We start from the raw sequence: 71,646 nt of genomic DNA on the forward strand, positions 1-71,646 counted from the left end.
TCAGGGCCCTGTCGCTCCATCCCGCGCCGGCAGCCAGGGTCCTAATCTTCAGGGCCAACTCCTGGGCGCTCTTCGTCTCCTGCCTCAGATGGTAGAGGCGCTCACCCGCCGCTCTACCCTTGGGTAGGCGGTCGAAGACTGGGTGAACTCCTCAAACTTGTCCAACGCCGCATCTCCCTCTCTCCATGCGGCGCTGGCCCACTCCAGGGCTCTCCCGGTGATGTTCGAGACGAGGGCAGACACACTCTCACGATCCGATGGAGTCGATAAAGGTTTAATTGCAGTAAAAACCCCTGGCAGTTCGAAGCCCTCCCATCATACTCCTGGGCCAAGGAGAGACGAATCCCACTGGGTTCAGGTGGGAAAGAGGCGCTCAAGAGAGACCCCGGTTGTGCTGGTGGAGGCCCTGGAAGAACTCCCTCTCTCCCAGCAGTCCATTGTCTGGACAACGCGATCCATGGCAACACCAAGATGGTGAAGCATAACTGCATGCTCCTGGATGCGCTCTTCCAACTCAATGGCCGGGGTACCCTGTCCTGCTGACTCCGTAGTATGGTCGGAGATTCTGTAATGTGGTGCGTGCTGGTGGCAGGGAAGTCAGGCGCAGGAGAATGAACTTGGAAAAAACGGAGCTGTTTTCAAAACCTCCAAAAACCAAAGTATACAAAATAACAAATAGAGGGTGCAAAACCCATCGCACACCAGAATTAACAATAAACACCTACAATTAAACACCTACACAACAATCTCCGACAAGGACATGAGGGGAAACAGAGGGTTAAATACACAAGATGTAATTGATGGGATTGGAACCAGGTGTGTAGGATGACAAGACAAAACAAAAATGAAAAATTGATCAATGATGGCTAGAAGGTCGGTGACATCGACCACCGAACACCGCCCGAACAAGGAGAGGGACCGTCTGTCGTGACACATTTCCTGGCATCAAAATTGGAATTCCCCTCCATGACATCCATGTGCTCCACTGCCACTTTTCATATCTATGGTAACCATGTACACAAACTTTTGAAATAAGGTTATTATCATGAAATTTGCTTGTCATGGTTGTAATGACAAAATACTTAGAGATGACTGTATTATGGGTTAAAAAAATCAAATGGTTTATATAGTTTCCATTTATTTGACTCTTTTTTTAAACAGGTGCATTAAATATTTTGTAATTAAGACTCAATACTTTTGTAAGTGTAATACATTTTAAAAAGTCAAAAGTCCGCGTGTGAGACAGGACAAAAACAGTGCAAAACGGTGACATCCAGACATGAAACGCTTTAGAAAAAAAAATCTAAAAACATTTTGAAAGCTGAAAATGAGAGTTTAACGTTATTTTAGTAAATAATTAATGGATGTAAAATAAACAAATCTAAATTAACATTTTATCTTAAAATTCGAACCCCGAGACACATGTTTTCCAAACATACATTGTCTACGTGTGCTTTGTTGTCGGTAGCTAGGTTTCAATCCAATTGGCAACAGGTTTTCATGCGAATATTAAAAAATCCGCATAAAAACAATATGCGCATTTTCCCACCAGAGATGTTTCTATCAAATTTACTTGTTGCAGATAAAATAATGTGTGCGATGACATAGTGAACATAAAATAACTTTTGTGGTTAAATACCAATGCACCGAATAAAATATACAAGTTAAATTGGTTTCCATCATATTTTCAACTCTACTGATGGTTTTCCCACCCCAAACATATTGCTTTATATAGCGAATGTGCCCACTCTGGTATTGGCAGTGTGCTCTAGCAAACAGCTCGCAAATACAGTGCGGGCAGGCCAGCCTACATTATGAGATTATTATAGACAAAAGAGTGAGATCATTTTTATTTGTCAAAGAGCAACCACCAGAATAAGACCCTCGGTATTTATTGGAAAGGAGCATCAAGCTCATCACTTTGCACTTTCACCACCCTCTGAAGCCATTATAATGCATTTAATCTGTATCCTAATAAACAGCATGCTTTCCCGATGAGTTGTTGTGGGGTGACTGCATAAAATGTAATCGTGTGAACAAATGTACTTCTATATGATGGTTATTATATTAATGTTTCTGTGCACGCCATATATCGCATAATTAATTTTACCTAGACAAAAAGATCCCACATTGTCTAGCGTATTTTGTTTTGTCGTCATTTGAACAGTTTACCGAAAAATGTTCTGTTTCCATCAGGCCTGTCATGACATGTTTTATCCGACATGAAGGCTACTTCACGCGCATGAAAAGGTTGGAAACCTGGTTAGTATAGCAGAAATACGAGGCAGAGATTTAGGGCGCGTTCGAGCAGATCACTTTTGTCAATTTGCATTATATAAAACATTTCGACTGTAAGTTTCTGCAATTGCTCTTTACAAACTTCATCCTGCACCCATCACCTGCATTGTGGGAGGCTCTATTGTCAACCAATCATTTTGAGTGTTTTTGTTTGGCTCAAAGACGTGACTGAAACGGGAACCAACTTTACCACAAATCATGTCCAGTCAACAGTGAATGAATCAAATGTGATTGAGGCTCTGTCTCACTAATTAATTGTATATTGGACACAGATATAATTTCAGTTTGTGAGTAGGTGTTGGAGACACGTTTTTTTTCTCGAAATTATAAAGAAAACCTTGGAAACACTGTCATGCTGATCTGAGCCTTGTTGTTGGAAAACCACGTTAGTGTCCCCCTTACGTCCCTCCCAGACTTCCGCCGACATTCAGTTGCTTCAGCCTACTACTCAAACGCGCCCAAAAACGTGGTTCTCTGTTTGACAGAGTTGTACAGAATCTCGCGAGAGTTGACGTCTGCTAAAAATACTTGAGAGAACAACGATATTTTTTTAACCACTGATTCCTACCTCGAATGCATTAATCTGACGGGCATTTCACGAAGGATAAATAACGGTATTTATATTGAAGGGAATATTGGCATATTATATGAAATTACACAATTGCGCTCAAGATATGTATTTATGGAATTTGTTTGCAGCGAATAAATCTCAGATGGAGAAGAGAAAGGAACACAGGAAATAAGCGGTACAGTGTGCACGCTTGCAAGAATATATTTAATGTCCTAATAACGGCGAAATAGTCGCAAAACTTTTGAATTTTCCTTCCATTACTGTTTCAAATATATTTTTCCTCCTACACCATAAGCTACCAGGTTGCAATACTGGGCGAATATGGGTGGAACAGCGGGCGTTCATAGCCAGGGCCATGGTCGATATTTATAAGTCAATGGGAAGGCAGTTTGCAAAGGCAACTTTTCACATAACGGAAACGGCTTTGCATAACTCCTACACCAGGACTGCTGCGTACGCGCCGTAAAGATGAGAGGCTTTGCCCTTCTCCCCCAAGAGGACTACGACAATGCTTCCACTGGGCAAGACCAAAACATTGATATTGGACGTTGAAATCCATGCCTGAGTCTCTTCAGACCTATTTTCCTTTGTAGGGCGAGATAAAGGAGTCTTTCCTCATTGACTCAATGTAAAGGAGAAGAGAAGAGAGCATCCACGTCTGAGAAATGGATAAACTCACCGTCATATCAGGATGCCTCTTTCTAGCGGCAGATATCTTTGCCATCGCCAGTATTGCTAATCCAGACTGGATCAACACCGGAGATGCAACTGGTAAGTTAGGTGAGGGCATTTAACTTAATTCATATATTTCCACACGTTATCTGTCTAGTGTCTATCATCTGGCTGTAGGCTGCTACAGCTGGCTGTCACCCTGTGTGGCCCCTAAGGGGCTTTGTTGACAATGATCAATAATGTGCATTATAAACCGGGTGGTTCATCACAGAATGCTGATTGACTGACAGCTGTGGTATATCAGACCGCATACCACGGGTATGACAAAACATGTATTTTTACTGCTCTAATTACATTGGCAACCAGTTTATAATAGCAATAAGGTACCTTGGAGGTTTGTGTTAAATGGCCAACATACCATGGATAAGGCCTGTATCCAGGCACTCTGCAATGCGTAGCCATAGTATATTGGCCATATACCACACCCCCCTAGGCCTTATTGCTTAATTAACCTCTTTGACACACTATTCTTCTAGGATTTCAGTTCACGTAACCCAACTTTTTTGAATCATTCTCTTTCCACTCTACTGCATCAGCCACACAACACCACCACCCTCTTCCAAATATAACACTTTGGCATTCTGGTGACCTTTCTCTTGAGCTTCAGAATCTTATAATGTGGCATCATCAAAGACCTTCTACATTATCTGTTACACTTTATACAAGCAGTCCTGCCCTCTTTCTCCCCACATCCACCCCATCCCTCCAAAATACAGTGAGCTACTTTGGCATTCTCTCTCGCTCTCGTCCTCTCGGGGCTTGGCCTCTTGGGGCTTGTCCTCAAACCACCAATCATCATCCTCCACAGCTGGTGATAATTGAACTGCCCTCTACTGTTTCACCCCAACATCCCCTGATACCCCATGTCCCTTCAAGGCATATAAACTACCCTGTACAAGATACTAACTCATCTCCCTGATCCCCATGTCCCCTCAAGGCATATAAGCTACCCTGTACCAGCTACAAACTCACCTCCCTGATCCCTATGTCCCTTCAAGGCATATAAGCTACCCTGTACCAGCTACAAACTCACCTCCCTGATCCCTATGTCCCTTCAAGGCATATAAGCTACCCTGTACCAGCTACAAACTCACCTCCCTGATCCCTATGTCCCTTCAAGGCATATAAGCTACCCTGTACCAGCTACAAACTCACCTCCCTGATCCCTATGTCCCTTCAAGGCATATAAGCTACCCTGTACCAGCTATCAATTCACCTCCCGAGTGGCGCAGTGGTCTAAGAGCAGGGTGACTGTTGACAAATAGTGTGTCAGACTCAGTGGTGAAGTGAGGGCCACATTTCCGGCTATGCGCTTGGAGGTCTGTTCAGCTTTGCACTCACTCTCTGTATGTTTTATGCATCTGACACAGACAGACTGGGGCATTTGTATTTAATCTACAGTATCCAGCCTGAGGACATGGTCAAATTAAGTGCAACAGTAAAGGCTACGACTAAACGATAGGTCACTTAGAATGAGCTAATGCCTTTTAGATACATCTGTAGCCAGCAGATTGTAGTTCCATGCTGTGGCCTACTGCATAAACAACCGGGATAGGTGACATTTTCCCCTTGTAATTGTGAGGTAGGTGCCAGGATGGAAAAGTTATTTTTTGAGTCCTATGTTTAGATTTTAATGGTCTCATTTGTTATCATTCTTTTCTTTTTTATACAAAGAATGAAAACATAGGAGAGACCAAACCAGACATGACATCCCACTTTCCTCCCACAAGTCCTCCCTAGCCCCTGGCCACCAACATCACAGACTAACCCCTGGCCACCAACGTCACACACTAACCCCTGGCCACCAACGTCACACACTAACCCCTGGCCACCAACGTCACACACTAACCCCTGGCCACCAACGTCACACACTAACCCCTGGCCACCAACGTCACACACTAACCCCTGGCCACCAACGTCACACACTAACCCCTGGCCACCATCGTCACACACTAACCCCTGGCCACCAACGTCACACACTAACCCCTGGCCACCAACGTCCCACACTAACCCCTGGCCACCAACGTCCCACACTAACCCCTGGCCACCAACGTCCCACACTAACCCCTGGCCACCGACGTCCCACACTAACCCCTGGCCACCAACGTCCCACACTAACCCCTGGCCACCGACGTCCCACACTAACCCCTGGCCACCGACGTCACACACTAACCCCTGGCCACCGACGTCACACACTAACCCCTGGCCACCGACGTCACACACTAACCCCTGGCCACCGACGTCACACACTAACCCCTGGCCACCGACGTCACACACTAACCCCTGGCCACCGACGTCACACACTAACCCCTGGCCACCGACGTCACACACTAACCCCTGGCCACCAACGTCACACACTAACCCCTGGCCACCATCGTCACACACTAACCCCTGGCCACCAACGTCACACACTAACCCCTGGCCACCAACGTCACACACTAACCCCTGGCCACCAACGTCACACACTAACCCCTGGCCACCAACGTCACACACTAACCCCTGGCCACCAACGTCACACACTAACCCCTGGCCACCAACGTCACACACTAACCCCTGGCCACCAACGTCACACACTAACCCCTGGCCACCAACGTCACACACTAACCCCTGGCCACCAACGTCACACACTAACCCCTGGCCACCAACGTCACACACTAACCCCTGGCCACCAACGTCACACACTAACCCCTGGCCACCAACGTCACACACTAACCCCTGGCCACCAACGTCACACACTAACCCCTGGCCACCAACGTCACACACTAACCCCTGGCCACCAACGTCACACACTAACCCCTGGCCACCAACGTCACACACTAACCCCTGGCCAACAACGTCACACACTAACCCCTGGCCAACAACGTCACACACTAACCCCTGGCCAACAACGTCACACACTAACCCCTGGCCAACAACGTCACACACTAACCCCTGGCCAACAACGTCACACACTAACCCCTGGCCAACAACGTCACACACTAACCCCTGGCCAACAACGTCACACACTAACCCCTGGCCAACAACGTCACACACTAACCCCTGGCCAACAACGTCACACACTAACCCCTGGCCACCAACGTCACACACTAACCTCTGGCCAACAACGTCACACACTAACCCCTGGCCAACAATGTCACTTAATACATCTAAGGTGACATGATTCTAATCATGTTATAACTCTTATTATATGCTCAGCACTTTGAGAATTAATGGGAACCTGAAAATGTACATATTAATGACAATTTATAGCCTCCATTACACTGTTACAGCACAGTCCAGGAGCGTTCAGGTAGAACATACCTCCATTACACTGTTACAGCACAGTCCAGGAGCGTTCAGGTAGAACATACCTCCATTACACTGTTACAGCACAGTCCAGGAGCGTTCGGGTAGAACATACCTCCATTACACTGTTACAGTCCAGGAGCGTTCGGGGAGAACATACCTCCATTACACTGTTACAGCACAATCCAGGAGCGTTCGGGTAGAACATACCTCCATTACACTGTTACAGCACAGTCCAGTAGCGTTCAGGTAGAACATACCTCCATTACACTGTTACAGCACAGTCCAGGAGCGTTCAGGTAGAACATACCTCCATTACACTGTTACAGCACAGTCCAGGAGCGTTCAGGTAGAACATACCTCCATTACACTGTTACAGCACAGTCCAGGAGCGTTCGGGTAGAACATACCTCCATTACACTGTTACAGCACAGGAGGAGCGTTCGGGAGAACATACCTCCATTACACTGTTACAGCACAATCCAGGAGCGTTCGGGTAGAACATTACAGTCCATTACACTGTTTACAGCACAGTCCAGGAGCGTTCGGGTAGAACATACCTCCATTACACTGTTACAGCACAGTCCAGGAGCGTTCGGGTAGAACATACCTCCATTACACTGTTACAGCACAGTCCAGGAGCGTTCGGGGAGAACATACCTCCATTACACTGTTACAGCACAGTCCAGGAGCGTTCGGGTAGAACATACCTCCATTACACTGTTACAGCACAGTCCAGGAGCGTTCGGGTAGAACATACCTCCATTACACTGTTACAGCACAGTCCAGGAGCGTTCAGGTAGAACATACCTCCATTACACTGTTACAGCACAGTCCAGGAGCGTTCAGGTAGAACATACCTCCATTACACTGTTACAGCACAGTCCAGGAGCGTTCAGGTAGAACATATCATACAAAGAAGGAACAGAAACAGGCTTGAGGTCCACCCATATTGTGTTTTCAGTCATTACTAGCCAGACTTCCCTTGTGAGACTTCCACTCATCCCATACAGAGAAGGTATGAAATCAAGCAGGGTTAAAAGCCTTTTGTTCCAGCCTAATAGTAATTACCAGGTGGAGAGAAGCATTGTTTGTAAATGGTAATGTGTGAAGTCTTTCCTGATGAGGTCTGCTGGGAGGGAGAATTCTTTCAGATGAAGCACTCACAGCTTAATTATCAAGGAAATTGCCTTGACTGGAAGGCCCTGTTTGTGTATCTGAAGTCCAACATATTGTTTTGTCCAGGTGAAATAGATAAATGCTTAGACCTACACTCTATTTGAATATAGGTATCTAAAAATATTATTCGGCCATCCCGATAGGAGAACCCCTTTTTGGTTCCAGGTAGAAACCTTTTGGGTTCTGTGTATAACCCTCTATGTAAAGGGTTCCACATAGAACTCAAAAGGTTTCTACCTGGAACCAAAAATGGGTTCTTCAAACGGTTGTCCTATGGGGATAACTGAAGAACCATTTTTAGGTTCTAGAACGGCACCTTTTTTTCCTACAAGTGTAGTTATTCCTGCAAATGAAGTTAACTTGCCGGTCTAACTTATGCTCTTTCCTATGGTATCAGTATTTTGGCAGCACCAGATGATGCTTATTGCTTACAGATAAACAGATGTTGACAATGACTCCATCAGATTGGCAGATGTTGTTATAAACACAAATGTCTCTTTCACCACCTCAAGTTTAGCCTGGAAAGGAATCATTATGGTTTATTTGTTTACAGCAAACCTCTCTTGTAGTTATCCAGGATGTGAAGCTTTATAAAAGTTTATAGAGGTGTGTGTGTCTTAGACTAGCTAATTTCCTGCTTATTACGCAGGTATTCTGTAGTCGGAAGCAGCAGGGGACTGACTGAGGCTGCATGGGGAAGTGTTTACTAACCACACACACACACACACACACACACACACACACACACACACACACACACACACACACACACACACACACACACACACACACACACACACACACACACACACACACACACACACACACACACACACACACACACACACACACACACACACACACACACACACCTCCCTCTGTCTCGACGCCCTGGCTATTAGACAAGCTTGATGTCTGATGTGTTACACACTTAAAACAGCTGCTGATCAGTCCCACGAATTAGAAATGTCCCCCAAGAGTCCCATAGAACAAAAAGTACAATTTACACCAATGACAAGCTATGGACTGGGTGTGTAAGCTTGCTTAATAAGAGAGGGAAATATTGTGTTATGATAGGATATACTATGTCACTCTTTTAACGTTTTATCAGTATTTTTGATTCTTTGACAGTGGAATATGTGACATATTCTTCTGAGGCAGGACCTTTTCATAAAGGATATGAAGTGGTTGGGATGTGAAGTCCTGGTAGCTTACGCCTATTTCTGTTGTGCTCTTCACTTAGATAAAATAATGTATAACGAATGAACAGGATATCCTGTGTAGAAAATGGAGGGGCTCAGAGATCATGGAATCAACATAGTATGCATGCAGTATGTTACACTTCAGTGTGCTCTCTCGCTGCAGACTCATACAACCATTCATAGGTATGCTACCTCATAGTTGACACATCTATCCTACTGTATATCTATCTAAACTGTTGAAGGGGTATAACCTCAAAATAATCAGCTGAAGTAAGTAAACCCTGTTGAAGGGATGTTTTCCACTCAGATCTGTCTGGTACTATAATATGATATGTATCAGAGTTGGTAGCATAACTTTCTACCATTAATTTGTGATTCTGGTAATTGGGAAGCAAATTTGATCACTATAATGGATGAGGAAACAGGACACAGCAGTTTGGTTTTGTTATGAGTATTATATTAGGGTGCCATGTCAATAGCCACGACATAACAGCTTTGATCAGCATTAGATCCACATACAGTAGGTCTATATGTGTCTTCAAATCAAAGGAATCCTGAGTGGCGCATCGGTCTGAGTCAGTGCTAGAGGCGTACCTACAGACCCGGGTGTGATCCTGGGCAAGATCACAACCGGCCATGATCGGGGGTTCCATAGGGCAGCGCACAATTGGCCCAGCGTTATCCGGGTTAGGGGAGGGCCGTCATTGTAAATAAGAATTTGTTCTTAGCTGACTTGCCTAGTTAAATAAAGGATAAATAAAGGGGGCTGGTGGCACCTTAGTTGGGGAGGACAGGCTCATAGTCATGGTTGAGGCAACAGGGATCTGGATCTGGGAAGGGGTTGAAGGTCTTGCTGCAAACAAGAAGCTTAATCTTGACATGTAGCCACTTAGCTAGCAAGTTAGCAAACCACATTCATAGCTGGATATAATTTATTTGACTGATCTTACATTTCTTATAGTTATACTTAACTTATAGTTATGAGCAGTGTGATAGCCCGCAGCCCCTGCAAGTCGGTGGTGCCCCCAACCCTAAAAAATTAAAACAGTAAAAATCATAACATCGGTATTTTGAAATACCCAGTATACAGTATATCTCACAAGCCTTGCCCACTGTTCATCTCTCCTCTCTGTCTCCAGCCTCTGGAAGACACAACGTGCTGGCTCAGGGATAACTCCTCATCTCCTGAGAGAGAAGGGGAAGAAAGGGGTCGGAGGATTTAATTTCACATTTCTCTCATTCAAATCTATACCGATGAATTGTCCTTTGTAGCTGGATGGATGAGGGGGTTGATTGTTGCTGGGTTGGCACGTTCTGTGTTGGGTTAGGGAGGGTGGGGTTCATATATTCTCTTATTGTTGTTGGAAGAGTTTTATGTGTTCAGCAGGCCTAGCTTGCTGACTTAATTGGACCCACCAGGCTTTGGGGCAGGAGAGGAGAGGCTCTTTGACAGTGAGTGACTTTCTGATGTGAATTCTTATCTTCTCCCTCTCTCCTTTTTCCTCTCTCCTTTATCTCATCTCTCTCTGTGGTTTCAGAGGCTCTGGGTCCCCCCTCTGCTTTCGTTATCCTTCCATCCCTCTTTCTCTCTCCCCCTCTTCCCTCCAGCTCTCTTCCTCTCTCTGGTGTCAGGGGCTCTGTTCCTGAGCCATCCAAGTCTTACGTCATTGATTGATTCCTCAGGGACCCCTGCCATTGGTCCAGGGCCTAAGAGTCCCACTCTTCAGTCTTGTTACCATACCAACCTTCCTTGAGCTCTACTTTGTGTGGTCACAGGGCACTGGAAGTGGAATCCAGTGTCACCAGGGAGGTCATTAGTCCAGATGTGATGTAATGCAGTGATGCCTCATACAGATCTTAGCTTTTCTAATGGTGATACCGTCACAAGTTGAGGGATATTTTAGAACTGATGCAATCTACTGCTCTGGGTTAAGTTTCTTCTAATAAAACAAGGTGTACAGAAAATGAAAAGATTCTGCTGAAAAGTGACACATGTTGTTGTGGTGTGTGAGAGCACAGTTGACCTGAACAGTGAGAGTATGCTCTGTGTGATGAAAGATATTCTTCCTCCGTGGGTGTATGTGATCAAGCACTCTGTCTGTAGCAGTGCAGGCTGCTGAGGGGAGAACGGCTCATAATGATGGCAGGAACGGAGCGAAAGGAATGGCATCAAACACATGGAAACCATGTGTTTAATGTATTTGATAATATTCTACCTATTCCACTCCAACCATCCCCAATTAAGGTGCCACCAACTTCCTGTGTTCTGTAGATGCTCTGACAGTGGGACTGCTGCTGTGTGGGATCTAACCCTGACTGATCTATCTCTTCTCTCTCCTTCTCCTGTCTCTCTAGGTTCCCTGACAGTAGGCCTGGTGCGGCAGTGCCAGACCATCCACGGTCGTGAATGGACCTGTATCCCCCCGCGGCTGCCCCCTGAGTGGGTCACCACCCTCTTCTTCATTATCCTGGGCATCATCTCCCTCACGGTGACCTGCGGCCTGTTGGTGGCATCACACTGGCACCGCGAGGCCACCCGTTACGCCCGCTGGATCGCCTTCACTGGGAGTACGTTTCATTTTGACTTATGTAACGGTTATTTAACCAGACAGGCCAATGGGGAACCAGTTCTCGTTTACAGTGACGGCCTGGACAAGAGACCAAGACTGCAATACGATAAATACAGAAACATGGCCAACACTGTCACCATTTAAGTCATGACTGGGGCCAGACAGACTCCTGTTAATCCCCTATTCTGGCTAAAGTAGTACAGTAGACTAGGGAATAGGCTGTGATTTGAGGGAAAGCCATTAGTTACAGCTTTGAAGCACCTTGAAATTCTTGTTATGTCACTAATGGATGTTAGCAAATTGATTTGAGTAAGCCGAGATGAATGTCACTTTGGTTTCATTTTAGTAAAAGCTTTTGTGTGGTAACTGTGTGGGCGGCAGGTAGCCTAGCGGTTAAGAGTGTTGGCCAGTAACGGAAACGTCGCTCGTTTCACATCTCCATGCCGAATAGGTGAAAAATCTGTTGATGTGCCATTGAGCAAGGCACTTAACCCTAATTGCTCCTGTAAGTCACTCTGGATAAGAGCGTCTGATAAATGGCCCAAATGTTCAAATGGAACTGTGCTGAGTGGCTCCTTGAACACCTAGAGTAAATGGGGTTGCTATGAGCGGAGCTAAAACCAGGAGGAGGGATTTTTAGTGGTCCAAGGGACATGACGGAATAACATTCCTTTGTTATTATTATAATTCCAGAGGTCATTTTATCCTAATCATTATCGGGCTAGAATTACCTATTGAGGTATAATAATGCCCAAGTAATGACAATTTAATATGACAATGTAAATTGTTTTTTTTCAGCTCTGTCAGGTTTCCACGACGATGAAAACGCAAATATAGAATTTAGCCTGAGATCATGTTGCTGCGTACTCTTTAAATGTTGTAAGATATATTGCTCCCTAAATATGTTGTACTGTGAATAGTGTTTTTAAGAAAACTGTTTCTAAACTTTCTTTCCTCTCTCCTCCATAGTGATCCTGCTCTGTATGGCAGCTCTTATATTTCCTATAGGATTTTACATCGATGAGGTCGGGGGACAACCTTATAAACTACCCAACAACACAGTGGTGGGGTCCTCATATGTACTCTTTGTCCTGTCTATATTTTTCACTATAGTGGGACTACTGTTTGCAGGGAAGGTCTGCTTGCCTGGGTGACATATCGGGCACTTTGGTTTTTGTAAACATTCTTGCGCTTAGAGAAATGCCTTTTGTAGAAGCATTTGCTAGGCCTGACATTTGAAATTGCCCAGCTGGAAGGGAAGAAGACGAACTGTGAGAACCACTCTCTCTGACGTACCTTTGGATGACAGGAATCTACGGCACCTAGCCCTGGGTCAATAGGACAGGTAGTAGGCACTAGTCTGTCTGTGTTCATAGATCTTGGAGGAATGGACACCTATCCAGCCCCCTCACAGATCAGTGAACACAGAAGTGTCCTTCCACAAATAGAGTGCCTTTCTGGGTAGTGTAACTTTCTTATTTCACCAAATTTGAACATTCTGTCAAAGAGCACATGTTTAACTTCATAACAAATATGATTTCCCCATCTCTTCCTTTTGATATTTTATTTTTATTTCAGGAATAGTTTAACCATATTAAAACGAGAGTTCAGTTCACGTAACTGGTTGACATGAGAGACAAATGTCAATGTAAATGAATCACTAATCACATGAGATCAATAATAATTTCCAGAAATTATGTTGTCAAGGCAACAAATGATATTACAATGATGGTGAAAACTTTGGGAAATTTGAAGGTTAAGTCGGTTAAAATCTTCAAGTCGGACAAACATGACGTGGGACATGCCTGGCATATATTACATGCCAAAATTGGCATTTTCAGAGAAAACGACAAATGTATTTTAATGTAAAACACACTACTTTTGGATTTTTTTATTGTTTAGTTAGAGTGTAGATTTGTGATCCAATTGTTAAATTGAGTGTGTTATCAAAATGTGCACACAATGTCACCAGGACATAAAAGGCACTTTCTTCATGGATCGACCCAGAAGGGGGAGTGGCTAGAGTCTTAAACTGACATGAATCATCAGGACAGGGAAGACTGTCACCCATTGCCATGACAACAGGAAGTCAAGTCACTCCGCCCCATAAGAAGCACAGTGGTAGAAAGGCTGAAGCCGGCAATAAGAATGATGAAGCCATCATTTTGTAGATTATGCATATATGGTTGGAAGTTGAGTTAGACCTCAGAGCTATTATCTTGGGTCCTATGAGTGGAGCTGGCCTCTAGATTCATGATGAAACTATGAAAAGCAGGAAGTCTGTTGGATCACATGATGATGGAAAACAATTAGAACTAATTCAATACAATTGTAAAGTATTTCATGAGAGTAAAAGTATTTATTTGTTTTCATGAATGCATTATTTTCCCAAGATGGAGCATTTATAGTAATTTTTATGGTCAATGCACTGTATCATGGAATTCCTACATGTCTGTTTTCTTCGCTTTTACGTCTGTCAATTTGTTCTCATGACTGGCTGACTTGCTCATGTAGGCTACATAGACAGCATGGCTGTTGTTTGAGGAAGCACTGTGATATACATGAACTACTCTGGAAAACCATCTCATTAAAAGTTACACAACATGACAAATGATCCAATCTATTAATTTAGACTGGGGAGAACATTCTGTATCATATAAGCAACTACAGAGAACAAAAAATCTAAACGCAACAATATCATGCAGCGCCACTCATCTCCTTTGCATAGAGTTGATCAGGCTGTTGATTGTGGGCTGTGGAATGTTGTCCCACTCCTCTTCAATGGAAGCTGAAGTTGGCAGGAACTGGAACTCGCTCTCGTACATGTCGATCCAGAGCATCCCACACATACTCAATGGTTGACATGTCTGGTGAGTATGCAGGCCATGGAAGAACTGGGACATTTTCAGCTTCCAGGAATTGTGTACAGACCCTTGCGACATGGAGCCGTGCATTACCATGCTGTAACAAGCAGGGAGCAGGTTTTGAACCCTCAACATTCTAGCCGAAGTTCAGCATGCTATCGACCTTGCCCAAATGTATTAATTGGGGTTGGGGCCGATTGTGACGAAAAACACTTTGTCAATTGGAATCTTTAACATGTGGAAAGGGGAAAAAGTATGATTATTAGTTTTTCACAAGCGTAGCAGGATGGGCTCTTAGCTGAACAATAGACTATTCAACCTTTACTAAAAAATTGTCTGATAGCCGAGCTAGGTGTGAACCTCCCCAACTTGCAACAAATCATTTGTATCTATCTTTCCACATCTACCTACACACGGTTAATGTTATAAAAATATATATCTATATTTATATATTGGTCATGGCTCCCGAGTGGCGCAGCGGTCTAAGGCACTGCATCTCGGTGCAAGAGGCTTTACTACAGTCCCTGGTTCGAATTCAGGCTGTATCAGTGCCATAGGGCTGTGCACAGTTGGCCGAGCACCATCCGGGTTTGGCTGGGGTAGGCCTTCATTGTAAATAAGAATTTGTTCTTACCAAGTCAAAGGTTAAATTTAAAAGACAACTGGCGGCAACCACAGCTAAATAGCCCAGTACTGTACTGCCGACCGTCACGTTGCACATCACCATATTTTACATTCCATCCTAATGGAAACCCAGAGGGTTTTTCTTGGAATAGAACAAACATAATATTGATCAAATGAATTAAGCAAGTACCAGTCAAATTTTGGATGCACCTACTCATTCCAGGATTTTTCTTTATTTTTACTACTTCTACATTGTAGAATAATAGTGAAAACATCACAACTATGAAATAACACAGGCCTCCCGCGTGCCCTGCATTCTGTAGTACAGACATGGCCTGCTCTCCCTTATGTAAGGAATTAGGCACTTTCCCATGTCTACTACAGTATAGATTGTAGCATGCACAGTAGCCTAATAAACAAATAAACACATTTCATTAATAAAATAATGATAAAAAAATACTCTTTCAAAATGCAGATGTAGATTTAGTTATGGACTCATAACGAATTACTGTGGGAATAAATATCACTGATTTATAGAAATATTGGAACAAAGTTGTCTAATGAGGGCAAACCATTTAGAATCCTCCAATCCTGTAGCCTACTCCCGACCGCCACGTTGTACAGAGTCATATTTTCCATTCCATCCTAATGGAAACTCTGGGGATTAAGTTTTTTGTTTATCTCTGAATAGAAACACAATAATATTAATCAAATTAATTAATTTGCTATTATATGCTATTGGAACACAGGAGTGATGGTTGCTGATGATGGGCCTCTGTTCGCCTATATAGATATTCCATTAAAAAAATGTGCCATTCCCAGCTACAATAGTCATTTAAAACATTAACGATGTCTACATTGTATTTCTGATCAATTTGATGTTATTTTACTGGACAATTGTTTTTCCTTTTCTTTCAAAAACAAGGACATATCTAAGTGACCTCAAAAGTTTGAACGGTAGTGTACTGCTGATTGGATTGAATCCAGGCCCTCGCCTTTTTATTTTCTCTTATGCGGGTGGATGTTGTGGTTTCCACAGTAAAAACTGACCGTGACAAAGTAACATAAAGGGTCTTTAGTTCTTGCCTCTTTAATCATCAGGTGAACATTAACGTCCACTGACATGTCCACTTCATTGCTCTCAGCTACTTTCAATGTGCAGATCAGTGCAGATGAAGGACAGGGAGCCTCTTCAGACTATTGAGATGCACCTTCAGTCTGCTCTGGGCATTTCTGCTATGGTTTTTGCTTTGAGGACATCTATTCATATAGCCCATCACTTGCCAATGTTCTAAAATGCAACCCTTTGATAGCTAACAGCCATTCGGACTGATGTGGTTGAGGCCAGTAATTCTGGTGTTTCATTTCTCATCCTACATTATAGGACCACAATAAGCAATTTCATATTTGAGGGCCTTTGCCAATTGAAATGTAGTAACTTATCAGACCACAAGATGGTATTAAATGAGAGCTGTTTTACCTGCAGACTATAAACCACATACTGCATTTAGGATGAATAAATATGTAATAAAGAACTTTATTTCTCCAGAGGGAAATTCAATTGTGGTGCCAGAGACGAGCACATAAAAAATAATTTGAAAATTGAAGGTACAGTTCTTGTGACACTTCTGTAGGGCCTGGCTCTTGGGTTAGGACAGAGGGCATGCCGTGGCCCGGTGAGCCGCTCTGGAGGGAGGGGTGGGCAGCCAGCAGCAGGCCAGTGAGGACCTCCAGGCAGAAGGACAGCCAGGCCCAGGGACCAGCTCGAATTAAGTGCTGACCACCTGGGCCAGACGCTTAGCCCCCACCAGACTCTCGGTCTCTGCCAGTGCCTGCTCGGAGTTGCTGATGTACAGGCTGACACCGGAGAGGGTCAGGACACCTGAGGAAACACACACACCATAAACAAACACACACACCAGCTGGGAGTAATTGATGTAGCTGGGGCTCACTTTGAAGCGTGTCAGCAACACCAGCTGGGAGTAGTTGATGCTCACTTTGAAGCTTTTCAGCAACACCAGCTGGGAGTAAGTTGACTGAGAACACATTCTCATTTACAGTAACAACCTGGGGAATAGTTACTGGGGATAGAAGATGAATGAGCCAATTGTAAACTGGGGATGATTAGGTGGCCATGATGGTATGAAGGCCAGATTGGAAATTTAGCCAGGACACCAGGGTTAACACCCCTACTGTTACAATACGTTCCATGGGATCTTTAGTAACCACAGAGTCATTTAACCCGTTGAACATCCCAGCCGAAAGACAGCGCCCTACACAGGGTAATGTCCCCAATCACTACCCTGGGGAATTGGGATATTTTTTTTAGACCAGAGGAAAGGGTGCCTCCTACTGGCCCTCCAACACCACTTCCAGCAGCATCTGGCCTCCCATCCAGAGACTGACCAGGACCAACCCTGCTTCGCTTCAGAAGCAAGCCAGCAGTGGGATGCAGGGTGGTATGCTGCTGACAACATGTCAGCAAGCTCTTTGTTAAGTGTTGCAGTGATTTCACTTGCTGTAGTAACATGTGTATAGTGTTGAGTCATTACTTAACTTTTCTAGGGTAGGGGGCAGCATTCGGAATTTTGGATGAAAAGCATGCCCAAATTAAACTGCCTGCTACTCAGGCCCAGAAGATATGATGTGCATATAATTGGTAGATTTGGATAGAAAACAGTCTAACGTTTCCAAGACTGTTAAAATAGTGTCTGTGAGTATAACAGAATCCATTCAGGGAGTAGGATTTTGTTTTGTTTTTGTAGTTTTCTATTCAATGCCATTACAGTATCCATTGATTTAGGAATCAAATTGCAGTTCCTATGCCTTCCACTCGTTGTCAACAGTCTTTAGAAATTGTTTCAGGCTTGTATTCTGAAAAATGAGGGAGTAAGGACAGTCTGAATGAGTGGACCCTGCCGTGTCACAGAGCTTCTTCATGCTCGTGACCGAGAGAGAGTGTATTTCTGGTTTACCTTTTATATTGATGACGTTATTGTCCGGTTGAAATATTATCGATTATTTAGGCTAAAAACAACCTGAGGATTGAATATAAACATTGTTTGACATGTTTCTGTGAACTTTACTGATACAATTTGGATTTTTTTGTCTGCCGTTTGTAACTGCGTTTGAGACTGTGGATTACTGAAGAAAACACGTAAACAAAACAGAGGTTTTTGGATATAAAAGAGAGACTTTATCGAACAAAAATAACATTTTTCTGAGTGCAACCATATGAAGATCATCAAAGGTAAGTGATTCATTTTCTCTCTATTTCTGACTTGTGCAACTCTTCTACTTGGCTGGTTACTGTTTGTAACTGTTTGTAATGTCTGCTGGGCGATGTTCTCAAATAATCTTAAAGTATGCTTTAGCCGTAAAGCATTTTAAAAATCTGACACCGTGGTTGGATTCACAAGAAGTTCATATTTAAACCTGTCAAATGCTTGTATGTTTTCTGAATTTTTATAATGAGTATTTCTGTATTTGAATTTGGCGCACTGCAATCTCACTGGATGTTTGCCAGGTGGGACGCTAGAGTCCCACATACCCTAGTGAGGTTAAAGCCAGAGGCATGTCATTAGTAAAGATTGAAAAAAGTAAGGGGCCTAGACAGCTGCCCTGTGGAATTCCTGATTCTACCCTCTGTGTTCTGTTAGACAGGTAACTCTTTATCCATAATATAGCAGGGGGGGTGTAAAACCATAACAATTTTTTTCCATCAGCAGACTATGATCGATATTGTCAAAAGCAGCACTGAAGTCTAACAAAACAGCTCCCACAAACTTTTTATCATACATTTCTCTAAGCCCATCATCAGTCATTTGTGTAAGTGAAGTGCTTGTTGATAGTCCTTCCCTATAAGCCTACTGAAAGTCTGTTAGGATTTTATCTGGTCAAACACCATTTTTTCCCAAAGGTTTACTAAGGGTTGGTAACAGACTGATTTGTCTGATATTTGAGCCATTAAAGGGGGCTTTAATATTCTTGGGTATCAGCTTTCCCCCCCCCCCAGGCCTGAGGGCACACACACACGTTCTATTAGGCTTAGATTGAAGACATGGCCAATAGGAGTGGCAATATTGTCCACTATTATCTTCAGTAATTTTCCATCCAAGTTGTCAGACCCTGGTGGCCTGTCATTGTTGATAGACAACAATACTTTTTTCACCTCTTCCACAATGCTTGTCATTCATAATCCGATCAGTTATACTTAGATGTGTAGTGTCAGCATTTGTTGCTGGCATGTCATGCCTATGTTTGCTAATATTGCCAATGAAAACATAATTCAAATAAATGTCAATATCAGTGGGTTTTGTGATGAATGAGCTATTTATTCAATGAATGATGGAGCGGAGTTTGTCTTTTTGCCATTTTACATTTAAAGCTTTTTACTATTGGTATTTTGGTATTTGTATTTCATTAGGATCCCCATTAGCTGTTGCAAAAGCAGCAGCTACTCTTCCTGGGGTCCACACAAAACATGAAACATAATACAGAATGACATAATACAGAACATCAATAGACAAGAACAGCTCAAAGACAAAACTACATTAAAAAATGCAAAGGCACACGTAGCCTACATATCAATGTATACACACAACTATCTAGGTCAAATAGGGGAGAGGCGTTGTGCCGCGAGTTGTTGCTTTATCCATTTTTTGAAACCAGGTTTGCTGTTTATTTTAGCAATATGAGATGGAAGGAAGTTCCATGCAATTATAGCTCTATATAATATTGTGCGTTTTCTTGAATTGGTTCTGGATTTAGGGACTGACACCCCTGGTGTTGTCTGCTGGGATTGGTGTGAATTGACAATGCAAACAATTTGGGATTAACAACACATTCATGTTTCTTATAAAAAGAAGAAGTTACGCAGTCAGACTCTCCTCAACTCTTAGCCGAGAGAGACTGGCATGCATAGTATTTATATCAGCCCTCTGATTACTATCATTCTTTATGTCAATTATCTTTGTTTCATAGTGTAACGGCGTTCTTCGCTTGTTGAAAGAGAGTCAGACCGAAATGCAGCGTGGTGGTTACTCATGTCTTTAATGAAACTATGACGATACATGAAATAACTAAACAAATACAAAAACAACAAACGGAACGTGAAAACCTGATTACAGCCTATCTGGTGAAACTACACAGAGACAGGAACAATCACCCACGAAATACAAAGCGAAACCCAGGCCACCTAAATACGGTTCCCAATCAGAGACAACGAGAATCACCTGACTGATTGAAAACCGCCTCAGGCAGCCAAGCCCATACAACACCCCTACTCAGCCGCAATCCCAATAACCACAAAACCCCAATACGAAATACAACAAAACAAACCCATGTCACACCCTGGCCTGACCAAACAATCAACGAAAACAGAAACACTAGGGCCAAGGCGTGACAGAACCTCCCCCCTAAGGTGCGGACTCCCGGACGCACCTCAAAACCATAGGGAGGGTCCGGGTGGGCATCTGTCCATGGTGGCGGTTCCGGCTCGGGACGTGACCCCACTCCATTAATGTCCAAGTTCCTCCCCTTCGCGTCCTGGGATAATCCACCCTCAACGCCGACCATGGACTAATAGTCCTCACCCAGAACCCCACTGAACTAAGGAGCAGCTCGTGACTGAGGGGCAGCTCAGGACTGAGGGGCAGCTCGGGACTGAGAGAAAGCCCAGTACTGAGAGGAAGCCCAGTACTGAGAGGAAGCCCAGTACTGAGAGGAAGCCCAGTACTGAGAGGAAGCCCAGTACTGAGATGAAGCTCAGGTAGGTAGCCGGCTCCGGTAGATCCTGGCTGGCTGGAGGATCTGGAAGATTCTGGTTGACTAGCAGATCTGGAAGATTCTGGTTGACTGGCAGATCTGGAAGAGACTGGTTGACTGGCAGATCTGGAAGAGACTGGTTGACTGGCAGATCTGGAAGAGACTGGTTGACTGGCAGATCTGGAAGAATCTGGTTGACTGGCGGATCTAGAAGATCATGGCTGACTGGCGGATCTAGCTGCTCTATGCAGACTGACAGCTCTGGCTGCTCCATGCAGACTGACAGCTCCTTGCAGACTGACAGCTCTGGCTGCTTCTTACAGACTGACAGCTCTGGCTGCTTCATACAGACTGACAGCTCTGACTGCTCCATACAGGCTGACAGCTCTGACTGCTCCATACAGGCTGACAGCTCTGACTGCTCCATGCAGGCTGACAGCTCAGGCTGCTTTATGCAGACTGACAGCTCTGACTGCTCCATGCAGACTGGCAGCTCCTTGCAGACTGACAGCTCCTTGCAGACTGACAGCTCTTTGCAGACTGACATCTCTGGCTGCTTCATGCAGACTGACAGCTCTGGCTGCTTCATGCAGATTGACAGCTCATGCTGCTCCGAACAGGCAGGAGGCTCCGGCAGCGCTGTAGAGGAGGAAGGCTCTGATAGCGCTGAACAGGCGGGAGACTCCGACAGCGCAGGAGGGAAGGAAGGCTCTGATAGCGCTGAACAGGCAGGAGACACCAGCAGCGCAGGAGAGGCGCACTGTAGGCCTGATGCGTGGTGCTGGCACTGGTGGTACTGGGCCGAGGACACGCACAGGAAGCCTGGTGCGGGGAGCTGCTACTGGAGGACTGGTGTGTGGAGGTGGCTCTGGATAGACCGGACCGTGCAGGCGCACTGGAGCTCTTGAGCACCGAGCCTGCCCAACCTTACCTGGCTCGATGCCCACTCTAGCCCGGCCAATACGAAGGGCTGGTATGAACCGCACCGGGCTATGCACCCGCACTGGAAACACCGTGCGCTCCATTGCATAACACGGTGCCTGCCCGGTCTCTCTAGCCCCCCGGTAAGCACAGGGAGTTTGCGCAGGTCTCCTACCTGGCGTAGCCATACTCCCAGTAAGCCTCCCCCCCAATATTTTTTTGGGGCTGCTTTTCGGGCTTCCATCCGCGTCACCGTGCTGCCTCCTCATACCAGCGCCTCTCCGCTTTTCCGCCTCCAGTTCTTCTTTTGGGACGGCGATATTCTCCAGGCTGACCCCAGGGTCCTTTACCGTCTAATATCTCCTCCCAAGTCCAGAAGTCCTTATATCCCTGCTCCTCACGATTAACAGGGAGAGTTGGCTCAGGTCTGAATCCTGACTCTGCCACTCTCTCCCTGAGCCCTCCCCCAATACATTTTCGGGGGTGACTCTCGGGTTTCTTTCTGCGCCGCCATGTCTTTCTCTTCGACTCCATTCTCCTATAGCCCTCTTCGCACTGCTCCAACGAATCCCAGGCGGGCTCCGGCACTCTCTCTGGGTCGACCGCCCACCTGTCTATTTCTTCCCACGTCATATACTCCAAGCTTCTGCTGTCCATAACGTCCTCCCTTCGCTGCTGCCTGTTACCACGCTGCTCGGTCCGTGTGTGGTGGTGGGTGATTCTGTAACGGCGTTCTTTGTTTGTTGAAAGAGAGTCGGACCGAAATGCAGAGTGGTGGTTACTCATGTCTTTAATGAAACTATGACGATACATGAAATAACTAAACAAATACAAAACCTGATTACAGCCTATCTGGTGAAACTACACAGAGACAGGAACAATCACCCACGAAATACAAAAGCGAAACCCAGGCTACCTAAATACGGTTCCCAATCAGAGACAACGAGAATCACCTGACTCTGATTGAGAACCGCCTCAGGCAGCCAAGCCCATACAACACCCCTACTCAGCCGCAATCCCAATAACCACAAAACCCCAATACGAAATACAACAAAACAAACCCATGTCACACCCTGGCCTGACCAAACAATCAACGAAAACACAAAACACTAAGACCAAGGCGTGACACATAGTATAGTTTCTTATTTTAATTCTTGTGATTTCTCAATTTGCAATAAATTTGCCAATCGGTTGTGAGGCCAGACTTATTTGCCATTCCTTTTTTCTCATCCCTCTCAACCATAACATTTTTCAATTCCTCATCAATCCATGGGAATTTAACAGTTTTTACAGTCATTGCATTAATGGGTGCATGCTTATTAGTAACTGGAATATGCAATTTCATAAATGTGTCAAGTGCAGCATCTGGCTGCTCCTCATTACACACCACAAAACAACAAATATTTAAATCAACAACACTTCTTGTATGACCTCCTATACACCATATTAGGCACAGCCTTTAGAACTTTTCTTGAGTGGGCAGCTTGATGATAGCCAGTCAATATTGAAATCACCCACAAAATATACCTCTGTTGATATCACATACATTATCAAGCATTTCACACATTATCCAGATACTGACAGTTAGTACTTGGTGGTCTATAGCAGCTTCCCACCAGAATGGACTTTAGGTGAGGCAGATGCATCTGTAGCCATATTACTTCAACAGTATTTAAAGAGATCCTCTCTAATCTGTACAGGAATGTGGTCTTGAATATAAACAGCAACAGCTCCACCATTGCCATTTCTGTATTTTCTGTAAATGTTATAATCAGTACAGGAGCATCATAGCAAAAACTGACACTGGCCAATATCTTCTACCCACAGACCATCAGGCTGCTAAATAGCCACCACTAGTCAGCTATGCGCTCCTCCCTCCCCCCACTTCTCCCCCTATGGACATTCCCCCCCGCACCATCAACGGTCAAATCTTACCTGCCGCTCCCCCTATGGACATTCCCCCCGCACCATCAACGGTCAAACCTTACCTGCTGCTCCCCCTATGGACATTCCCCCGCACCATCAACGGTCAAATCTTACCTGCCGCTCCCCCTATGGACATTCCCCCCCGCACCATCCACTGTCAAACCTTACCTGCCACTCCCCCTATGGGCATTCCCCCGCACCATCCACTGTCAAACCTTACCTGCCACTCCCCCTATGGGCATTCCCCCCGCACCATCAACGGTCAAACCTTACCTGCTGCTCCCCCTATGGATATTCTCTCTCTTGCTGTCCTCCGTAACAGACCTTTACTCTGCCCCCCACTCCAACAACAATCATCACTGTTGCAGTTCTTAATATGTATATTACTTCATTAAGATTTTGTTTTATTGGACTTGGTCCCCACACCCCCCTCAATGGTCACGCTGCTCCCCCTATGGTCAGTACCCCACCCCCTCAATCAATCAATACAATTTATTTATAGAGCCCTTTTACAACAGCAGTTGTCACAAAGTGCTTATACAGAAACTGAGCCTAAAACCCCAAACAGCAAGCAATGCAGATGTAGAGGCATAGTGGATAGGAACAACTCCCTGGAAAGGTAGGAACCTAGGAAGAAACCTGGAGAGGAACCATGCTCTAAGGGGTGGCCAGTCCTCTTCTGGCTATGTCAGGTGAAGATTATAAGGGTACACAGATCTTAAGGCCAAATTGTCCTTCAGGATATCCATAGAAGACCAGCAGGGTCAACTAATAATCAGTGGTTGTAGAGTCAAATCAAATCAAATGTATTTATATAGCCTTTCGTACATCAGCTGATATCTCAAAGTGCTGTACAGAAACCCAGCCTAAAACCCCAAACAGCAAGCAATGCAGGTGTTGAAGCACGTTGGTTAGGAAAAACTCCCTAGAAAGGCCAAAAACCTAGAGGAACCAGGCTATGAGGGGTGGCCAGTCCTCTTCTGGCTTTGCCGGGTGGAGATTATAACCGAACATGGCCAAGATGTTCAAATGTTCATAAATGACAAGCATGGTCAAATAATAGGTCTGGGACAGGTGGCACATCCGGTGAACAGGTCAGGATTCCATAGCCGCAGGCAGAACTGTTGAAACTGGAGCAGCAGCACGGCCAGGTGGACTGGGGACAACAAGAAGTCATCATGCCAGGTAGTCCTGAGGCATGGTCCTACAGTAGAGGGCGATTTTGGTTTGAGATCAGCACCTCGGGAGTTGATGTCAGTTGGCTTTTCATAGCTGAGCATTCAGAGGTTGAGACAGCATGCGTGTGGGAGGGTCCAGTGAACAGGTCAAGATTCCACGGCCGCAGGCAGAACAGCAGAAACTGGGTCAGCAGCACGACTAGGTGGACTAGAGACCGCGAAGGGTCATCAGGCCAGGTAGTCCTGAGGCATGGTCAACAGTCTTTACTCTGTCTACACCCCAAAGGACAGTACTTTATTAATTACTGCTACAGTTATGTGTATAGTGCCATTTCTATAGTTTTGTTTATTATTTCACTAGTCCGGCATGTTGGAGCTCGAAGCCTAAGGTTTCACTGTACCCTGCAATCACAACTGCAACCCTGTACATATGACTATTAAACACTGAATCTGACACACACTAACAGTAAGGCATTGCTAATATACCAAATGTGCACACAAGGAGTTGGAGAGGGAGATGAAACATTCTGGTTCACATAAGCACAAAGTATGTACACGCTCTTATACCGTACACCTGGCTTGGAGAGCACTTTACAGGATCCCCTCAATGAAGGATAAAGATGCCACAGCCACTTAGACAGCATCTTACACATAAAAGCTTAGGCTCAAAAAATACAGCCAGGGAAAGAGGAGCCTTTTGATGTTGCATTGTGTTTCATCTTTAATGGACTCTAGGCAGACTAGACATGAATACAACAGCAAAACTATAAAACCTACATATCAGAATGAGAGAAACAAGATGTAGACTGACGCAGGCCCCATCGGATGACATCAAAGTTTAAGAGCTCTCAGAGTCCCATTATGTTGCCATGGTCAAACTGGTCTTTGGTTCCGGCTGAGAGGACTAGGCAAAGTCAATAAACTAGAACATTTTTGTATCCGGCTCCCTGCACCAAGCAGCCCAAATCACCACATATTGCTGGCAGGGGGGCTAGGTGGGGGTTGTTTTTCTTTATCCCTATATCACCCAAGGGTGTCATGAGCAGAGAGACAGGAGGAGTGGAAGGGGTGTGTGCTTGTAATTACACAGATGGTTTATTCACACAGGACTGAAATATTAAAGTGATCAGAATTACAACCCAAGAGGAGAAATACCCAGACAGCACCACAGGGAATACAATCAACTGCTTATCAGCCTGTCCAATGATTGGTGGAGATGATTTTGGGCGGAGATGTTAGAGACAACGATGTTCGTTAGCAGAAATGAACAGGACATTCAAATAAACAACTACTGGATATTCCCTGTTGACAATGAAACCGAATGACAGAGACTCATCTCATAGGCGTTCTTGATTACTGATGAGGTGGTCGCTCAGGCGTTTATACCTACCGAAGCATCACCCAGATGGGTGCTGCACTTTTAGTGGTGGATGTTCCAGTCTACCTAGCTGTGCACTTCAGAGACAGCCTGACGAAGAGCTCCGGGCAGGCCTGTCTGACTGATGCTTCTCCCTACCTGGCTGGAACCATCAACGCCTCCACTCAAGCTCCTACTGTCCTGAACTACATCATCATCTAGCTGTGGAAGTACATCTCATCAAATGCCAACTCCATGAATTAATTTTTGCTTGTTTTTTATAGCGATTGAGACTCTGTAGCGCAATTTAAAATAAACCTATTATTACCACACTGCTGTAAAAGTACTTTGGCTCAGTCTGACCCTGAGCCCCTCTCGGAGCCCCTCTCTGACTCTCCCTGAGGGGATTGAAAAGACCTTTTTTGTCATGTGGCACTCGCCCTCTTAGCCCTAATTTGATGTGATTTATTTATTTAACCAGGCAAGTCAGTTAATAACGAACTCTTATTTACAATGACGGCCTACCAAAAGGCAGAAGGCTGTGTGGACTGAGATTGGGATTAAACATTTAAAATAAATATAGGACAAAACACACATCACAACAAGAGAGACAACACAACACTACATAAAGAGAGGCCTAAGACAACAACATAGCAAGGCAGCAACACATGACAACACAGCATGGTAGCAACACAAAACATGGTACAAACATTATTGGGCACAGACAACAGCACAAAGGGCAAGAAGGTAGAGACAACAATACATCACACAAAGCAGCCACAACTGTCAGTAAGAGTGTCCACGATTGAGCCTTTGAATGAAGAGATTGAGATAAAACTGTCCAGTTTGAGTGTTTGCTGCAGTTCGTTCCAGTCGCTAGCTGCTGCAGTGAACTGAAAAGAGGAGCGACCCAGGGATGTGTGTGCTTTTGGGACTTAAGCTCTAAGCTCACACTAAGGGTTGTGTTTATTTCTGGTTTTTATTAAGCCCAAGGAATTGGTTAAATTGAGCATTTGGCAGATGATACAACACCCTCACACATACACAAAGAGACACGTTTTCCAGTAAATTGAAATTTACAAGAAAACATGCTTGATTGAGGAATTGAAGATCAAATCAAAGATGAGAATGACAGGGAGAAGACAGAAGAGCGATATAAAGAGAGAAGACAGAAGAGCGATATAAAGAGAGAAGACAGAAGAGCGATATAAAGAGAGAAGACAGAAGAGCGATATAAAGAGAGAAGACAGAAGAGCGATATAAAGAGAGAAGACAGAAGAGCGATATAAAGAGAGAAGACAAAGAGCGATATAAAGAGAGAAGACAGAAGAGCGATATGAAGCGAGCGAGAAGACAGAAAAGCGATATAAAGCGAGCGAGAAGACAGAAAAGCGATATAAAGCAAGCGAGAAGACAGAAAAGCGATATGAAGCGAGCTAGAGAGAAGACAGAAAAGCCATATAAAGCGTGCGAGAAGACAGAAGAGCAATAAGAAGAGAGCGAGAAGACAGAAGAGCGATATGAAGCGGGCGAGAGAAGACAGAAAAGCGATATAAAGCGAGAGAAGACAGAAAAGTTATATAAAGCGAGTGAGAAGACAGAAGAGCAATAAGAAGAGAGCGAGAAGACAGAAGAGCGATATGAAGCGGGCGAGAGAAGACAGATGAGCGAAATGAAGCGAGCGAGAGAGAAGACAGAAAAGCGATATAAAGCGAGAGAGAGAAGACAGAAGAGCGATATGAAGAGAGCGAGAAGACAGAAAAGCTATATAAAGCGAGTGAGAAGACAGAAAAGCGATATAAAGCGGGCGAGAGAAGACAGAAGAGCGATATGAAGCGAGAGAGAGAGAAGACAGAAAAGCGATATAAAGCGTGTGAGAAGACAGAAAAGCTATATAAAGCGAGTGAGAAGACAGAAGAGCAATAAGAAGAGAGCGAAAAGACAGAAAAGCGATATAAAGCGGACGAGAGAAGACAGAAGAGCGATATGAAGCGAGAGAGAGAGAAGACAGAAAAGCGATATAAAGCGTGTGAGAAGACAGAAGAGCAATAAGAAGCGAGAGAGAGAGAAGACAGAAGTGCGATATGAAGCGGGCGAGAGAGAAGACAGAAAAGCGATATAAAGCGAGAGAGAAGACAGAAGAGCGATATGAAGCGAGAGAGAAGACAGAAAAGCAATATAAAGCGGGCGAGAGAAGACAGAAGAGCAATAAGAAGAGAGCGAGAGAGAAGACAGAAAAGCGATATAAAGCGAGAGAGAAGACAGAAGAGCGATATGAAGAGAGAGAGAGAGAAGACAGAAGTGCGATATGAAGCGGGCGAGAGAGAAGACAGAAAAGCGATATAAAGCGAGAGAGAAGACAGAAGAGCGATATGAAGCGAGAGAGAAGACAGAAAAGCAATATAAAGCGGGCGAGAGAAGACAGAAGAGCAATAAGAAGAGAGCGAGAGAGAAGACAGAAAAGCGATATAAAGCGAGAGAGAAGACAGAAGAGCGATATGAAGAGAGAGAGAGAGAAGACAGAAAAGCAATATAAAGCGGGAGAGAGAAGACAGAAGAGCGATATAAAGCGTGCGAGAAGACAGAAGAGCGAAATGAAGCGAGAGAAGGCACCACACAATAGTGTAACACGGAGAGTGACCACAGCTGAGAAAGAAAGACACACGGCACAAAGACAAACCAAATTCACAGAGATAGAAAGTCAAATCAAATTCCAGCCTTGATCCCATTTCGCCCATGTGCTGTTGATTAGGGCTAAAGGCATGAAAATTTTGTTAACTCTGTTCTCTTGCATCACAAGGCTTTCTTTATCAGGGTTATTCCAGGCCTGACTGGGAGGGTCACAGGGCGGGAAGGGCAGCAGTAGGGAGGGACACGTCATAGAGTTAGAATTAGTAGAATCTAGAATGTCCGGTCCACTAATTCTAAGGCAACGCACATTGGTCAGGAGCTGAGCATTAGACGGGCTGTAGCCGCTGCATTGGTCCGTACACAACGCTCTACCTCAAGTCACTATTCTTTTAAACATAAGGATTCCTTGTAATACAGTCCATCAACAATGAATAGGACATTTTCCAGAGTGATGTCCAATTAATTTATGTTCAACTCAGGTTGTATTTACACAGGCAGCTCAATCTGATATTTTGCCCCGATGACTGGTCAAAGATCAGATCTGATTGGCCAAAAGATCAGATCTGGTTGGTCAAAAAAACAATTAGTGGTAAAAGTGAAGGTCTTTACAACTCCAGCTCCCAGTACCTCTCCATAAAGATAATAAACAATGTACTGTGTCATCATCCATCTATCTCCCTCTCATACCCCCACTTCTCTCTCTCCACACCCTCATCTCTCCATCTGTCTCTCTATATATCCTCACCTCTCCATCTCTTTCTCCATACCCTCGCCATCTCTCTCTCTCCATACCCTCATCTCTCCATCTGTCTCTCTATATACTCTCACTATCTCTTTCTCCATACCCTCGCCATCTCCATCTCTTTCTCCATACCCTTGCCATCTCTCTCCATCTCTGTCCATACCCTCATCTCTCTCCATCTCTGTCCATACCCTCATCTCTCTCCATCTCTGTCCATCCCTCATCTCTCCATACCTTCATCTCTCCATTTCTCTATCTCAAAACCCTCATCTCTCCATCCATCTGTCTCTCTCTCCATACCCTCATCTCTCTCTCTCTCTCAATACCCTCACTCCCTATTACCCTCATCTCCCCATCCATCTGTCTCTCTCTCCACACCCTCACCTCTCCATCTCTCTCTCTCCAAACTCTCATCACTCCATTTCTCTTACTCCCTCCATACCCTGATCTCTCTATCTACTCATCTCTGCATCTCTCTCGCCATCCCCTCAGCTCTCCATGTTTTGGGACACTGTAAAGTCCATGGAGAATAAGAACACCTCCTCCCAGCTGCTCACTGCAGTGAGGCTAGGAAACACTGTCACCACCGATAAATAAATCCACGATAATCGAGAATTTCATTAAGCATTTCTCTACGGCTGGACAATGCTTTCCATCTGGCTACACCAACAGCTCTGCACACCCGCAGCAACTCGCCCAAGCCCTCCGCCCCCCACACTTCTCCTTCACCCAAGTCGAGACAGCTGATGTTCTGAAAGAGTTGCAAAATCTGGACCCCTACAAATCAGCTGGGCTAGACAATCTGGACCCTCTCTTTCTAAAATTATTCGCCGCCATTGTTGCAACCCCTATTTACAAGTCTGTTCAACTTCTCTTTCGTATCATCTGTGATTCCTAAAGATTGTAAAGTGGCCGCGGTCATCACCCTCTTCAAAGGGGGAGACACTCTAGACCCAAACTGTTACAGACCGATATCCATCCTGCCCTGCCTTTCTAAAGGTTTTCAAACGCCATAACAAACAGATCACTGACCATTTCGAATCGCACCGTACCTTCTCCGCTATGCAATCCGGTTTCCGAGCTGGTCATGGGTGCACCTCAGCCACATTAATGGTCCTAAATGATATCATAACCGCCATCGATAAAAGACAGTACTGTGCAGCCAAATTCGTCGACCTGGCCAAGGCTTTCCACTCGGTCAATCACCGCATTCTTATTGGTAGACTCAACAGCCTTGGTTTCTCTAATGACTGCCTTGCCTGGTTCACCAACTACTTCTCAGATAGAGTTCAGTGGGGGGGGGCTGTTGTCCGGACCTCTGGCAGTCTCTATGGGGGTGCCACAGGGTTAAATTCTCGGGCCGACTCTTTTCTCTGTATATATCAATGATGTCGCTCTTGCTGCTGGTGATTCTCTGATCCACCTCTACGCAGACGACACCATTCTGTATACTTCTGGCCCTTCTTTGGACACTGTGTTAACAAACCTCCAAACAAGCTTCAATGCCATACAACACTCCTTCTGTGGCCTCCAACTTCTCTTAAATGCTAGTAAAACTAAATGCATGCTCTTCAACCGATCCCTGCCCGCACTGCCCACCCGACTAGCATCACTACTCTGGACGGTTCTGACTTAGAATATGTGGACTATAAATACCTAGGTGTCTGGCGAGACTATAAACTCTCCTTCCAGACTCACATTAAGCATCTCCAATCCAAAATTAAATCTAGATTTGGGCTTCCTATTTCGCAACAAAGCCTCCTTCACTCATGCTGCCAAACATACCCTCGTAACACTGACTATCCTACCGATTCTTGACTTCGGCGATGTCATTTACAAAATAGCCTCCAACACTTTCCTCAGCAACTTGGATGCAGTCTATCACAGTGTTCGTATAATTTAATTATTCCAATATGTTTTCATTAATTGAATTTACTTAGTCTATTTTATGAGAATTTGTAAGATTCTCATTTGCATAAAATAGACAGAGACCAGTCTTATCAAAAATAGATAATAGTATTTATTCTCGGAGCTCGCTGCCATGTAACCACGAACAACAGTTTATATACAAAATATGGCGTCACAGGTCATAAAATGTTCAAAAGTTCATTCGAGATAACTTCAGAAGGTTTTTATCCATCACCTTTCAGCAGACAGTTCCAGCTAATGGAAAACCTAAGAAAACACACAATGTCTTATCTAAACATTGCAGTGCTAAGTTGAGTCAGTTCAACCATAGGTTAATTACCCTTTCTGCTTACTTAAAAAAAAACAACACTTCCAATCTTCTCCAACCTGGCTGGAATGGTATTTATTTAATTACCCCGTTTCAGGCTCCACAATCCCTCACTTATGAATTCATATTGTTAATCAGATATAAAAAACAGAGTATAAATGTACTTAGTTACAGTTCTATTTGAAATGGGGATATTGTTTATTCATTTATTCATAAAATTCCTAACACACAGTGCCATCCATTTTGTCACCAAAGCCCCATATACCTCACACCACTGCGACCTGTATGTATGCTCTCGTTGACTGGTGCTCGCTGCATATTCGTCGCCAACCTACTGGCTCCAGGTCATCTAAAACTTTGCCTTATCTCAGCTCACCATAGCAACACCCACTCGTAGCACGCGCTCCAGCAGGAATATTTCACTGGTCAGTCCCAAAGCCAATACCTCCTTTGGCCGCCTTTCCTTCCAGTTCTTTGCTGCCAATGACTGGAACGAATTGCAAAAATCACTAAAGTTGGAGACTTATCTCTCTCTCACTAACTTTAAGCATCAGCTGTCAGAGCAGCTTACCGATAACTGCAGCTGTACACAGCCCATCTGTAAATAGCCCATCCAACTACCTCATCCCCATATTTATGTTTGTTTTTCTGCACACCAGCATTTTTTTTCTCTGCACACCACTTTTGCACACCAGTATTTCTACTTGCACTTCCTCATCTGCACATCTATCACTCCAGTGTTAATTGCTAAACTGTAATTACTTCGCCACTATGGCCTATTTATTGCCTTACCTCATTTGCACACACTGTACACAGATTTTATATTGTGTTATTGACTGTACATGTGTTTATCCCATGTGTAGCTCTGTTGTTGTTGTTGTTTATGTCTCAGTGTCACACTTGGCCAGGTCGCAGTTGTAAATGAGAACTTGTTCTCAACTGGCCTACGTGGTTAAATAAAGGTGAAATATAATAAAATCTCATCTCTCGAACTCTCTCTCTATATACCCTCATCTCTCAATTCTCTCTCTTGCTCCCTCTCTCACCAGGGTTACTGAAGTTGGCCTACAAGGGGAGACAGGAGTTGGGCTATTGGGGTACTGGGGGAGTTGGGCTACCGCAGATACTGGAATGGGGCTACCGGGGGTAGTGAGGGACTGGAGTGGGGTACTGGAGGGGGGCTATCAGGGGTAGTGGAGGTGGGCTTCCACAGGTTAGTGAGGCACTGGAGTGGGGCTACCGGGGGTAGTGGGGTACTGGAGAGGGGCTACCGGGTGTAGTGGGGGACTGGAGTTGGTTAACGCTGCTTTAAAAGGCTATATGGATGGTAGTACGCTGCATAGGAGTGCATTTTGGACTTGGGCCTGTAGGTGTTAGGTAGCCTTCCCCTTATCCCAGATCTACTTGTGTGCCATAATGTCAACTTCTTGTCATGCCAAACATGACAATGAGTAACAAGGAGTTGGCATGGCAGAACTAAAGACTTGGTGTTTGGGCCCTAAGACCGAGAGATAATGATGATGATGAAGGCCACACTTACTGCAGAAGAAGAGATAGGAGACGGTGCTAGTGAGGAAGGCGGGGCCTCAGGGCAGAGAACTGATCAAGCCACAGATTCCTCCAAACAGTAGAAGGACCAGGCTAAGAGGGAGCAAGACCACACTCACACTGTGCATGTCTGGTGAAACAGACACACAACATTCCAACTATAGGAGCATACTTGACACACAGATAGAGGTTTCATCAATAACATAATCAATTCAAAATGTCCCAAAATAACAATAGCTGTTAGTGTTTTATTTTACAATGGTTAAGGTGATAATGGACAGGTAACTCACTCAACATGTGCATCGCAGTTTCAGAGTAGCTGGAGGAGTTCAATGTGAAACACCTTTTGTCCTGGAAAGATGGATAATTCATTATTCCGTTTACATTGTGACCATAAAACTGTCTTGATACAGGAAAGATGTCGGATAACAAATAGGCCTAGCCTGCCTTATACTATAAAGTCATCCAACTAAGCAAGGCATTGGTTTCAAATGACAAAATACACACGCATCGGAATACACATACCTTCGTAAATTAACCATAGTCTGGAATTGGAATCCAAAACCTCTGTATTGGTCTGGTTGGTTCTGTTCACCTTAATAATGTACCAGTAGTCGCTCCCAATCGCTGCCGCCTGGAACGCAAAACTGAGCATACCGAAGATGCCGGCAGTTATCACCAGAGAACCAAAGGACAGCTTCATCCTGCCTGATTGATGTAAGGTATTTTTTGCTCCGAGATAAAAACACGTGCGCCGCTATTCAACTCCCCACGGATATAGGGACAGGTAACGCCCTATTTCTACACTATTTATGTTGTTGACTAGAGGGGTGAATGCCCGTAAAAGGCAAAAGTAATTCAGATTATAGTGAAGTTAGTAGTAAAATATCACAACTAATCAAAATCTCCGCTGGGAATCTTTATTCCCATATCTCCAGGATGACGCTCTTTCACGGTGTATCTTTTGACGCTCTTTCACGGTGCAGAATTGACCACTACCGTTGAGGAATAACATTTCCAAGCAGCGGCAGAGTACATAGCAGGTGGGTCCTCTTATTTTATGGGTTCCAGGCGTACAAGTGTCTCTCCCTTTGGTGGGATTCTGTGTTTTATATTATAGCCATTACCATATATATGATTAAATATTATTTGATGTTGGTTGTGTGAGGTATCTGCATTTGTGCACTGGAGCATCATTATGAGATTAAACAACTGCTTGCTACTTGCCTGTTTGTGTGTGACATGAACTGAGTAACATGGTGTGACCTGCATGTTGCAAAACTGTAGATAACAGCCCAGCAGATGCTTTGTCCTTGTGTTAGTATGTAACAATATTGAGCACATGGTGTGACTTGCTGTATCTTACAAAGTTGTGATAGGGAGGGGTGGTCATCACGAGGTTTAACTGAGATGGAAAAATACTGAACACCACAATAGCAGGAACTGAGCAACTGTTATACCAGAACAGTAAGAATCTATACATCGATGGAGGGAGGACTCCATGTAGCGCCAAGAGGCGGGGACCTGCCTGAGCGCCTGCAATAGGCTGAGCAAGTTTAAACAACGCCCAGCCTCTGATAGGCCAACAGACTGGTTGGAATTATGTCCATCACAGTATAAGAACACTGTTTACATACATCCCGTCAGTTCTCTGTTCTGCCCTGCGTGGTATTACAGTGAGTGAAAGTTGCATTTGCCATTTATTACTTAGCTAATAAAAACATTGTATACAATCGGTGACTCATTGTTATATTTATCCTGATACCAGATTCGAATTTACAACACTTTACGCATGGCCATTATGGACAACTGGTGTCAAACAAATATTACAGCGACCTGCGATGTGTAGGGTGTTTGCCTTTCATGCCAGAAACCCGGGCTAGCTTCCCTACCCCACCATTCACTATAATATGCTAGCTGGTTTACCAGTAGATTCTCACATACCCAGTTTATATGTTCAATCAAATTAACACAATACATGACAAATAGATCACAAGAGTCAAATTGGGAAATAAAATATTTATTTGTAAAAACACCTAGCTAATGCGGACAGACAGAATATGTACATTAGGCTACTGCACTACCAGTGATTACTCCAGAGCAGAACATTTATAAAGTACTCAAACAGGTCCCTCCACATCACTCTTCATCCATGGCAGTCTTGATTATCTCACCTCTTCTGCTTTTTGCCGCCTCCTCAAACTTAGTGATGGCCTCAATGCAATACTTTTTCTGTGATAGGAAAATAGAAGCCATTTCAATCTGGTATATTCATAATTTTCTACACACACATCTTAGAGATACAGTATGCCTATATTTTCCACTCAGAGAGTCCTATATTTATAGGACACATTTGATCACCTGATGGATTGTCAGCACTAGTAGAGACCTGGGATGGAGTGTTTGATCTGCAGCAAAACCTGGCTTAATGTACTCCTATTAGTTTTAATACACAACACTGCATCAAAAGGTTGGTCAGTCTTCATTAAAGTCCTGGAGATCACTTCATTACTCCCCCTTTGTTTGCAAAGCTCTAATATACAAGCTTCTGACTTACCAAACTTTGTTGTTAAAGTATAAAAGTGATACCAAACCCGTTCACAGGTTTGGTTAACTCTTAATTCCTCAGGTCTCCACCAAACTAGGTAAATCCACTTTTAGTTTAATGCTCCACCTTTTTGGAATCAATTACAAAATTCACTACATTTGGATTCCCTGGTACCACTAGGGCAGTTTAAAACCAAGATGAGAAATTAGTTCACAGGTGTGCAATTGTTTTGATTGACTTTAATAAATATTTATGTCTGTGATGTTCTAATGTAATGCATTTCTTATTGTATCTTGTAGTTTTATCTTTTATTTTAGGTCCTCTGGGCACCATTAAAAAGGAGACCCTGGTCTCAATTGGGATCCCCTGATTAAATCAAAGTTTATAAAATATGTAATTGTTGATATTCTTGTTCTACCCATATACAGTAAATCACACAATAGGAGGCACACTAAACCTACTTAGTTATCAATATTGGCAATAGGTATAATTGTTACGGGGATTTCCAAAGACTTAGCTCAACCTAGAATGTGGAATTTCAACTTACAATGTGGAATTTCTGCTTCTCTTTCTGGAGTTTGAGGAACTCTTCCACAGTCAGGTCATTCACACTCTTCTTCAGGGAGATGAAGTTGCAGCTGGGTGAATGAGACATATGCTCCTTCCTGAAACAAGAGTAATGCCATGAGGAGAAAACACTAGCAATGGATCAATAGAAAAAAAAATACTAAATTGTATCCTATTTCTAGTGTAGCAATTGAGGAGGAACAGCCAGATCTGAGCTTTAACTAGCCTCAGGTCCCAGTCTTCACTCACTGGGCAGAGGCTAGACATTCACTACCCATAGCCGGATTCACCGCCTAGCTTTCTAGCACCTGAAACATGCAAAGATGTAAATACATGCATGCATCAGGTGATATTTTGTCTAAAATAAACTACTAGACAACCAGTAGAGTTCAAATTTTATTTTTAATCAACATTGTCTCACAGATATTGTATTGCTACATATCAGATGGTATGTTAGCGTTACTGAGTGATCACCGGCTGATGAATCAGGCTTAACAAGCAACCTTGTAGTTACACACAGACCTCTTCGGAGTATGTAGCTAGCTATCCCAATAATGTTTGCTTAATGAGCATAGTCTGGCCTGCCATTACACCTTAAGGTTGGGATTCAAGGACCTTGTGTTATTTTCAGAGGTAAACTGGCTCTGGCAGACATTTTTAGCAGTTCATGTGCAATGCAATGTGTTGAATGTATTTAACATGGATGCTTATTATGGTAACAGAAAGATAATGCAGTGTTTAATGAAAACTGTTTTTAAGAACCGGTATTGCTGAAAGACCAATAAACTAAACTGCAATACGGTTCTAGAAACATTACAACCCTTCACTTTCATATGAAAATAATTTAAAATGTAAAATATACACTTTGTTTTAACTGTCCTTATCACAGTTGTAGCCATAGATAATGATAGAGGCCTCTAGTGACCAAAAGGTCGTTTTAACATGGGCAGCGTCATTGGGGTCTTGCACCATTTTAATGTAATCCCTCGGTTCCACACAGGTGTTCGGTGCACGCTAGATGGCTAATTAGTAAAGGCGGTCACCTCTTTCTTCCGCCTGGGGTCTGAAAGCGCTGCGATGGACATATGGCCCTGTGGAAACGCTAACCCTAAAAGGTGCATAGTAATTTAACCGTTTATTTTCGGAAAATAACCTCTCGCTGATATGAACGATAACTACGTTCCTTATGTTTTTTTTCAGACCGAAAAGTAAGTAGCGTCTATGCATGTTGTAGTAACTAGCTTAAACACTTACCATGCGAGCCTACAATTAACCAATATAGGCTTCTTTAGCCATTATCATTGTCTTACAACTCACTCTGGGTCATCATCCGGCTCCCAGCCCTCCAGTTCTTTGAGACAGAAGAAGCACTTGGCTATGTCCGGGCTGTTCTCTGTTGGTGTGTGGATGAATCCAGCTTTGGCCATCTGGAATGCACAGCAACAAACTAACTTAATCGTGGTAACGTTTTCGCTAGTAGATTAGACCAGAGTGAAACAATTGCATACGTATAATTTAGTGTAACCTAACTGGGAAAAGTGAATCACCAAATAATGGACAACTTTGTGTAGTTAGCTAGCTACTACGTGCATTTCTGAAAGTCATGGCCGAGCAACCGTTAGCCAGTTTGCTTCGCTAACTAACTTACGTTCTCTGGAGTGCACGCGCAGCCCTCTTCGAACGGCCACCCCACGTAGGTATTCAATCTGGTTTCATAAAAGTACATTTTCGTATGGTCTTCACTAAAGGGATCCATAACGCGTTCAACTAATAGTTTAAAATAGCTAGCAAAAAACTCACAATAGCAACACCCGAAGCAAACGAAAATGTTTTTGAAATTTCGGCGGACGTTTGCCTGCGATGTTTTGATTGGTGGGTGTCTAGTAGCGTCATGACATTATACGTCGGTCTTGGTGCTTGGGTAATGTAGTTTTGGACGCTGATTTGTCAGAAACAACGTTCGCTTTATTTGTATCCATCAATAACTGGCTGATGCATTTCAAGCAAGCTACAGCGCCGAAACTACCTTCAGATAGTTATTATGGGCATAACTTTGTAGCAAATAAATTACTTGAAAGCGTCGTACTGTTTACCGATTATTCCTTGGTTCTGGCCAGTTATTATTACAGCTAACAGCGATGTGCTGTTGAGACTTTGGCTGAGTTTGATGTCTTTCGACGGATACAGCTACTAAAGTGATCTGGGCTGGAGCAGATGTGTTGATTTATACTGGGCGCGACGAGCTGTATGTCTTCAACACACGAGCTGAAACTGACGGTAGGCTGAATCTCAAACCTTACACTTCACCCACTTCAATTTACTAAAGGTGATTAAACGACAAGAAACTGATTATTAATGAACGCTGTTTACACACGGGTGAATAGCAGGTGAACTGATTATGATAAACACAGATGAATAGGAGAACACAATTAACGGATTATTTATTAACACTGACACGAGTAGCAGCAGGTAAACATGACAAGGAACTGAGTATTGATGAACACAGGTGAACAGCAGGTGAACTGAGTATTGATGAACACTGAGGTGAACAGCAGGTGAACTGAGTATTGATGAACACTGAGGTGAACAGCAGGTGAACTGAGTATTGATGAACACTGAGGTGAACAGCAGGTGAACTGAGTATTGATGAACACTGAGGTGAACAGCAGGTGAACTGAGTATTGATGAACACTGAGGTGAACAGCAGGTGAACTGAGTATTGATGAACACTGAGGTGAACAGCAGGTGAACTGAGTATTGATGAACACTGAGGTGAACAGCAGGTGAACTGAGTATTGATGAACACTGAGGTGAACAGCAGGTGAACTGAGTATTGATGAACACTGAGGTGAACAGCAGGTGAACTGAGTATTGATGAACACTGAGGTGAACAGCAGGTGAACTGAGTATTGATGAACACTGAGGTGAACAGCAGGTGAACTGAGTATTAATGAAAACTGAAGTTGTAGTAAGGGTTTGAACATGGCTGTCAGCTGTATGTGATATTCTTAATGGACAAGAAACACTCCTCTTTGGTTGGTTCTTGTCTGTGTTATTCTGTGCTGTCCTTCAGTTCCTTAGTCCAGTGGATCATTTGGTGCGGAGTGAGGACAAGCAGTGTGTCTGTGCTGTCTGTGAGAGTGATGGGGTGTACTGTGTCAATCTACCAACTCTGCACCCCAAGTATGAACCTCTTCATTTGAACTACTCAGACTGACCATGCAAAAATGAAATGTATATTTGATAAACGTCTCCCCCTTGTTATCTCTCCTTAGGTCTCCCACTCCCCCAGCTGACCAGTCCCCTGGCCCTGCTCTATTCAAAATGTTGTCTAATTCGCTGGCAGCCAGAGACACGGGTGTGTGTTCTCTGATCGAGGTGGAGGGTCCGTCTCCCTGCGAGATGCAGTCTGGGGGTTCATTTTCTATAACGCTGCTGACCAACGGAAACTGACTGGAGTTTAGTCTGCCTGTCATTACTGTTGGTGACCATGATGACTCAGAGGGAAATGACAGCGCAGGAGTGGTCATGCAACCTGTGTTGGCTTGCGTTTACAGCAGTGATACACCAATATCTTCAACAACAACCACCATTATCATCATCCTCACCTGGCATTGGCCATTTTCTCCTGGAGCCTCTCCTCTTCAAGCTCCTCTTCGGCGTCGAAGCTGCCCTCATCAACTCCCCTATGATCCTTTGCAGCCTGCTTAATGGGCGTCTCTGCTCCCTCCCCTTACGTCTTCCGGGATGACCAGGCCTCCGTGTTAGAGTACTACACAGCCCGGAGCAGCCAATCACTTTTATTGTAACCTTAGCCAGGACAAATGGTGGTCCACAGTGTTTGGTATCATTGGGCGACAGGGCAGGGTGGTCATGGTCAGGACCTATGAGGAGATGCCGTATGGGAGGAGTAAGGTAGCAAGTTTCACGGAGGGGTGTGTATCGCGGCCTGTGGTGTGTGTGTTTGTGCGCAGGCAGGAAAGGCCTCTACTATAGCACCGGCTCAGATACTCTAGCCCTGGATCTCCCAGGGGAGCGAGAGGCAGCTCCAAGCCCATGAGAGAGACTGATGGTAGGCCACTGTGAGAGGCAAGACCAGGGTCAGACCATGGATAGACCCAGAGAGTATGCTGTCCTATCAGCCTGAATGTCTGCATGGTCATCACCCTGGCTGGGCCCCTCACACAACGCCTCAGGTTGTGTGTGTGTTACAGGCACAGTTCAGCTGGTGGAGTTGTCTCTCAGAGGGAGGCTCCAGCTGTTGAGGTAACTGTAGGGGACACCAGTTTGAAGGAGGCCGTGGAGGTGCATTGTGTGGACTACACATCAGCGGACCTGCCCTCCACAATCACAAGACCTCAACCCAATTGGGATGAGTTGGACTGCAGAGTGAAGGAAACGCAGCCAACAAGTGCTCAGCATATGTGAGAACTCCTTCAAGACTGTTGGAAAAGCATTCCAGGTGAAGCTGGTTGAGAGAATGCCAAGTGCAAAGCTGTCATCAAGGCAAAGGGTGGCTACTTTGAATAATCTCAAATATATTTTGATTTGATTAATGCTTTTTTGGTTACTACATGATTCCATGTGTTATTTCATAGTTTTGCGGTCTTCACTATTATTCTACAATGTAGAAAATAGTAAAAATAAAGAAAAATCCTTGAATGAGTAGGTGTGTCCAAAATTTGACTGGTACTTGCTTAATTCATTTGATCAATATTATGTTTGTTCTATTCCAAGAAAAACCCTCTGGGTTTCCATTAGGATGGAATGGAAAATACGGTGATGTACAACGTGACGGTCGGCAGTACAGTACTGGACTATTTAGCTGTGGTTGCCTCCAGTTGTCTTTTAAATTGAACCTTTATTTCACTTGGCAAGTCAGGTAAAAACAAATTCATCATCCATAACATCCATAACTTCTTCATTCTCTGACACTGGTACCATCCCACATATGCTCCTCATCCATAACATCCTCATTCTCTGACACCGGTACCATCCCACATACGCTCCTCATCCATAACATCTTCATTCTCTGACACTGGTACCATCCCACATACACTCCTCATCCATAACATTCTCTGACACCGGTACCATCCCACATACGCTCCTCATCCATAACATCTTCATTCTCTGACACTGGTACCATCCCACATATGCTCCTCATCCATAACATCTTCATTCTCTGACACTGGTACCATCCCACATATGCTCCTCATCCATAACATCTTCATTCTCTGACACTGGTACCATCCCACATACACTCCTCATCCATAACATCCTCATTCTCTGACACCGGTACCATCCCACATACACTCCTCATCCATAACATCCTCATTCTCTGACACCGGTACCATCTCACATACACTCCTCATCCATAACATCCTCATTCTGACACTGGTACCATCCCACATATGCTCCTCATCCATAACATCCTCATTCTGACACTGGTACCATCCCACATACGCTCCTCATCCATAACATCCTCATTCTCTGACACTGGTGTCATCTCACATATGCTCCTCATCTTCATCCCCAATACACTCTCCAACACCTCTCCTGTAAAGGAGAAATTAATGACTATTTGTCTCCCTCTGCTGTTTTTGTACCCCAACAGCATTTATTTCTGTTAATGTTGAATGGTCAAGTCATGTTTGCAAATGTGTACATACCAAGTGCTGCTGTATATTGTCCATGTGTTTTGTGTGCATTTATAATGTCGCCTACCTGTAAAATTGAAACAATTAATTAGGGGTTGGAGACTTCACTAGTCTGGTTAGTGTCTTATCTCATGCATCTTCCCCAGATCCTTATCCAGCATCTGATGCAATTATTTTAGTTCTGGGTTTCAGAGATTCAGGCTAGGGTTAGGGTTGCAGCTGAAGCTAGGGTTAGGGTTGCAGCTGAAGCTAGGGTTAGGGTTGCAGCTGAAGCTAGGGTTAGGGTTGCAGCTGAAGCTAGGGTTAGGGTTTCAGCTGAAGCTAGGGTTAGGGTTGCAGTTGGAGTTAGGGTTGAGTCTGGAGCTAGGGTTAGGGTTGAGACTGGAGCTAGGGTTAGGGTTGAGTCTGGAGCTAGGGTTAGGGTTGCAGCGGAAGCTGAAGATAGGGTTAGGGTTGCATCTGAAGCTAGGGTTAGGGTTGCAGCGGAAGCTGAAGCTAGGGTTGCAGCGGAAGCTAGGGTTAGGGTTTCAGCTGAAGCTAGGTTTAGGGTTGCAGTTGGAGCTTGGGTTAGGATTGCAGCTGGAGCTCGGGTTAGGGTTGCAGCTGGAGCTCGGGTTAGGGTTGCAGCTGGAGCTAGGGTTAGGGTTGCAGCTGGAGCTCAGGTAAGGGTTGAGACTGCAGCTAGGGTTAGGGTTGCAGCTGGAGCTCGGGTTAGGGTTGCAGCTGGAGCTAGGTTTAGGGATGCAGTTGGAGCTAGAGCTAGGGTTACAGTTGGAGCTAGGGCTAGGGTTGAGTATGGAGCTAGAGTTGGGGTTGCAACTGAAGCTAGAGGAGGCTGAAGAAATTCGGCTTGTCACCAAAAGCACTCACAAACTTCTACAGATGCACAATCGAGAGCATCCTGGCGGGCTGTATCACCGCCTGGTACGGCAACTGCTCCGCCCTCAACCGTAAGGCTCTCCAGAGGGTAGTGAGGACTGCACAACGCATCACCGGGGGCAAACTACCTGCCCTCCAGGACACCTACACCACCCGTTGTTACAGGAAGGCCATAAAGATCATCAAGGACATCAACCACCCGAACCACTGCCTGTTCACCCCGCTATCATCCAGAAGGCGAGGTCAGTACAGGTGCATCAAAGCTGGGACCGAGAGACTGAAAAACAGCTTCTATCTCAAGGCCATCAGACTGTTAAACAGCCACCACTAACACTGAGTGGCTGCTGCCAACACACTGTCATTGACACTGACCCAACTCCAGCCATTTTAATAATGGGAATTGATGGGAAATGATGTAAATATATCACTAGCCACTTTAAACAATGCTACCTTATATAATGTTACTTACCCTACATTATTCATCTCATATGCATATGTATATACTGTACTCTACATCATCGACTGCATCCTTATGTAACACATGTATCACTAGCCACTTTAACTATGCCACTTTGTTTACTTTGTCTACACACTCATCTCATATGTATATACTGTACTCGATACCATCTACTGTATGCTGCTCTGTACCATCACTCATTCATATATCCTTATGTACATGTTCCTTATCCCCTTACACTGTGTATAAGACAGTAGTTTTGGAATTGTTAGTTAGATTACTTGTTGGTTATCACTGCATTGTCGGAACTAGAAGCACAAGCATTTCGCTACACTCGCATTAACATCTGCTAACCATGTGTATGTGACAAATAAAATTTGATTTGATTTGGGTTGCAATTGGAGCTATGGTTGGGGTTGCAGGTGAAGCTACAGTTGGGGTTGCAATTGGAGCTAGGGTTAGAGTTGCAGCTGAAGCTAGAGTTGGGGTTGTAATTGGAGCTAGGGTTAGCGTTGCAGCTGGAGCTCGGGTTAGGGTTGCAGCTGGAGCTCGGGTTAGGGTTGCAGCTGGAGCTAGGGTTAGGCTTGCAGCTGGAGCTAGGGTTAGGGTTGCAGATGGAGCTAGGGTTTGGGTTGCAGCTAAAGCTGGGGTTAGGGTTGCAGATGGAGCTAGGGTTTGGGTTGCAGCTAAAGATGGGGTTAGGGTTGCAGCTGGAGCTAGGGTTAGAGTTGCAGCTGAAGCTAGTGTTGGGGTTGCAATTGAAGCTAGGGTTAGGGTTGCAGCTGGAGCTCGGGTTAGGGTTGCAGCTGGAGCTAGGGTTAGGCTTGCAGCTGGAGCTAGGGTTAGGCTTGCAGCTGGAGCTAGGGTTAGGGTTGCAGCTGGAGCTCGGGTTAGGGTTGCAGCTGGAGCTCGGGTTAGGGTTGCAGCTGGAGCTAGGGTTAGGGTTGCAGCTGGAGCTCAGGTAAGGGTTGAGCTGGACTGCAGCTAGGGTTAGGGTTGCAGCTGGAGCTCGGGTTAGGGTTGCAGCTGGAGCTCGGGTTAGGGTTGCAGCTGGAGCTCGGGTTAGGGTTGCAGCTGGAGCTCGGGTTAGGGTTGCAGCTGGAGCTCAGGTTAGGGTTGCAGCTGGAGCTCGGGTTAGGGTTGCAGCTGGAGCTAGAGTTGCAGCTGGAGCTAGGTTTAGGGATGCAGTTGGAGCTAGAGCTAGGGTTACAGTTGGAGCTAGGGCTAGGGTTGAGTATGGAGCTAGAGTTGGGGTTGCAATTGGAGATACGGTTGGGGTTGCAGCTGAAGCTAGAGTTGGGGTTGTAATTGGAGCTAGGGTTAGCGTTGCAGCTGGAGCTAGGGTTAGCGTTGCAGCTGGACCTAGGGTTAGGGTTGCAGCTGGAGCTAGGGTTAGGGTTGCAGCTGGAGCTAGGGTTAGGGTTGCAGCTGGAGCTAGGGTTAGGGTTGCAGCTGGAGCTAGGGTTAGGGTTGCAGCTGGAGCTCGGGTTAGGGTTGCAGCTGGAGCTAGGGTTAGGGTTGCAGCTGAAGCTGGAGCTAGGGTTAGGGTTGCAGCGGAAGCTGAAGCTAGGGTTAGGGTTGCAGCTGAAGCTAGGGTTAGGGTTGAGACGAGCTAGGGTTAGGGTTAGGGTTGAGACTGGAGCTAGGGTTAGGGTTGAGTCTGGAGCTAGGGTTAGGGTTGCAGCGGAAGCTGGAGCTAGGGTTAGGGTTGCAGCGGAAGCTGGAGCTAGGGTTAGGGTTGCAGCGGAAGCTGAAGCTAGGGTTGCAGCGGAAGCTAGGGTTAGGGTTGCAGCTGAAGCTAGCGTTAGGGTTGAGACTGGAGCTAGGGTTAGGGTTGCAGTTGGAGCTCGGGTTAGGATTGCAGCTGGAGCTCGGGTTAGGGTTGCAGCTGGAGCTAGGGTTAGGGTTGCAGCTGGAGCTCAGGTAAGGGTTGAGACTGGAGCTAGGGTTAGGGTTGCAGCTGGAGCTCGGGTTATGGTTGCAGCTGGAGCTAGGGTTAGGCTTGCAGCTGGAGCTCAGGTAAGGGTTGAGACGGGAGCTAGGGTTAGGGTTGCAGCTGGAGCTAGGGTTAGGGTTGCAGCTGGAGCTAGGGTTAGGCTTGCAGCTGGAGCTAGGGTTAAGGTTGCAGCTGGAGCTCGGGTTAGGGTTGCAGCTGGAGCTCGGGTTAGGGTTGCAGCTGAAGCTAGGGTTAGGGTTGCAGCTGAAGCTAGGGTTAGGGTTGCAGCGGAAGCTGAAGCTAGGGTTGCAGCGGAAGCTAGGGTTAGGGTTGCAGCTGAAGCTAGCGTTAGGGTTGAGACTGGAGCTAGGGTTAGGGTTGCAGTTGGAGCTAGGGTAAGGGTTGCAGCTGGAGCTTGGGTTAGGTTTGCAGCTGGAGCTAGGGTTAGGGTTGCAGCTGGAGCTCAGGTAAGGGTTGAGACGGGAGCTAGGGTTAGGGTTGCAGCTGGAGCTAGGGTTAGGGTTGCAGCTGGAGCTAGGGTTAGGGTTGCAGCTGGAGCTCGGGTTAGGGTTGCAGCTGGAGCTCGGGTTAGGGTTGCAGCTGGAGCTCGGGTTAGGGTTGCAGCTGGAGCTCGGGTTAGGGTTGCAGCTGGAGCTCGGGTTAGGGTTGCAGCTGGAGCTCAGGTTGCAGCTGGGCTGAGACTGGAGCTAGGGTTAGGGTGCAGCTGGAGCTCGGGTTAGGGTTTCAGCTGGAGCTCGGGTTAGGGTTGCAGCTGAAGCTCGGGTTAGGGTTGCAGCTGGAGCTCTGGTTAGGGTTGCAGCTGGAGCTATGGTTAGGGTTGTAGCTGGAGCTAGGGTTAGGGATGCAGTTGGAGCTAGACCTAGGGTTACAGTTGGTGCTAGGGCTAGGGTTGAGTATGGAGCTATGGTTAGGGTTGCAGCTGGAGCTATGGTTAGGGTTGCAGCTGGAGCTCGGGTTAGGGTTGCAGCTGGAGCTATGGTTAGGGTTGCAGCTGGAGCTAGGGTTAGGGATGCAGCTGGAGCTAGGGTTAGGGTTGCAGCTAAAGCTAGGGTTAGGGTTGCAGCTAAAGCTAGGGTTAGGGTTGCAGCTAAAGCTAGGGTTTGGGTTGCAGCTAAAGCTAGGGTTTGGGTTGCAGCTAAAGCTAGGGTTTGGGTTGCAGCTAAAGCTAGGGTTAGGGTTGCAGCTGAAGCTAGGGTTAGGGTTGCAGTTGGAGATAGGGCTAGGGTTGTGTATGGAGCTAGGGCTAGGGTTGCAGCTGAAGCTAGTGTTGGGGTTGCAATTGAAGCTAGGGTTAAGGTTGTAGCTGATGCTGAAGATAGGGTTAGGGTTGCAGCTGGAGCTAGGGTTAGGGTTGCAGATGAAGCTAGGGTTTGGGTTGCAGCTGAAGCTAGGGTTACAGTTGGAGCTAGGGCTAGGGTTGAGTATGGAGCTAGAGTTGGGGTTGCAACTGAAGCTAGAGGAGGCTGAAGAAATTCGGCTTGTCACCAAAAGCACTCACAAACTTCTACAGATGCACAATCGAGAGCATCCTGGCGGGCTGTATCACCGCCTGGTACGGCAACTGCTCCGCCCTCAACCGTAAGGCTCTCCAGAGGGTAGTGAGGACTGCACAACGCATCACCGGGGGCAAACTACCTGCCCTCCAGGACACCTACACCACCCGTTGTTACAGGAAGGCCATAAAGATCATCAAGGACATCAACCACCCGAACCACTGCCTGTTCACCCCGCTATCATCCAGAAGGCGAGGTCAGTACAGGTGCATCAAAGCTGGGACCGAGAGACTGAAAAACAGCTTCTATCTCAAGGCCATCAGACTGTTAAACAGCCACCACTAACACTGAGTGGCTGCTGCCAACACACTGTCATTGACACTGACCCAACTCCAGCCATTTTAATAATGGGAATTGATGGGAAATGATGTAAATATATCACTAGCCACTTTAAACAATGCTACCTTATATAATGTTACTTACCCTACATTATTCATCTCATATGCATATGTATATACTGTACTCTACATCATCGACTGCATCCTTATGTAACACATGTATCACTAGCCACTTTAACTATGCCACTTTGTTTACTTTGTCTACACACTCATCTCATATGTATATACTGTACTCGATACCATCTACTGTATGCTGCTCTGTACCATCACTCATTCATATATCCTTATGTACATGTTCCTTATCCCCTTACACTGTGTATAAGACAGTAGTTTTGGAATTGTTAGTTAGATTACTTGTTGGTTATCACTGCATTGTCGGAACTAGAAGCACAAGCATTTCGCTACACTCGCATTAACATCTGCTAACCATGTGTATGTGACAAATAAAATTTGATTTGATTTGGGTTGCAATTGGAGCTATGGTTGGGGTTGCAGGTGAAGCTACAGTTGGGGTTGCAATTGGAGCTAGGGTTAGAGTTGCAGCTGAAGCTAGAGTTGGGGTTGTAATTGGAGCTAGGGTTAGCGTTGCAGCTGGAGCTAGGGTTAGGGTTGCAGCTGGAGCTAGGGTTAGGGTTGCAGCTGGAGCTAGGGTTAGGGTTGCAGCTGGAGCTAGGGTTAGGGTTGTAGCTGGAGCTAGGGTTAGGGTTGTAGCTGGAGCTAGGGTTAGGGTTGCAGATGGAGCTAGGGTTTGGGTTGCAGCTAAAGCTGGGGTTAGGGTTGCAGATGGAGCTAGGGTTTGGGTTGCAGCTAAAGATGGGGTTAGGGTTGCAGCTGGAGCTAGGGTTAGAGTTGCAGCTGAAGCTAGTGTTGGGGTTGCAATTGAAGTTAGGGTTGCAGCTGGAGCTCGGGTTAGGGTTGCAGCTGGAGCTCGGGTTAGGGTTGCAGCTGGAGCTAGGGTTAGGCTTGCAGCTGGAGCTAGGGTTAGGGTTGCAGCTGGAGCTCGGGTTAGGGTTGCAGCTGGAGCTAGGGTTAGGGTTGCAGCTGGAGCTCAGGTAAGGGTTGAGACTGCAGCTAGGGTTAGGGTTGCAGCTGGAGCTCGGGTTAGGGTTGCGGGTTAGGGTTGCAGCTGGAGCTCGGGTTAGGGTTGCAGCTGGGCTAGGGTTGCAGGCTCGGTTGCAGCTGGAGCTCGGGTTAGGGTTGCAGCTGGAGCTCGGGTTAGGGTTGCAGCTGGAGCTCGGGTTAGGGTTGCAGCTGGAGCTCGGGTTAGGGTTGCAGCTGGAGCTAGGTTTAGGGATGCAGTTGGAGCTAGAGCTAGGGTTACAGTTGGAGCTAGGGCTAGGGTTGAGTATGGAGCTAGAGTTGGGGTTGCAACTGAAGCTAGAGTTGGGGTTGCAATTGGAGCTACGGTTGGGGTTGCAGGTGAAGCTACAGTTGGGGTTGCAATTGGAGCTAGGGTTAGGGTTGCAGCTGAAGCTAGAGTTGGGGTTGTAATTGGAGCTAGGGTTAGCGTTGCAGCTGGAGCTAGGGTTAGCGTTGCAGCTGGAGCTAGGGTTAGCGTTGCAGCTGGAGCTAGGGTTAGGGTTGCAGCTGGAGCTAGGGTTTGGGTTGCAGCTAGAAGCTGTTAGGTTGCAGCTGGAGCTAGGGTTAAGCTGGGGTTAGGGTTGCAGATGGAGCTAGGGTTTGGGTTGCAGCTAAAGCTGGGGTTAGGGTTGCAGATGGAGCTAGGGTTTGGGTTGCAGCTAAAGCTGGGGTTAGGGTTGCAGCTGGAGCTAGGGTTAGAGTTGCAGCTGAAGCTAGAGTTGGGGTTGTAATTGGAGCTAGGGCTAGGGTTGCAGCTGAAGCTAGTGTTGGGGTTGCAATTGAAGCTAGGGTTAGGGTTGCAGCTGGAGCTCGGGTTAGGGTTGCAGCTGGAGCTAGAGTTGTTGTAGGAGCTTGCAGCTGGAGCTGGGTTAGGGTTGCAGCTGGAGCTCGGGTTAGGGTTGCAGCTGGAGCTAGGGTTGCAGGCTAGTTGCAGCTGAAGCTGGAGCTAGGGTTAGGGTTGCAGCTGAAGGAGCTAGGGTTAGGGTTGAAGCTAGGAGCTAGGGTTAGGGTTGCAGCTGAAGCTAGGGTTAGGGTTGAGACGAGCTAGGGTTAGGGTTTTGGTTGAGACTGGAGCTAGGGTTAGGGTTGAGTCTGGAGCTAGGGTTAGGGTTGCAGCGGAAGCTGGAGCTAGGGTTAGGGTTGCAGCGGAAGCTGAAGCTAGGGTTAGGGTTGCAGCTGAAGCTAGGGTTAGGGTTGAGACTGGAGCTAGGGTTAGGGTTGCAGCGGAAGCTGAAGCTAGGGTTGCAGCGGAAGCTAGGGTTAGGGTTGCAGCTGAAGCTAGCGTTAGGGTTGAGACTGGAGCTAGGGTTAGGGTTGCAGTTGGAGCTCGGGTTAGGATTGCAGCTGGAGCTCGGGTTAGGGTTGCAGCTGGAGCTAGGGTTAGGGTTGCAGCTGGAGCTCAGGTAAGGGTTGAGACGGGAGCTAGGGTTAGGGTTGCAGCTGGAGCTCGGGTTATGGTTGCAGCTGGAGCTAGGGTTAGGCTTGCAGCTGGAGCTCAGGTAAGGGTTGAGACGGGAGCTAGGGTTAGGGTTGCAGCTGGAGCTCGGGTTAGGGTTGCAGCTGGAGCTAGGGTTAGGCTTGCAGCTGGAGCTAGGGTTAAGGTTGCAGCTGGAGCTAGGGTTAGGGTTGCAGCTGGAGCTAGGGTTAGGGTTGCAGCGGAAGCTGAAGCTAGGGTTGCAGCGGAAGCTAGGGTTAGGGTTGCAGCGGAAGCTAGGGTTAGGGTTGCAGCTGAAGCTAGCGTTAGGGTTGAGACTGGAGCTAGGGTTAGGGTTGCAGTTGGAGCTAGGGTAAGGGTTGCAGCTGGAGCTTGGGTTAGGTTTGCAGCTGGAGCTAGGGTTAGGGTTGCAGCTGGAGCTCAGGTAAGGGTTGAGACGGGAGCTAGGGTTAGGGTTGCAGCTGGAGCTAGGGTTAGGGTTGCAGCTGGAGCTAGGGTTAGGCTTGCAGCTGGAGCTAGGGTTAGGGTTGCAGCTGGAGCTCGGGTTAGGGTTGCAGCTGGAGCTCGGGTTAGGGTTGCAGCTGGAGCTCGGGTTAGGGTTGCAGCTGGAGCTCGGGTTAGGGTTGCAGCTGGCTCGGGTTAGCTCAGCTGGAGCTTTAGGGTTGCAGCTGGAGCTCGGGTTAGGGTTGCAGCTGGAGCTCGGGTTAGGGTTGCAGCTGGAGCTCGGGTTAGGGTTGCAGCTGGAGCTCAGGTAAGGGTTGAGACTGGAGCTAGGGTTAGGGTTTCAGCTGGAGCTCGGGTTAGGGTTTCAGCTGGAGCTCGGGTTAGGGTTGCAGCTGAAGCTCGGGTTAGGGTTGCAGCTGGAGCTCTGGTTAGGGTTGCAGCTGGAGCTCTGGTTAGGGTTGCAGCTGGAGCTCTGGTTAGGGTTGCAGCTGGAGCTCTGGTTAGGGTTGTAGCTGGAGCTAGGGTTAGGGATGCAGTTGGAGCTAGAGCTAGGGTTACAGTTGGTGCTAGGGCTAGGGTTGAGTATGGAGCTATGGTTAGGGTTGCAGCTGGAGCTATGGTTAGGGTTGCAGCTGGAGCTCGGGTTAGGGTTGCAGCTGGAGCTATGGTTAGGGTTGCAGCTGGAGCTAGGGTTAGGGATGCAGCTGGAGCTAGGGTTAGGGTTGCAGCTAAAGCTAGGGTTAGGGTTGCAGCTAAAGCTAGGGTTTGGGTTGCAGCTAAAGCTAGGGTTTGGGTTGCAGCTAAAGCTAGGGTTTGGGTTGCAGCTAAAGCTAGGGTTTGGGTTGCAGCTAAAGCTAGGGTTAGGGTTGCAGCTGAAGCTAGGGTTAGGGTTGCAGTTGGAGATAGGGCTAGGGTTGTGTATGGAGCTAGGGCTAGGGTTGCAGCTGAAGCTAGTGTTGGGGTTGCAATTGAAGCTAGGGTTAAGGTTGTAGCTGATGCTGAAGATAGGGTTAGGGTTGCAGCTGGAGCTAGGGTTAGGGTTGCAGATGAAGCTAGGGTTTGGGTTGCAGCTGAAGCTAGGGTTAGGGTTGCAGTTGGAGATAGGGCTAGGGTTGAGTATGGAGCTAAGGCTAGGGTTGCAGCTGAAGCTAGAGTTGGGGTTGCATTTGGAGATAGGACTAGGGTTGAGTATGGAGCTAGGGTTAGGGTTGAAGCTGAAGCTGGAGATGGGGTTAGGGTTGAGTCTGGAGCTAGGGTTAGTGTTGCAGCTGAAGCTAGGGTTAGGGTTGCAGCTGAAGCTAGGGTTAGGTTTGAGTCTGGAGCTAGGGTTAGGGTTGAGGCTGGAGATATATTTGGGGTTGCAGCTGATGCTAGGGTTAGGGTTGCAGCTGTAGATAGGGTTAGGGTTGCAGTTGGTGCTATGGTTAGGGTTGCAGCTGGAGCTAGGGTTAGGGTTGTAGCTGGAGCTAGGTGTTGGGTTGCAGCTGGAGATAGGGTTAGGGTTGCGGCTGGAGATTTTTTATTTATTTTTTATTTCACCTTTATTTAACCAGGTAGGCTAGTTGAGAACAAGTTCTCATTTGCAACTGCGACCTGGCCAAGATAAAGCATAGCAGTGTGAACAGACAACACAGAGTTACACATGGAATAAACAATTAACAAGTCAATAACACAGTAGAAAAAATGGGCAGTCTATATACAATGTGTGCAAAAGGCATGAGGAGGTAGGCGAATAATACAATTTTGCAGATTAACACTGGAGTGATAAATGATCAGATGGTCACGTCCCTTCCGTCTTTAAGAGAGCGAGAGTTGCACCCCTTCTGAAAAAACCTACACTCGATCCCTCCGATGTCAACAATTACAGACCAGTATCCCTTCTTTCTTTTCTCTCCAAAACTCTTGAACGTGCCGTCCTTGGCCAGCTCTCCCGCTATCTCTCTCTGAATGACCTTCTTGATCCAAATCAGTCAGGTTTCAAGACTAGTCATTCAACTGAGACTGCTCTCCTCTGTATCACGGAGGCGCTCCGCACTGCTAAAGCTAACTGACTCTCCTCTGCTCTCATCCTTCTAGATCTATCGGCTGCCTTCGATACTGTGAACCATCAGATCCTCCTCTCCACCCTCTCCGAGTTGGGCATCTCCGGCGCGGCCCACGCTTGGATTGCGTCCTACCTGACAGGTCGCTCCTACCAGGTGGCGTGGCGAGAATCTGTCTCCTCACCACGCGCTCTCACCACTGGTGTCCCCCAGGGCTCTGTTCTAGGCCCTCTCCTATTCTCGCTATACACCAAGTCACTTGGCTCTGTCATAACCTCACATGGTCTCTCCTATCATTGCTATGCAGACGACACACAACTAATCTTCTCCTTTCCCCCTTCTGATGACCAGGTGGCGAATCGCATCTCTGCATGTCTGGCAGACATATCAGTGTGGATGACGGATCACCACCTCAAGCTGAACCTCGGCAAGACGGAGCTGCTCTTCCTCCCGGGGAAGGACTGCCCGTTCCATGATCTCGCCATCACGGTTGACAACTCCATTGTGTCCTCCTCCCAGAGCGCTAAGAACCTTGGTGTGATCCTGGACAACACCCTGTCGTTCTCAACCAACATCAAGGCGGTGGCCCGTTCCTGTAGGTTCATGCTCTACAACATCCGCAGAGTACAACCCTGCCTCACACAGGAAGCGGAGCAGGTCCTAATCCAGGCACTTGTCATCTCCCGTCTGGATTACTGCAACTCGCTGTTGGCTGGGCTCCCTGCCTGTGCCATTAAACCCCTTCAACTCATCCAGAACGCCGCAGCCCGTCTGGTGTTCAACCTTCCCAAGTTCTCTCACGTCACCCCGCTCCTCCGTTCTCTCCACTGGCTTCCAGTTGAAGCTCGCATCCGCTACAAGACCATGGTGCTTGCCTACGGAGCTGTGAGGGGAACGGCACCTCAGTACCTCCAGGCTCTGATCAGGCCCTACACCCAAACAAGGGCACTGCGTTCATCCACCTCTGGCCTGCTCGCCTCCCTACCACTGAGGAAATACAGCTCCCGCTCAGCCCAGTCAAAACTGTTCGCTGCTCTGGCCCCCCAATGGTGGAACAAACACCCTCACGACGCCAGGACAGCGGAGTCAATCACCACCTTCCGGAGACACCTGAAACCCCACCTCTTTAAGGAGTACCTAGGAGAGGATAAGTATCCCCCCCCCCTTTAAGATTTAGATGCACTATTGTAAAGTGACTGTTCCACTGGATGTCATAAGGTGAATGCACCAATTGGTAAGTCGCTCTGGATAAGAGCGTCTGCTAAATGACTTAAATGTAAATGTAATGTAAATGTACAGGTAGAGATATTGGTGTGCAAAAGAGCAGAAAAGTAAATAAATAAAAACAGTATAAAAACAGTATGGGAATGAGGTAAGTGAAAATGGGTGGGCTATTTTCCTATAGACTATGTACAGCTGCAGCGATCGGTTAGCTGCTCGGATAGCTGATGTTTGAAGTTGGTGAGGGAGATAAGTCTCCAACTTCAGCGATTTTTGCAATTCGTTCCAGTCACAGGCAGCAGAGTACTGGAACAAAAGGCGGCCAAATGAGGTGTTGGCTTTAGGGATGATCAGTGAGATACACCTGCTGGAGCGCGTGCTACGGATGGGTGTTGCCATCGTGACCAGTGAACTGAGATAAGGCGGAGCTTTACCTAGCATGGACTTGTAGATGACCTGGAGCCAGTGGGTCTGGCGATGAATATGTAGTGAGGGCCAGCCGACTAGAGCATACAAGTCGCAGTGGTGGGTGGTATAAGGTGCTTTAGTGACAAAACGGATGGCACTGTGATAGACTACATCCAGTTTGCTGAGTAGAGTGTTGGAAGCCATTTTGTAGATGACATCGCCGAAGTCGAGGATCGGTAGGATAGTCAGTTTTACTAGGGTAAGCTTGGCAGCGTGAGTGAAGGAGGCTTTGTTGCGGAATAGAAAGCCGACTCTTGATTTGATTTTCGATTGGAGATGTTTGATGTGAGTCTGGAAGGAGAGTTTGCAGTCTAGCCAGACACCTAGGTACTTATAGATGTCCACATATTCAAGGTCGGAACCATCCAGGGTGGTGATGCTAGTCGGGCATGCGGGTGCAGGCAGCGATCGGTTGAAAAGCATGCATTTGGTTTTACTCGCGTTTAAGAGCAGTTGGAGGCCACGGAAGGAGTGCTGTATGGCATTGAAGCTCATTTGGAGGTTAGATAGCACAGTGTCCAATGACGGGCCGAAAGTATATAGAATGGTGTCGTCTACATAGAGGTGGATCAGGGAATCGCCCGCAGCAAGAGCAACATCATTGATATATACAGAGAAAAGAGTCGGCCCGAGAATTGAACCCTGTGGCACCCCCATAGAGACTGCCAGAGGACCGGACAGCATGCCCTCCGATTTGACACACTGAACTCTGTCTGCAAAGTAATTGGTGAACCAGGCAAGGCAGTCATCCGAAAAACCGAGGCTGTTGAGTCTGCCGATAAGAATATGGTGATTGACAGAGTCGAAAGCCTTGGCGAGGTCGATGAAAACGGCTGCACAGTACTGTCTTTTATTGATGGCGGTTATGATATCGTTTAGTACCTTGAGTGTGGCTGAGGTGCACCCGTGACTGGCTCGGAAACCAGATTGCACAGCGGAGAAGGTACGGTGGGTTTCGAGATGGTCAGTGACCTGTTTGTTGACTTGGCTTTCGAAGACCTTAGATAGGCAGGGCAGGATGGATATAGGTCTGTAACAGTTTGGGTCCAGGGTGTCTCCCCCTTTGAAGAGGGGGATGACTGCGGCAGCTTTCCAATCCTTGGGGATCTCAGACGATATGAAAGAGAGGTTGAACAGTCTGGTAATAGGGGTTGCGACAATGGCGGCAGATAGTTTCAGAAATAGCGGATCCAGATTGTCAAGCCCAGCTGATTTGTACGGGTCCAGGTTTTGCAGCTCTTTCAGAACATCTGCTATCTGGATTTGGGTAAAGGAGAACCTGGAGAGGCTTGGGTGAGGAGCTACGGGGGGTTGCGGAGCTGTTGGCCGAGGTTGGAGTAGCCAGGCGGAAGGCATGGCCAGCCGTTGAGAAGTGCTTATTGAAGTTTTCGATAATCATGGATTTATCGGTGGAGACCGTGTTTCCTAGCCTCAGTGCAGTGGGCAGCTGGGAGGAGGTGCTCTTGTTCTCCATGGACTTCACAGTGTCCCAGAACTTTTTGGAGTTGGAGCTACAGGATGCAAACTTCTGCCTGAAGAAGCTGGCCTTAGCTTTCCCGTTCAACTGAGAACTAAGAACAGATACAGCCCTTGGTTCACTGACCTGACTTCCCTGAACAGTTGCACTATCACGGGGGCCCGTGATATGCAACTGTTCAGGGATTGGTTCCTGCAGTCCTGAACAGTTGCACAGGATGTTTTTGTGCTGGTCGAGGGCAGTCAGGTCTGGAGTGAACCAAGGGCTGTATCTGTTCTTAGTTCTGCATTTTTTTGAACGGAGCATGCTTATCTAAAATGGTGAGGAAGTTACTTTTAAAGAATGACCATGCATCCTCAACTGACGGGATGAGGTCAATGTCCTTCCAGGATACCCGGGCCAGGTCGATTAGAAAGGCCTGCTCACAGAAGTGTTTTAGGGAGCGTTTGACAGTGATGAGGGGTGGTCGTTTGACTGCGGCTCCGTGGCGGATACAGGCGATGAGGCAGTGATCGCTGAGATCCTGGTTGAAGACAGCAGAGGTATATTTGGAGGGCCAGTTGGTTAGGATGACGTCTATGAGGGTGCCCTTGTTTACAGAGTTAGGGTTGTACCTGGTGGGTTCCTTGATGATTTGAGTGAGATTGAGGGCATCTAGCTTAGATTGTAGGACTGCCGGGGTGTTAAGCATATCCCAGTTTAGGTCACCTAACAGAACGAACTCTGAAGCTAGATGGGGGGCGATCAATTCACAAATGGTGTCCAGGGCACAGCTGGGAGCTGAGGGGGGTCGGTAGCAGGCGGCAACAGTGAGAGACTTGTTTCTTGAGAGTAATTTTCAAAATTAGTATTTCAAACTGTTTGAGTATGGACCTGGAAAGTATGACATTACTTTGCAGGCAATCTCTGCAGTAGACTGCGACTCCGCCCCCTTTGGCAGTTCTATCTTGACGGAAGATGTTATAGTTGGGTATGGAAATCTCTGAATTTTTGGTGGCCTTCCTGAGCCAGGATTCAGACACGGCAAGGACATCAGGGTTAGCAGAGTGTGCTAAAGCAGTGAGTAAAACAAACTTAGGGAGGAGGCTTCTGATGTTGACATGCATAAAACCAAGGCTCTTTCGATCACAGAAGTCAACAAATGAGGGTACCTGGGGACATGCGTGGCCTGGGTTTACCTCCACATCACCCGCGGAACAGAGAAGGAGTAGTATGAGGGTGCGGCTAAAGGCTATCAAAACTGGTCGCCTAGAGCGTTGGGGGCAGAGGATAAGAGGAGCAGGTTTCTGGGCATGGTAGAATATATTCAGGGCATAATGCGCAGACAGGGGTATGGTGGGGTGCGGGTACAGCGGAGGTAAGCCCAGGCACTGGGTGATGATGAGAGAGGTTGTATCTCTGGACATGCTGGTTGTAATGGGTGATGTCACCGCATGTGTGGGGGGTGGGACAAGGGAGGTAACAGGGGTATGCAGAGTGGATCTAGGGGCTCCATTGTGAACTAAAACAATGATAACTAACCTGAACAACAGTATACAAGGCATATTGACATTTGAGAGAGACATACAGCGAGGTATACAGTAATCACAGGTGTTGAATTGGGAAAGCTAGCTAAAAACAGTGGGCGAGGCTAATCAGCAAGCACAACAAACAGCAGGTAAAATGGCGTTGGCTAGGCAACTGGGCCGACAGATAAACAAACAAGCAGAATGGAGTACCGTGATTAATGGGCAGTCCAGCGTTCGTCAGCTATGTAGCCAAGAGATCAGTGTCCAGGGGGCAGCGGTGGATGGGGCAGGGGGGCAGCGGTGGATGGGGCAGGGGGGCTGGGCTGGCGAGTGTTATCCAGGTTTTTAAAAAAAACTAACAATGACTAAATAGCTTGTAGCTAGTTAGCTGGTTAGCGTCTGGAGGTTCTTGAGTGTGTCATAAAAATTAAAATTAAAAGTAACAGCGATTCCGTATCACAGTGGGTGAGGCAGGTTTCCGGAAGGTATAAACAAAATCAAAATCAAAAAGAGATAGAAAGTAAATGGGTTCAGAGTGTTTGGGATGCGGTGATTCAGATGGTTAGCAGGCCTGTGCTAACAAGCTAACAGTTCGTAGGCCCGGGCTAGACAAGCTAGCCGTTAGCAGGCCGAATTAGCAAGCGGGGAGATAGCGAGGGCTAGAGAGTTAACCTTTGGGGGGACGTCGCGATGGGGTGAAGTCTGTTTATTCCTCTTCATGCGGTGACATCGAAAGACCGGTCGTGGGCCCGGGTAATTGTAGCCCAGGAGTATGCTACAGGTGCTCAAGTATGCTAGGTGAGCTGGAGACACAGCGTTTCATAAAGCTTGCGGGCCTTGGCCAGCAGATGGATCTTTGGCGATGTCGCAACGAAAAAGCCTGTTGAAACCACCTCGGACGATTATGTCGGCGGACCAGTCGTGATGGATCGGCGGGGCTTTGTGTCGGCAGTAAAGGGTCCAGGCCAATTGGCAAAAGAGGTATTGTTGGGCCTCTTCGGCTAGTCGGGAGATGGGCTTAGCTCGAGGCTAACTGGAGCTTGTTTTGGGACAGAGACGTTAGCCAGGAGTAGCCACTCGGATTGCAGCTAGCTAGTTGCGATGATCCGGTGTAAAGGTTCAGAGCTTGCGGTAGGAATCCGGAGATGTGGTAGAGAAAAAGCAGTCTGATATGCTCTGGGTTGATGTCGCGCTGGTGTCCTAGTTAGCTTTGAAGACCGGGTTAGGGTTAGGGTTGCAGCTGGAGCTCGGGTTAGGGTTACCTCTCCGTGGCTGTAGTCTGGATGCCTCCATTGGCCACCTGGGCCCAGTATTTCCCCTCATTTGTCCGGAACAGACACTTCCTGCTCTCCTTGTCTATCTCCATCTGGAACGTCTCCAGGTCCATCTCGTCCTCCTGATTGGCTGAGATGCTCACTCCTGGAAGGGGCCAGAGGTGTGACATCAGTTAAGTTATTTTTATTATATGTTCAGTCCGAAATCAATCCATCTGAATGTTTCATTGATCCCCTAATTCTCAGGGCTTGGCCCCTATTTTCTCAATTTCCCCCTGAATTACGTGCCCAAAGCCTGTTATTCATGTCCTGAAGCCAGGATATGCATATAATTGGTACCATTGGAAAGAAAACACTGAAGTTTGTTGAAATGTTACAATGATGTAGGATAATATAACACAATAGATATGACAGGAGAAAATCCAAAGAAAAACAACCTGATTTCTTTTGTTGAAAGACCATCCTCTTAGAATGGCAAATATGAGGTCATTTTGAAAATGAGCTCCCTGGATGCAATTCCTATGGCTTCCACAGTGTTTTAGCAGTCTATATTCAAGGTTCCAGGCTTGCAATTTTAAAAACAAGTAAGAAATATCAGTTTTAGTACAGAGACACAGTCTTGGAAATTCTTGTTTGCTTGCACCATTAAGACAGGATGCACCTGCTAAATTCCTATTGAGCATTCCTCTTTCCGTAAGAAATATTATAGTTTGATTACATTTTAGGATATCTGAGGAGTAAATAGAAACTTATTTTGACTTGTTAAAAAAAATTAGGGGTAGATTTTCGAATTCCTTTCTCTGCATGTTGAACGAGTGGATAACGCAAATCGATGGCGCCAACTAAACAGACTTTTTGGGATATAAAGAAGGATTTTATCTAACAAAACAACACTACATGTTATAGCTGGGACCCTTTGGATGACAAATCAAAGGAATATTTTCAAGAAGTAAGTGAATATTTAATCGCTATTTGTAAATTTATGAAACCTGTGCCAGTGGATTTTTTTTTTGTGGGGCGCCATCCTCAAACAATCGCATGGCATCTTTTCTCTGTAATAGCTACTGTAAATCGGACAGTGCAGTTAGATTAACAAGAATTGAAGCTTTCAACCGATATAAGACACTTATTTGTACCTAAATGTTTAATATCCATAATTTGTATGATTATTTATTTGAATTGTGCACCCTCCAGTTTCACCGGAAGCTGTCCAGCTAGCGGGAAGCCTAGGCCTAAAAGGCCATCATTACAGGCTGTCTGAAATCTATGGGCACACACTCTTAAACACACACCTGTGGATGACCCACTATACTGTTAAAAACCTATGTCCATTATGCCGAATGCTAATTGCATTAACATTAATTACATACTGAAAGAAAATATAAATGTAACATGCAACAATTTAAAAGATTTACTGAGTTACAGTTCATACAGGGAAATCCGTCAATTAAAATACATGAATTAGGCCCTAATCTATGGATTTCACATGACTGGGAATTTAGATGTGCATTGGTCAAAGATACCTTAAATATATGTGTGTGTGTGTGTGTGTGTGTGTGTGTGTGTGTGTGTGTGTGTGTGTGTGTGTGTGTGTGTGTGTGTGTGTGTGTGTGTGTGTGTGTGTGTGTGTGTGTGTGTGTGTGTGTGTGTGTGTGTGTGTGTGTGTGGATCAGAAAACCAGTCAGTATCTGGTGTGACCACTATTTTCCTCATACAGCGTGACACATCTCCTTTGCATATAGAGTTGCTGATTGTGGAATGTTGTCCCACTCCTCTTCAATGGCTGTGCAAAGTTGCTGGAACATGCTGTTGTACATGTTAATCCAGAGCATCCCAAACATGCTCAATGGGTGACATGTCTGGTGAGTATGCAGGCCATGAAAGAACTGGGACATGTTCAGCTTCCAGGAATTGTGTACAGATCCTTTCTCATAATTTCTATTGCACGCTCCCTCAACTTGAGACATCTGTGGCATTGTGTGGGTGACAAAATAGCTGATTTTAGAGTGGCCTTTTGTTGTCCCCACATAAGGTTCACCTGTGTAATGATCATCTTGTTTAATCAGCTTCTTGATATTCCACAACTCTCAGGTGGATGGATTATCTTGGCAAAGTTGAACTGCTCACTAACAGGGATGTAAAAAAATTTGTGCACAACATTTGAGAGAAATGAGCTTTTTGTGCACATGGAACATTTCTAGGATCTTTTATTTCAGCTCAGGAAACATGGGACAAATACTTTACATGCTGCTTTTATATTTTTGTTCAGTATAGTTTAGTAGAGCTTGAAAGCCATTCACTAGTATACTGTACATTCCTTATTTATTCTCTGGGTTGAAAACCACCTTAGTTACCTAAAACCGTACTTTAGCGACATAGCACGTTTTTTAGGAGGCCTTTACCAACTGACCTACAAAAACATGTGGCTTGAAACAGGTCCATTCAATCAAATCATAGTTTATTGGTCATGTATTCATACTGTATTTGCAGGTGTTATAGCAAGTGCAGCAAAATGCTTATGTTACGAGCTCAAACGGTGCAATATAATTTATATTGGAGTGAGAATGTGTCAGAATCCAGAATATAAATACATGGTATGTTTAGACAGTATAGAATGTGTCAGAATCCAGAATATAAATACATGGTATGTATAGACAGTATAGAATGTGTCAGAATCCAGAATATAAATACATGGTATGTATAGACAGTATAGAATGTGTCAGAATCCAGAATATAAATACATGGTATGTATAGACAGTATAGAATGTGTCAGAATCCAGAATATAAATACATGGTATGTATAGACAGTATAGAATGTGTCAGAATCCAGAATATAAATACATGGTATGTATAGACAGTATAGAATGTGTCAGAATCCAGAATATAAATTCATGGTGTATATTGACAGTATAGAATGTGTCAGAATCCAGAATATAAATACATGGTGTGTATAGACAGTGTAGAATCTGGAAAAGAAAGTGGTATGTACAATAGAAGGTATGTTAGGATGAGCTATGTTGAGAATACAGTATATACAGTGGGGCAAAAAAGTATTTAGTCAACCACCAATTGTGCAAGTTCTCCCACTTAAAAAGATGAGAGAGGCCTGTAATTTTCATCATAGGTACACTTCAACTATGACAGACAAAATGAGGAAAAAAAATCCAGAAAAACACATTGTAGGATTTTTAATGAATTTATTGGCAAATGATGGTGGAAAATAAGTATTTGGTCAATAACAAAAGTTTATCTCAATACTTTGTTATATACTCTTTGTTGGCAATGACGGAGGTCAAACGTTTTCTGTAAGTCTTCACAAGGTTTTCCCACACTGTTGCTGGTATTTTGGCTCCTTCCTCCATGCAGATCTCCTCTAGAGCAGTGATGTTTTGGGGCTGTTGCTGGGCAACACAGACTTTCAACCCCCTCCAAAGATTTTCTATGGGGTTCAGATCTGGAGACTGGCTAGGCCACTCCAGGACCTTGAAATGCTTCTTACGAAGCCACTCCTTCATTGCCCGGGCGATGTGTTTGGGATCATTGTCATGCTGAAAGACCCAGCCATGTTTCATCTTCAATGCTCTTGCTGATGGAAGGAGGTTTTCACTCAAAATCTCACGATACATGGCCCCATTCATTCTTTCCTTTACACGGATCAGTCGTCCTGGTCCCTTTGCAAAAAACAGCCCCAAAGCATGATGTTTCCACCCCCATGGTTCACAGTAGGTATGGTGTTCTTTGGATGCAACTCAGCATTCTTTGTCCTCCAAACACGACGAGTTGAGTTTTTACCAAAAAGGTATATTTTGGTTTCATCTGACCATATGACATTCTCCCAATCTTCTTCTGGATCATCCAAATGCTCTCTAGCAAACTTCAGATGGGCCTGGACATGTACTGGCTTAAGCAGGGGGACACGTCTGACACTGCAGGATTTGAGTCCCTGGCGGCGTAGTGTGTTACTGATGGTAGGCTTTGTTACTTTGGTCCCAGCTCTCTGCAGGTCATTCACTAGGTCCCCCCGTGTGGTTCTGGGATTTTTGCTCACCGTTCTTGTGATTTTTATGTGGGAGAACTTGTGCACAACTGGTGGCTGACTAAATACTTTTTTTGCCCCACTGTACATACACAGTGAGTAAACAACAGTATATGCACGGAATATGAGGTGACTATATACATTGGGAATTAGTTTCAAGTTTTGATAGACAAAGGCACACATATGATACACACATACACACACATCACTAGCCCTTGGTGACCAAAATAGGCAGTTTGATTTGGCCATGCTGTAACCAATTAACCCATGAATTAATTAATGTTCAACACAAAATGTTAGTCTTATTCGTGGTATCCATGTTGTGGTTTGTATTAGGAAACAAACAATAGCACAACACCACAACAAAGCCCCAGTGAAACAGATTGTGGAGTGCTCATGCCAACATTAGACATATCCCAGAATATCCCTAAATCATTTTGTTAATCCTTTAATGACACAGATCCCTTACCCATCTATCCCCGTCCACTCCTCCTCCCGTGTCTATCTATCCCCCGTCCACTCCTCCCATCTCTATCTATCCCCCTCTCTCTCTCCCAGGGGGGCCATGCTCTAAGCAGCCTTGGAGTGCCAATCTGCCAATCCATCCAATCCCCAAATGAAAGAGGGAAGGGAAAAAAAGAATAAGCAAAAAAGAGCAGATTGTTTGGTCCATGCTCAGTGGGAGAGGCCGACACTTCCACACCAACCACCAACCACCGACACGCAAGCTTTCATTTGCATGGCCACCAACGGACACAGGCATGCACACACTTAAGCATTTCACTGTAAAGGTTACACCTGTTGTATTCGGCGCATGTGACAAATAAAATGTGACTTGATTTAGGCAGATTCTGCCAGCCCCTTCACTTGACTAACCAGTCTCATACACTGGGGTCCTCCTAAGTTACACTGAGGTTTCTAAAGCAACTACGCCTATCTATCCCCCAGTATAGGAGTGTAAAAACCTCTCCTCTATTTGTTTGAAGGGATTCTCATCTCAGCAGTGCGTCACGCTTTTATTGTCCATTTCACAGCACACCATCACCATAACAGTTTACGGAGCTCAGCTGTGATCACACTACAGCCCATCTAGAGAGAAAGAGGAGAGAAAGGAGGACAGAATGAGAGAGGAGGAAGACAGGAATCAGGGGCCATTAATAGAAGATGATATACCTATCTGATATCTTGAAAGGCGTTGCTGACACCACGGTTAGTCCAGCATACCAGATGCTGCCATTTGGATGGTGGCCTGGTGTTGCACACTGACTGCTACACAGCCCAGGGCAGTGGTTTCACACCTTTACTAGGGGATGCCCAGACGTTTAGCAATTTTGTTGATTAGTTGACAAGTTGAATTAGATGTGCTAGCCATGGAATAGTTCAAATGGAACTGCTGGGGGTCCCTGAGGAGAGGTTTGAAAACCACTAGCCATTTCACACATCCCCTAGTGCTGCACTAGTCTAGTGTAAGGTTGGGAACAGAACCCAGACCCATCTCCACTTTCCTGGTGTTGGCCTACCTGGAAGCCCGTCCACCTGCCTGCCCACCCTAAACTGGATCAGGACCGACTAATCCATCAGAGAGTTTCTCTGCCACCCATTATTAATGGTAAGGTGGCCCACTGTCCCCCTCTTCTCTCAATCCCTCTCTCCATCCCTCTCTCCCCTTTGTATCTTTCTCACTTGCTCTCCTCCATGTCTGCTATTCTCATTTTTTTCACTTTATTTATGCATCCAGGATTGTGTGTGTGTGTATTTGAGCGTTCGTCTCGCTTTCATTTTCCGGCCAGAGCAGATCACTGTACCCCAGGGAGGACAGAGAGGTGATGACAGACATGATAACATATTTGATGCACACACACCACATGGACGCGTTAACAGAGAGAGGGAAGGCAGGAGAGAGAAGCCAAAAGAGAGGAGTTGGATTGAAGAGAGAGGGAAATATAAAGTCAGTTTCTGAGAGGAGATATGGATAGCTCTCTCCTCCTCCTCCTCTCTGCTCTTTCTCTCCTCTCTACGATCTCCTCTCTGCGATCTCCTCCTCCTCTCTGCTATACCGCCTCCTCTTTTCTCTATCAACTCCTCTCTGCTACCTCTCTCCCCCTCTCTGCCTTCTCTCTCCCCCTCTCTGCCTTCTCTCTCCCCCTCTCTGCCTTCTCTCTCCCCCTCTCTGCCTTCTCTCTCCCCCTCTCTGCCTTCTCTCTCCCCCTCTCTGCCTTCTCTGCTCCCCCCCCCTCTCTGCCTTCTCTCTCCCCCCCTCTCTGCCTTCTCTCTCCCCCTCTCTGCCATCTCTCTCCCCCTCTCTGCCATCTCTCTCCCCCTCTCTGCTATCTCTCTCCTCTCTGCCATCTCTCTCCTCTCTGCCATCTCTCTCCTCCTCTGCTATCTCTCTCTCCTCTCTGTTCTCTCTATCCTCCTCTCTGCTATCTCCTCCTCCTCTCTGCTCTCTCCTCCTCTATCTCTCTCTCCTCCTCTCTGTTCTCGCTCTCCTCCTCTCTGCTCTCTCTCTTCTCTGCTCTCTCTCCTCCTTCTCCTCTCCCCTCTCTTTCTTCCCCTGCTATCTCCTCCTCCTCTGTGCTCTCGCTCATCATCTCTGTTCTCTCTCTCCTCTCTGTTCTCTCTCTCTTCCTTTCTGCTTTCTCTCTCCTCCTATTTGCTTTCTCTCATCTCCTCTGTTCTCTCTCTGCTCTCTCTCCTCCTCCTCTCGGTTCTCTCTCTCCCCTATCTCTCTCTCCACCTCTGCTACCTCTCCTCCTCTCAGCTCTCTTTCTCCTCCTCTCTACTCTCTTCTCTGCTCTCTCTCATCCTCTCTGCTATCTCTCCTCTCTGTTCTCTCTCTCTGTTCTCTCTCTCTCTCTCTCTCTCTCTCTCTCTCTCTCTCTCTCTCTCTCTCTCTCTCTCTTCCTCTCTGTTCTATCTCCTATGCATACAGTCTATCCCTCTCTCACCAACCTCTCTCTTGCTTTCCCCAACAGTCTCTCCTTTTCTAACCCTCACCTTTCCCCTTTCTCTCCCACCTCACCATGCCCCCTTTTTTCCTCCCTTACCCTTCCCCTTCCCTTCCCTCTCCTCCTTTATTATCTTCCCAGTTCTCTCCCTGGGTTCCCCTCTCAACCTCCTTTATCTCCATCCCTGGGCTGGTGTCTGTGGCTGACTGACTGACCCAGCTGACTTTCTGATTTGTGGGCTGAGTTGCTACCGGCTGTGTGGTGTGGGCCAGAGACCCAGAGCTTGAATTAGAGCAGGGCTTGGATTTCTGAAAACAGAAACAGCCTTCAATGATCAACCGCCCTGGCGCTATAAATGATTTAACACACTCTACACCTCACCACTCACCAATACATGGTGTGTTGGAGAGAAAGAGAGAGAGAAAGCTTGTGTTTGTGAAAGAGTGTGTGTGTAGTACATGTTTGTAGGTACAAGATGGAGTTTTTATGTGTGTGTCTGCGAGCGAGAAATCTTGTGTGTACCCCGTATGAGTGTCTGTCAGCACTAGTAAATCAAATCAAATTTTATTTGTCACATGAGCCGAATACAACAGTTGTAGACACAGTGAAATGCTTACTTCCAAGCCCTTAACAACAATGCTTTAAGACTTTAACACTTTAACACTTCAAAAAACAAGTGTTAAGTAAAAAATCAATAAGTAGAAAATATAAAATAAAAGTAACAAATAATTAAACAGCAGCAGTAAAATAACCAGCGAGGCTATATACAGGGGGTGCCGGTACAGAGTCAATGTGGAGGCTATATACAGGGGGTGCCGGTACAGAGTCAATGTGGAGGCTATATACAGGGGGTGCCAGTACAGAGTCAATGTGGAGGCTATATACAGGGGGTACCGGTACAGAGTCATTGTGGAGGCTATATACAGGGGGTACCGGTACAGAGTCAATGTGGAGGCTATATACAGGGGGTACCGGTACAGAGTCAATGTGGAGGATATATACAGGGGGTACCGGTACAGAGTCAATGTGGAGGCTATATACAGGGGGTACCGGTACAGAGTCAATGTGGAGGCTATATACAGGGGGTACCGGTACAGAGTCAATGTGGAGGCTATATACAGGGGGTACTGGTACAGAGTCAATGTGGAGGCTATATACAGGGGGTACCGGTACAGAGTCAATGTGAAGGCTATATACAGGGGGTACCGGTACAGAGTCAATGTGGAGGCTATATACAGGGGGTACCGGTACAGAGTCAATGTGCGGGGTATTGAGGTAATATGTACATGTAGGTAGAGTTAAAGTGACTATGCATAGATAATAAACAGAGAATAGCAGGGGTGTAAAAGAGGGGTCTGGGTAGCCCTTTGATGAGCTGTTCGCTAGTCTTATGGCTTGGGGGTAGAGAGATGTAGAGACATGTAGTGGAAACAGGTGGGTAAATATGTGGGTGAACAGGTGGGTAAACTCTGATTGTTGAAAAAAAAGTAACACTCGTATTTTTTATGCATTATTCTGCATCAGGTGTGTAAACTGTGTTCATTTGCGTTTACCCTCCACTACACCACTGGTCATCGGCATATCTTCCCTGATGTTTCCTGTACTCCTCAGGCCTCAAGGTCATCACTTTCTGCTCGTCTCACTGAGCCATTTGGTTGTTGCAGATAGTAGCACTAACCAGGAACAATGAACCACAGCTACTGTTCCAACCCTCAGGTTGGAGTAACACATCTTTACCTCAGAGCAAGAGGCATGGGCCAAATACCCCAGCATCAAACACACAGACTGTACACTGAACATCAGATCAGTGGTATTCAAACTTCAGCGGGGGACCCCCGCAACCCCACCCCAAATCTAATGACACAGTCACACCCTAATCTGTTTCACCTGTCTTTGTGCTTGTCTCCACCCCCTCCAGGTGTCGCCCATCTTCCCCATTATCCCCTGTGTATTTATACCGGTATTCTCTGTTTGTCTGTTGCCAGTTCGTCTTTTTGTCAAGCCAACCAGCGTTTTTGTGTCAGCTCCTGCTTTTTCCCAGTCTTTTCTCATCCTCCTGGTTTCTGACCCTTGCCTGTCCTGATCCTGTACCCACCCGCCTGACCACTCTGCCTGACCTGACCCTGAGCCTGCCTGCCAGCCGTCCTGTACCTTTGCCCCTGTTGCTGTAATAAACATTGTTACTTCACACAGTCTGCGTCTGGGTCTTACCTTGATACCTGATTGTACTAACTGGCCATGACTGACCCAGCAGACCCGGGCCAGCTGCGCGACGCCATCTCCTCCCAAGAAGCCACCATAGGGAGGCACGAGGAACTGCATTGTGGCCTTATGGAGGGGGTCCAAACGTTGGCTGAACAGCATCACTGGGCATTGGATGGTTTGGTGGAGCAATTCAGCGGGTTGTCTGGGGGGCAGCCTACCATGGTGGTAACCCCACAGCCCCTCAGTAAAACCTCAGTAATCCAGCTGCTGGCAGAGTCGAGCACCTATCAGGCGTTTCTAGATCAGTGTGCCCTCATTTTCGAGCTTCAGCCATCCTCCTTCCCCTCGGATGGCTCCAAGATAGCCTATCTCATCACGCTGATGTCCGGGAGGGTTCTCACCTGGGCTACTGCTGTATGGGAACAGCAGCCGGCCATATGCCTTATTCTGGTGGGATTCATGGCAGAGGTGAATAAGTTTTTTTATGCCCCTTTCTCCAGGGAGAGAAGCTGCCCAAAGGCTAATCTAACTTCAGCAGGGTGTCTGCAGTATGGCTGACTATGCGATGGATTTCCGCACGTTGGCAGCGGAGAGTGCTTGGAACCAGGAAGCACCGTTCGATATGTTCCTGCAAGGCGTCTCGGAGGTGGTCAAGGACGAGCTTGCTGCACTTTGACCATCCAAATCAATGGGCGACTACAGGAACGACGGAGGGAGAGGGAATTCGATTTTGCTCTCATGCCCAGGGATCCCACCTTGCCTCCTAGTTAACCTGGAAGCTCCTGACGGTCTCGTTGCCAAGAGGATCTGAGGGTTCCTGACCTGCCCCAAGGGCTGCCGAAAACGTCCGAATCACCGCTTCCTGAGCCTATGCCACTAGGTAGAGCTGGGCTGTCGTCAGCGGAACGGAAATACAGGATCGACATGAACAGTTGTCTGTTTTGCGGGACTCTTGGTCATTTTGAGCAAGGACTTCTGCTGCACCGACCCTATGACTGTGGGATTGACATTCTCCCTAGCACCACGTCGCCCTGGGACGTCTGTACCCTCTGTCGGGACTGGAGACTAATGCTATGGATACCTACATTGTGGACTCCCTAGCTGCTGGATTTATCCGTCCCTCTTTTTCTCCCGCCTGCGCAGGCTTCTTCTTTGTGGAGAAAAATGACAAGATCCTGTGCCCATGAATTGTCTACCGGGGACTCAACTAGAGGTTGACCGATTAATCGGAATGACTGATTAATTAGGGCCGATTTCAAGTTTTCATAACAATCAATAATCAGGATTTTTGGACACAGTTTATGACCGAATACATTGTACTCCACGAGAAGACTGCGTGGCAGCCTGACTACCTGTTATGCGAGTACAGCAAGGAGCCAAGGTAAGTTGCTAGCTGGCATTAAACGTATCTTATAAAAAAACAATCAATCTTAACATAAACATAAGTTCACTACACATGGTTGAAGATAATACTAGTTTCTCTAGCTTGTCCTGCGTTGCATATAATTGATGCGGTGCCTGTTAATTTATCATTGAATCACAGCCTACTTCGCCAAACGGGTGATTTAACAAGCGCATTCGCAAAGAATCCAATGTTGTTGCACCAATATGTATCTAACCATAAACAGCAATGCCTATCTTAAAATCAATACACAAGTATATATTTTTAAACCTGCATATTTAGTTAATATTGCCTGCTAACATTAATTTATTTTAACTAGGGAAATTGTGTCACTTCTCTTGCGTTCTGTGCAACAGAGTCAGGGTATATGCAGCAGTTTGGGCCGCCTGGCTCGTTGCGAACTGTGTGAAGACCATTTCTTCCTAACAAAGACAGCCAACTTCGCTAAATGGGGGATGATTTAACAAAGCGCATTTGTGAAAAAAGCACAATCGTTGCACGAATGTACCGAACCATAAACATCAATGCCTTTCTTAAAAATCAATACACAGAAGTTCATTTTTTTAAACCTGCATATTTAGTTAAAGGAAATTAATGTTAGCAGGCAATATGAAACTAGGGAAATTGTGTCACTTCTCTTGCGTTCTTTGCACTCAGAGTCAGGGTATATGCAACCGTTTGGGCCACCTGGCTCGTTGCGAACTAAGTTGCCAGAATTGTACATAATTATAACATAACATTGAAGGTTATGCAATGTAACAGCAATATTTAGACTTCTGGATGCCACCCGTTAGATAAAATACTGAAAGAATAAACATTTTGTTTTCGAAATTATAGTTTCTGGATTTAACCATATTAATGACCTAAGGCTCGTATTTCTGTGTGTTATTATATTATAATTAAGTCTATGATTTGATAGAGTAGTTTGACTGAGCGGGGGGGAGGCGTTGATTACCGGGTGTTCTTTCCCAACACCGTCCACTCCGGGGTCCTGAAGTTGGACCACTCCTCCAGGCTGGCCTGCCACACGGGCACCCATCAGTCTCTGGCCTTTGTGCGACAGCACTTTTGGTGGCCTACCATGGTCCCGGACGTGTCCGCATTTGTCGCCTCTTGCACAGTTTGTGCACAGAACAAGACTCAACGGCAAGCTCCAGCTGGTCTCCTCCAACCTTTGCCTGTCCCCCATCGTCCCTGGTCTCACACCTCCCAGGACTTTGTCACAGGTTTTCCCCCATCTGAAGACAACACCACCATCCTGACCGTGGTGGATCGGTTCTCCAAAATCGCCCACTTCATTCCTCTCCCCAAACTACCCTCTGCAAAAGATACGGCCCAGCTCATGGTGCAGCACATCTTCTGTATCCATGGGCTGCCCGTGGACATGGTCTCTGACCGGGGTCCTCAGTTTTTGTCACATTTCTGGAAGGCATTCTGCACCCTCATTGGGTCGTCGGCCAGCCTGTCCTCCGGGTTCTACCCCCTGTCTAACAGCCAGTCAGAGCGAGCCAACCAGGGCCTCGAGACCACCTTGTGCTGCCTGATCTCCGCCAACCCCACCACCTGGAGCCAACAGCTTGTGTGGGTCGAATATGCCCACAACACCCTTTCCTACGGGCCTTTCTCCCTATCGAGTGTTCCCTGGGGTATCAGCCCCCGCTCTTCCCTGAGCAGGAAGAGGAGGTCGGCATACCTTCTGCCCAGATGTTTGTCCGCCGCTGTAGTCGTACATGGAGGAGAGCCCGCTCGGCCTTCCTCATTACCTTTTCCAGGTATGACAAGCGGATCTGCATCGGACCCCGGCTCCCTGGGCAGACGGTATGGCTCTCCACCCGGGATCTGCCCCTCCGGGTGGAGTCTCACAAACTCTCCCCCCGGGTTATCAGCCCTTTCCCCATCTCCAAGGTCATTAGTCCCTCTGCTGTTTGTCTTCTGTTTCTCCGTACCCTTCGTATACACCTCACCTTTCATGTGTCCCGTATTAATCCCGTGTCTCACAGTCCCTTGTCTTCCATTTCCAGGCCCACCTCTCCTCCCTGGGTCATCGATGGCCAGTATCTGGTTGACTCGCTTGATCCAAGATGGCGTAGCAGTCGGACGTGTGTTTTGTCTTGTCCCGTCCTGTCTGGTGTAAATATAGTTTTTCCTCGTTTTTTTCTGTATATATTTCGTACATATTTTAATCTCACTTTCCAACTATAGGCTGAATATACTCTCCTGCAACCCGCATCACCCAATGTGGTACGGATCTGCTTTTTCTATACTTTAGAACCGGAACCCCCATCAGAAGCTAACTAGCTAAATCAAATCAAATCAAATGTATTTATATAGCCCTTCGTACATCAGCTGATATCTCAAAGTGCTGTACAGAAACCCAGCCTAAAACCCCAAACAGCAAACAATGCAGGTGTAAAAGCATTAATTTCCCTTAGCCAGGAATTGAAATCCTTCAATGGATCTGCACTCATAACTCTGTCCTTTGTGCCAGTTGGACCTGGTCATCTTTAGGAGATTACATTT

At 46.2% G+C, this 71,646-nt stretch overlaps 2 protein-coding genes and 1 long non-coding RNA gene across 5 annotated transcripts; 1 reads left to right on the forward strand and 2 right to left on the reverse strand.

The window, feature by feature from the left end:
* Nucleotides 1-2,823: 2,823 nt before the first annotated feature.
* On the forward strand, nt 2,824-14,444 carry LOC124038581 (uncharacterized protein C16orf52 homolog B-like). 2 transcript variants are annotated; one of them, XM_046354628.1, is made up of 3 exons: nt 2,824-3,649; nt 11,623-11,835; nt 12,807-14,444. In XM_046354628.1, exons 1-3 carry the CDS (start codon nt 3,535-3,537, stop codon nt 12,989-12,991), a joined length of 513 nt encoding a protein of 170 aa, XP_046210584.1. In that variant the 5' UTR covers nt 2,824-3,534; the 3' UTR covers nt 12,992-14,444. The 2 variants fall into 2 exon arrangements, with proteins under 2 accessions (XP_046210584.1, XP_046210585.1); XM_046354629.1 differs by having other exon boundaries at nt 2,824-3,640.
* A 2,488-nt stretch (nt 14,445-16,932) lies between these two features.
* On the reverse strand, nt 16,933-34,588 carry LOC124038586. 2 transcript variants are annotated; one of them, XR_006839377.1, is made up of 3 exons: nt 34,156-34,588; nt 33,921-33,981; nt 16,933-17,207 (listed from the first exon to the last, which is right to left on the reverse strand). It is a non-coding gene; the product is annotated as an uncharacterized LOC124038586 (long non-coding RNA). The 2 variants fall into 2 exon arrangements; XR_006839376.1 differs by lacking the exon at nt 16,933-17,207 and adding an exon at nt 33,646-33,760.
* Nucleotides 34,589-35,634: 1,046 nt separating this feature from the next.
* Nucleotides 35,635-38,824, reverse strand: birc5a (baculoviral IAP repeat containing 5a). The gene is made up of 4 exons (XM_046354630.1): nt 38,394-38,824; nt 38,063-38,172; nt 36,726-36,843; nt 35,635-35,862 (listed from the first exon to the last, which is right to left on the reverse strand). Exons 1-4 carry the CDS (start codon nt 38,499-38,501, stop codon nt 35,770-35,772), a joined length of 429 nt encoding a protein of 142 aa, XP_046210586.1. The 5' UTR covers nt 38,502-38,824; the 3' UTR covers nt 35,635-35,769.
* Between the last annotated feature and the right edge of the window lie 32,822 nt (nt 38,825-71,646).

Source organism: Oncorhynchus gorbuscha, linkage group LG06 (genome assembly GCF_021184085.1).
Source record: "Oncorhynchus gorbuscha isolate QuinsamMale2020 ecotype Even-year linkage group LG06, OgorEven_v1.0, whole genome shotgun sequence".
In the NCBI taxonomy this organism is placed as follows: domain Eukaryota; kingdom Metazoa; phylum Chordata; class Actinopteri; order Salmoniformes; family Salmonidae; genus Oncorhynchus; species Oncorhynchus gorbuscha.

What these genes read in the sequence shown, in the direction of transcription:
- birc5a (XM_046354630.1), bottom strand. Translation starts at nt 38,501, where the DNA reads ATGGATCCCTTTAGTGAAGACCATACGAAAATGTACTTTTATGAAACC. An exon ending in GAGCCGGATGATGACCCAGA is followed by an intron (nt 36,844 to 38,062) that starts GTGAGTTGTAAG and finishes CTCTTGTTTCAG; the next exon opens with GAAGGAGCATATGTCTCATT. An exon ending in AGAAGCAGAAATTCCACATT is followed by an intron (nt 35,863 to 36,725) that starts GTAAGTTGAAAT and finishes TTCCTATCACAG; the next exon opens with AAAAAGTATTGCATTGAGGC.
- LOC124038581 (XM_046354628.1), top strand. Translation starts at nt 3,535, where the DNA reads ATGGATAAACTCACCGTCATATCAGGATGCCTCTTTCTAGCGGCAGAT. An exon ending in AGATGCAACTGGTAAGTTAG is followed by an intron (nt 3,650 to 11,622) that starts GTGAGGGCATTT and finishes CTGTCTCTCTAG; the next exon opens with GTTCCCTGACAGTAGGCCTG. An exon ending in CTGGATCGCCTTCACTGGGA is followed by an intron (nt 11,836 to 12,806) that starts GTACGTTTCATT and finishes TCTCCTCCATAG; the next exon opens with TGATCCTGCTCTGTATGGCA.